General features: G+C 40.7%; 1 protein-coding gene across 3 annotated transcripts; it reads right to left on the bottom strand.

Annotated features, from left to right (window-relative positions):
- Positions 1-9950: 9950 nt before the first annotated feature.
- Positions 9951-55491, bottom strand: LOC126236407 (transcription termination factor 5, mitochondrial). Of its 3 annotated transcripts, none has more exons than XM_049945699.1 (8): positions 54865-55234; positions 36733-36830; positions 28778-28911; positions 26074-26407; positions 25787-25954; positions 21812-22062; positions 14349-14573; positions 9951-10549 (listed from the first exon to the last, which is right to left on the bottom strand). In XM_049945699.1, exons 1-8 carry the CDS (start codon positions 55010-55012, stop codon positions 10318-10320), a joined length of 1590 nt encoding a protein of 529 aa, XP_049801656.1. In that variant the 5' UTR covers positions 55013-55234; the 3' UTR covers positions 9951-10317. The 3 variants fall into 3 exon arrangements, with proteins under 3 accessions (XP_049801656.1, XP_049801657.1, XP_049801658.1); XM_049945700.1 differs by lacking the exon at positions 54865-55234 and adding an exon at positions 55475-55491 and having other exon boundaries at positions 9954-10549; XM_049945701.1 differs by lacking the exon at positions 54865-55234 and adding an exon at positions 37264-37288 and having other exon boundaries at positions 9954-10549.
- Positions 55492-60083: the final 4592 nt, after the last annotated feature.

Genomic DNA, 60083 nt, shown 5'->3' with positions numbered 1-60083 from the left:
TGAATCGGTTTTGTTGCTGGTGCTGCAACAGGTCGGTGTCATGGTGTAGCAGTAGATAGCTCCTCTTGAAAAACATATGCAAGTGTCACCTGGTCAAGAGAGATGGCACAGAGCTACTTGTTAACAGCTATGTCGTTAGTGCATACTCCCCATCATATGACTTTGTGTGGGCCCATGTATGGTGCTGGTAGTATAGGCCTTAACACCACTGTACAAAGTATGATGTGCTTGCCTTTGTCTAGGTCCTGATGCACATAGCTGGAAACCATGCTGCATCTTGATGCTTGTTGGGGACAAATGCGAGAAACATTTTCCCCAAATTGATTAATAAAGTCACAATTGTTATGGTCGGGCAGTTGCAGGGAATGTGCATCCACAATCTCTCCTGGTAAGTGTAATGCTTCACCGTATACTAATTCCACTGCTGAAGATTCTAAATATAATTTGTAGATATTCCTCTGGCCAAGTAAAATCATTTGCAGAAAGATGGCCGAATCCGTATCGTGGCACATGAGAGATAACTTCAGAGAACAATGCTAGCATTCTATTATCCTGTTACTGGCTGGGTGGTAGCTTGTGTCTTATGGTGCACGAACAGATCAGATGCAAATTGGCATCCACATTCATTGTGATGTGAGAGGACAGTTGAAATGCGATATCCAGCTGGAAACAAAGGTGGAAGCTAAAGTCTCTGCTGAAATGTTATCTACTGGAACTGCTTCCAGCCAGTGAGTGAAGCGGTCGGTCATTGTCAATAGGTAACACTGGTCATTGGATGGAGGTAAAAGGCCCAGTTAGCCTTGCTGCATTGACATTTGATGCACGTTCATTTCAATTCTTGGTGGTCTTTTAAGATGCCTGACTGCATAAATCATATGAGACTAGACGAGTTGCCGGTCAAACTCCAGTGTGACACGAACAATGTAGGCTGCCAAATGCGCATCTTTCGAATGCAGAAAAGGATGATGTCTGCTGTTTGACATGTCACAATACAACTTGACGTCAGCCCCAGGGACATTGAGAAAGTGGAGGTCCAAAGCTGATGATGTATCTTCAAGTAGATTATGTAGCTCCTGGTCAGCCTGATGTGCTTCAGCAAGTTGAGCAAACTCATTCAAACATGAGATGCTGCTGGCATGCGAAAGGCAGTCAGCTACTATGTTCTCAATCCCAGAAATGTGTCTAACATCCGTGCTGAACTGAGCTATGTATAGAAGTGGATTGTGCTGATGAGGTGAACAACTGATATTGTACTGGCAAAAAGCCTACGCAAGTTGCTTATTGTTGGTGTAAATGGTAAACTCCCTGACTTCCAGCTATGGTTCAAAGTATTTAAAAGCCTCATAGATAGCAAGAAGCTCTTGTCATAAGCATTCCATTTCCATTGCGACTGTGACAGACAGTTTGCAGGAGAAAAAACCTAGCAGGTGCCCCATGCCATCGTGCAGTAGATGTAACACCACACCAATCACTGTCTGACTCACATTGACCACTAAAGTCAAGGGTGCATTCAGTTCGGGGTGTGGAAGTAGTGCAGAATCCACTATGCTCTCCTTGGCTGCCTTTGAATGTTCCAAAAGTGGATATCACTTTATTCATCCACAAAATTAGTCATTTACCTTTGCTCTTTTGGCCAGTGAATGCTGCAATTAACAGTTCTTGCAACTCAGCCACATGTGGCAGGAGTCACCAAGAGAAATTAAGCATGCCAAGGAAATGATGTAATTCTGTAAGGGTTCTTGGTCATGCAATCTGCGAGATGGCTTCAGCTTTCTCATGTTCAGGTGATGAAACTGGCGATGAGATCTTATGAGCCAGGAAGTTAATCTGTGTCTGACCAAAAATGCATTCTGCAGGTTTCAAAATTATGCTTTACCGTTCTAACTGTTCAAATAGCTTAGTTAGATGCTGTTGATGTCGTTCTGATGAGGCTAGGAAAACAGAATATCTTCATGATAAGCAAATGAATTTGGAGTCAGTAAACCTTTGTCAAGTTTGTGTGACATGTTGGAGGCTGGACATCATGAAACAACTCTTGAACAGACCAAACAGGATGATTCTGGCTGCCTTCAGTATGTCTGGAATCTGAGTGTACTCCTTGCCACAGTCTACGAATAAGGTACCACTTTGCGCATAGTTATAGTCTCATTGTAACAGTAAGGGTCATAAGTCTGGTATACTTCTGGCACTAAGGGCTTAATGTCCCTGATTGGACACCGTGCACCATACCTCCTAGGCACTAAGAGAAGTGGGGATGACCAAGAACTACTTGACAGATGCATTAACACCTTACTGAAGCATACTGCCAAATTCTGCTTTTGCTAAGCTTTCTGGGGCCAAACATCAAGGTCTACAGGATACCAGTGGGCCGTTGATGGTTTTAATGTAATACACTGTGTTGTGAAGTACCTTTTTCGGCACTCCAGGTCGAGTCAGGGCTGGGAATTTCTGCAGCAAGTCTGCATACTCATTGCTTACGACTAGAATGAGCTTGACCATGTGCATTGTTGTTCCTGAAGTTGTTAAGCTGGAGGTGCTGTCAGCGAGCTGCACATTTGCCATGCCTGGCTACAGCTGGTAATATGCTAGAAAATGCACCCCTATTATGGGTTCTGACATATCTTCAATTGTAAAGTCCCACACTAGGTCATGCCGCAGCCAAGAGTCTGCTTGATCAGCAGTGTACCACTGTGTCTGTATGATGGAATTATTAAGTGTGTTCAGGCAGAAAGCGGTTGGTGGTCACTTGCTGGGTAACTATGTGTGTGGAAATACACACAGGCCAGACCCAGTGTCCACTAGATATTTCTGTCCTGACTTGCAGTCACTTATGAACACATGCTGTGACACAGCCCAGGAATTGGTTGACATGCCTACGTCTGATTGCCGGTGGCATTTGGGTGGGTGCCAGGCATTGTAACTTTACGCACCTGGTCTTGATATATTCTGTGGTACCAACAGACCAAATGTTAGTCTGTCCCAGATGTCAAGGAGCTCGCTGATAAGCAGCTTCTCAATCTCTTGCGGTAACAATCTCTGTCTCAGTTGCAATCCCTATGAGTCAACAATTCAGCAAACAGTTTAGCCAACAAATCAACCTTGGCAGCCAGAACATCATAATCAGCACATGTAACTATGGGTATCAAAAAGCTTTGCATGATGCTATCACTGCATTTACCTGAGAGGGCATTATTGTGTCAAATACCTTACTGGGCAATTCAGCCGCTGCATCCAAGGCCATGTCAGTCTGAGACACTATAATACCCTTAACCTGAGGCAGCTGGAAGCTACTCCACAATGTACGCAGAAGACTACCAGACATGGTACCAATGTCAACCTAGAAGTGTCTCCAGTACTGTGATGGTCCCGTCACCAATGCCTTCTTACGTCAAAACTTGCCTGATGTGTTATTATTGCAACATCAGTTCCATCTTCAATTTCTCATAAACTTCTATGGTAGATGGAGCAGTGATCACATCTCCGTTACATATTTATGGTACAGCTGGCTTACCACAATCGCAAATTTGTGGAAGTTAGTTAGGTACTTATGTGTTCCACTGATCAATCTCACGGTAACGGTTATGTTGTAGAATGTGTAAATCGCATAAGAAATGCACACATGAATCAAGGGTTTTATTAAGCTTAAAATTTTTATTACTTAGCCTATTCCCTTAAACAGCACAAAATGCATATATTATATCTATAACCGTTTCCACCCAAACCCACACGATCGTGCAGGTTCGGTTTTTATTTTTTTACGACAAACTGAATCTCTTGCCTTGCTTCCAACTGACCTGCAACGATCGTGCAGGTTGTGCGCTACGCGTTTCTCATGTTTATGTTGCCATTCAGCACCAACAGATTGCAGCACATGTTGTTTAAGTTGATCGAGACGTGAGCATTATGCCAGCGCCTGGTTAGTAGCTCATAATTAAGTTAAATTGAATTGTTTCAGCGATTTGCTGGATCTGGTTATTTGTAATAGTGTGTACAACATTGTGATATTTATAATTATTAGTAACTTCATATATTTGCACAGTAATTGTGCGTTAAATTTGTAATAGCACGATTGTGCGGGTTAGGTATTGACTGTAACTTCATCCTCGAGTGGGTGTTGTTGATTGTGTAATTGGCCTCCCTATATTACTGCTTTTCATACAGTTTTGAATGGGAAAGTTTTTATGCACATTCCCGTTATTGTATGCAGGTTTATCAGACAATCAAATCCGTTCTCTATTAGAGGATTCAGACTTGAGTGGTATTTCGTCAGAAGAATACGACAAGTTTGTTCCTTCTCCTTCAAATATGCAGCAAGCAGACGACTCGTGTGATGATGATTTGAGTGCTGAAGAAGTTCCTGAAGAGCGCAGGAGTTCACACAGTGTTACAGAAGGTGTCAGACCACTGCTTTTTCGGAGATCAAATTTTGGTCAGAAGTTTCATCCACCAAAAATTAATTACGGTGCTGTTGAGGTCAGTGGCAAAGAGGTGTGATCTGAGTTACCTATTTCGTGTATCATTCCCATTTTCTTACTAAAATATCTTCTTTTTATTCTAGAGTCCTTCACCAATTGGAACTCCTACTGAATATTTCTGTGAATATTTCAGTGAAACGTTTTTTGAAGAGGCAGCGAAATATACAAATATGTATAGTGTTGCAAAGACAGAAAATCCCTAGGGACTACAGCTCATGAGCTGAAGGTGTTTTTTGGGATACATTTAATGATAGGGTGAACAAGGTATCCTAGGCTACCCATGTACTCGAAGATTTCTATTTCTTTATCAGCTATTAGTGACACTATGTCTAGAGAACAGTTCCTTGCACTCAGGAATAATGTGCACTTTGTTGATACTATAAAACCACCTGAAGAGGCTAAAACTAATAGACTGTGGAAAGTTCAGCCAGTGATCACCACAGTAAGAAGAAGATGTCACAGTTTGCCTCGTAGCTTTAACTACTACAGTATTGATGAGCAAATGATCCATTTTACTGGGTGTTACAAACTGAAGCAATATATTAAAGGAAAACCAAGGCCTGTAGGTCTTAAAAACTTTATCATGACCTCAGCATCAGGTATAGTGTTGGATCTTGAAATTTATCAGGGGGCTACTACACTTCTGGGTGATAAGTCATTAGGATTAGGCCCTTCTGTTATTTTACGACTAACACAGACTCTCCCACAAGGAAATTTTGTTTATTTTGATAGGTACTTTACCACAATTCCTCTCTTAGTAAAGCTTAAGGAGAAGGAAATTGAGGCTACTGGCACAATAATGGTAAACAGAATTAAGAATGTTAATTTGAAAGAGGGAAGAATGAAAAGAGGAGAGTGCCATTCATATGTTAGAGCAGATGAAGCTGTAGTAATTAATGAGTGGCAGGACAGTCAGAGGGTCGTGATAGCATCCACTTGTGCTGGCATTGAGCCAAAATGTAAAGTTCAAAGGTGGTGCAAGCAGGAGGATCACTACCTTGATGTAGATTGCCCTTTTGTAACTGAGCAGTACAATGCCAATATGGGTGGCGTAGACATTCATGACCAGCAGGTTGAGTGTTTCCGAACATGGCTCAGAACCAGAAAATGGACATTCAAGTGCTTGCTGCATTTCATAGACCTTTCAGTGGTCAACTGCTGGTTTCTCTACAGAGAGCACTGTAGTGAAAACCAGACTGCCAAAAAGAACATTATGGATCTGTTGAAATTTAGAATGTCCCTAGCTGAGGCTCTTCTGTCATGTCAAGACAGAAAGAGGAGAGCTGAAGAGTTTGAAACACCGTTAGATGATACATTAAGTACCTCCATAAAGGCAAAAGTTTACAAACCCCATCCAAAACCGGGTTTGGACAAGCGATACGATGGGTATGATCACTGGCCGACAGTGGATGATATTTTGTCACCACAAACATGACAGTATGAGCGCTGCAGTTCCAAAGTGCATAAAATGCAATCAGTACTTATGTCTTGCAAAAGAAAAGGATTGTTTCAAATTATTTCACGAAATGTGAAGCAGTCTGAACCATGACTTTGTGTTACAAAATAAAAGATTTTATTATTAATTTTTTTGCCACAGAATATGATTTGCAATCTATGTAACATTTTTATAATAACTAATAAATAAAAGAAATGAAAGAATAATTTTTTATTCATAACTGTTCCTCAGGTAATTTATAATATCAGACAAATAGCAGGAAGTCAGAGAATAATTTTGGTGAAATAAAACCTGACCCTCACGATTGTGCTAGTTGTTTTCCTGTTCCTTTTTTTATGGAAGAATTTTTTAATTATTTTTCCCAGTGTCTACTATACCCAAGTATACAGAGAATTCAACTTTATTCACCATTTTCAAAAAAAGGTGTTCAGGGTGGAAAGGGATAATGGAAAATCCAGGAGGAAATGTAACAATATTGTGAAAAGGAAAGCTGCCTCTCACCCATAGCGGAGATACTGAGTCGCAGATATGGAGGGGGGGGGGGGAAGGGACTGTCACAAATAAAGCTTTCAACACGTAATGCCTTCTTCAAAAATAGATTGTGTGTGTGTGTGTGTGTGTGTGTGTGTGTGTGTGTGTGGGTGGGTGGGTGTGGGTGTATGTGTGTGTGTCGAAGGCCTTACAGGCCGTTTTTTGTGACGGTCTTTTTATTGTGTCTATCTGCAGCTCAGCACCTCTGCTATAAGCTGAGTGGTAACTTTCCTTTACATAATATTGTTACTTATTATACCTATTGATTTATTTATCCCTGTTCAAGAATTCATCTATGGTATAGAAAGAGTTGTCAAGGAGATATGATTTGAAACTATTACTGCTGTCTGTCAGACATTTTATTTCATCTGGTAATTTATTGAAAGTTTTACAGCAGCATAATTCACCCCTTTCTGTGTCAAAGATGGTATTATAGTCATGAATGTCACTGTTGTTTTTAAACTGGTCCATGTTGTTGAGAACAAATTTCATTACTGAGTAAATGTACTGTGAGGCTGTTGTAAGAATTCCTGAGCCTTTAAACAGATGCCTACAAGATGTGTGACTATGAGCCCCATGCATTATTCTAACAACATTCTTTTGAGCAGTGAATACTTTTTGCCTAAGTGTTGTATTACCCCAAAATATTATTCCGTATGACATCAGTGAGTGAACGTATGCAAAGTATGTTAGCTTTTTAACTTCTATTTTCTCAAAATTGGCAATTATTTTGGTTGCAAAAGTTGCTGAACCTCTCTGCTTTAGGAAACCCAAAATATGATTTTTCCAATTAAGATTCTCATCTTAGTATGCTCTACCCTGGCTACTGCCTTCTGTTGATGCATTATATTTAGTGAAGAAACTGTGCTCCTTGCAGCAGAAAATGAGATCAAATGTGTTTTTACAAAGTTCAGAGCAAGCCCATTCGCAGAACACCAATTAATAACTTTTCCAAAGACATTATTTGTAAATTGTTAACGGAGTTTCTTTTACTGGATTAATAATGATGCTTGTATCATCAGTAAGCAGTGTCCATTTACCTTCCTGTGTCAGATGAGAAGGGAGGTCATTCATGTACATCAAGAACAGAAGGGGACCAATGATCGAACTCTGTGGAACATGTAATGTAATTTTATCCCAGTTAGATGAAATGGCAAACTTCCTAAATCACTTAAACTATATAAAGAAACTTTTTGCCTCCTGTCCTTCAGATATGACTTAAACCACTCATATGCTGTTCCATTTATGCCATAGAATTGTAATTTCTGTAACGTAATCTCATGGTTCACACAATCAAATGCTTTGAATAAGTCAAAGAAAGTTCCTATTCAGATATTTTACTATTTAACGTCTCTATTATGTGGGCAGTGAAAGTCCATTGTAATGCCCACTTAGAAAAAACTGGCTTCCACTTGTGCAGACCACAATTCTGGATTACGTGGCCAGAAGGGTTGTAACCACACAGTGAGCCGAAAGACAGATGGTAGAAGCTCAGTCCATTATGTTATAAAAATGTCCTTCCAGTGCTATTATGCGTATTCAAATAATTTCGGGGTCCCCAGTTTCGGAATGACCACGAATGTAAGTCCTTCCAACCAATTTAATCATGGGAGTTGCAATCTAGCAAGCTGGTGTACAAAATGTGACATGCTCATACATGAACAATTCTTAATACTTTATTCACTCATGTACAGGATGGAAAATCTTGTCGACAGGGAATACAGCTTTGAGAAGTTTTACTTTATGAAAGAACTGTCCCTAAAAAGAACTGAAAAGCCAATTGGTCTGGTACTATGCGCTATTTACTGCCATGGAATGTAAAACGTTCAGTCTACGAGTAACAGTGATGTTGCAGAATGCAACACCTCTGGTGGCTGGCATGAACATATTTTGACAGCCCACTGTAAATAAATGCTAGTGGCACCACACAACAATGCACTACACTGAGGGGCAGTGGTCTAGGCCACTACAAGTTCATAAGTAAAGCTGCTCCCACAATAGGAATTACTAAAGTAATGTACGAGGTTTGTCCGGAAAATACGTATAAAAGTTGAATAATGTCTTTATGTTACAGGTTGCAGTCACCACCATGTGCGACTACTGCTGTAATCCATCCCATCAACACTCAGTACGAGTCAGAGCACTCTGCGTGAAGGTGGGAGTGTGCGGCAGCTTGTTGACAGTTACCCTTTTTCACCTGCCATCGGCATGGAGCTCTCTCTGATTGAGGAACAGCGCGTCAACATCAAGTTTCTTGCAAAGCTAGGCAAGAATGGCCGTGAGATTTTTGAGTGTTTGAAACAGGTTTACGGAGAAAATTCTCTGAAGGAACCAACCGTGAATAAGTGGTTAAAAAGGTTCCGGGATGGCCGAGAAGAAGTGAACAATGACCCTCGCCCAGGACGTCCGTCGACATCGAGTTCCGATGCAAATGCTGAACGAATTCGCGCTTGTGTTCTTAAAGACCGTAGATTGACAGTCAGAATGATTTCTGACGAGCTGTCAATCCCCAAAACAATCATTCACGAAATCCTGACACAAAAACTTGAAATGAAGAAATTGTGTGCGAAAACCGTACCGAAGCTCTCGACGCCAGAACAGAAAGCAAAGAGGGTTGAGTGCTGTGAGGATTGGTTGGAAGCAGAGGAACGAGGTAACTTTCTCAAGTGAGTCATCACTGGAGACGAGTCCTGGTTTTACGAATTCGATGTGGAGCTCAAATCTCAAAGCAAGGAATGGAAACTAGCAGGAGAACCGAGAACAAAAAAGTCGCGAAAATCAAGGTCCAATGTGAAGACAATGTTGATTGTTTTCTTTGATTCTAGGGGCATTGTTCACAAGGAATTTGTCCCTCCCGGCCAGAGTGGGAACGGAAAATTTTACGTTGAAGTTCTGACACGTCTCAGAGCTCGTGTGGCCCGAGTTCGACCGGAGTTGGCAAAAGGGGGCAGGTGGATCCTTCATCACAACAATGCGCCCGCTCACACGTCGCTCGTTGTGCGCGAGTTTTTGGCCTGAAGCTCAATCACCGTGACAGACCACCCGCCTTACTCACCCGATTTAGCCCCGTGTGACTTCTTCATGTTCCCGAAATGCAAAATGGTGTTCGGGGGCGGCACTCGGGAGATGTGGAAGCCATCAAGGCGGAAACGACACGGCAACTGAACAACATAACAACTGAAGACTTTCAGCAATGTTATCAACAGTGGAAACGGCGTTGGCAGAAGTGTATCGCGTCACAAGGTGAGTACTTTGAAGGAGACCATATTGTAATACCTGAATAATTGTAAAATAAAGTTATTATTCAACTTTTATATGTATTTTCCGGACAAACCTTGTATGAATTAATTTGTGTTGGTACTGGTACAATCCTGGAATAAAGAGGTATTTTATTTATATAAAACTTCATTTTTATTTGTCATATTTTTATTAACTAACTGTAGAAGACAACAATATGTAATATCTTAGAGCAATTATTGCTCTGTTTCTAAAGGAATAACATTCTTTAAGCAAAATTAAAATCATCTTTGGCGTTAAACACACTGAAAGCAGTTATAATAACTATCATTTACAAGAATGTATTTTAAATAGTATTATACATGTGAGGATAGTAGAATGATGATTTGCTTTTACCAAAATAGTTTCCAAACTATTACCAAAATTTTGGTGATTTTTTATGGGCAGTTTTGCAATTGCTCTCATGTTTATGGAAGGAACTGAGAGATATACTGCTGGTATATTCTTTCATCAGTGTTATGAAGAGCTCCTGTGAATTTATATCAAAGTACGCCAACATTAGTAGGACAGTATGAACCACCAAAACTGCAAATGGGAAGAATAGTTAGTGGTAAATATTTAAGCTAAGTCAGTCTCTTCAACTGAACCAGCAGAAAGGGCTTTATGCTTATGGGCATTTGTTGGCCAAACTCCGTTTCCTGTGAAGTGATGCCTCCTTTCTAGGAAGTACAAACACAGTCCAAGGTGGTGGTCCTTCAAAATACAAAAATCTTCTGAGTCCACACACAAATGTTCAGGTAACAGCTCCTCTCGACATGGCAATCTATTCAGTTCATCTTCCACATCAGATCTGTAAACAAAATATAATTTATGTAGAAAGAATGAGAGACTAACTTTGTTGTATACAGGTGACATGTTTTATGAACAGCTTTACAGATTTATCGGCAAATACATTTACAAATGTAATGCAGTTCTAATCCTATTTTGTGTCCTTTGAATTTGGAATAATTGCCACCAGCTAGAAGCAATGGAGGGTGAATCTTTGATAATCCTAGCCCCTTTTGATAGCAAAACATCATAAAGTAGTAAATGACAACTGGCTGAAGATCCTGAGATGAGCCCCAAAGATAGCAAGTCAGAAAGTGGTTGCCTTGACAATTCATAAAAAATTCAACTTTTACATTTTCCTTATACTTTTTTTGGCAGTCTTCTGTAACTTGTAACTTCCTACATGAATAATGTCTTCTCTTACCTTGTTATTTACAGAGAAGAAAACCTTTAAGTCTATGACATCTACATGTTATTACTCTCATTTTTGTTATTAGTACTAAAAGAAAAGGATAATTCTTAAAATTCTTCCAGGTAATAAAACAGCAGAAAAATAACAGAGAGCAACGGTGACACCTGAAATTTAATGTGATATCGTAATATTAGTTTTCTGTAAAACATTATGCACCACTCTTGATTAACTTCTCTCTTCACACAGTGTTCCACAACACTAATCCAACATATCTTAGTTGTTGTTAATGAAGATTCCATGTCATACAAAAAAGGAATATTAGGATTTACTATCAGGTTGGCATGGTCATTAGACTGCTCATATGATCAGAATACACTAGAATGAGGAAGGAAATCAGCTGTTGCTTTTTTGAAGGAGTCATTCTGGGAGTCAATCATAAGTAAAACCACATTGTGATTATGAGCAACACATGGGTCATGCTTGCACCATGGGAAGTGCAACAGTGGCGTGTTTCGTTCATTTAATGTGACAACTTCGCAATCCAATTTCTTGTGAAGTAATTGGCACATTTCGATGCAACCAAAGCCGTTATTATTGTGATCTCTCATGTTATTGATTGCATACGGAACAATATGGGGTATTTGTGTTGAAACCAATATTTGCGCATGGGTTAGAATGTCTCACATTATTTACTTCCGTGAGCCCCTGCCGTACATTCATACCCGTGAAAGCCGTTTGTCAATATCTATTGTGGTTCCAGAGATATTGGTAGTGACAAGTCTAGGTAAGTGTGCCAAGGTGTCATGCCACGCCTCTTCACACAGCATTCTTCTATCACATGTCACTGTATTTCGCTCTATGGAATTCAAACGTGTAATATTTTGTAATGGATGCCATGAAACTATATTCAGGACAGTGGAAATTAAAATGACCTGTGGTGCATCTCCTGCTCCCGGTCAGCCACTGTGACATCCAGCCCCTCTTTTTTTTATATAAAAACTCCAAATTAATACTGGATGGTATTATTTGTAACCAGGAGAACAAGAACTCTTCTGAAAATTTGCACTCTGTATTGCCTATTAGCTAATAACTTGCTTTTTTGTGTGACATAAAATTAAATATAAGAACATAAAACCAGTATAGACAAGAGACAAACAAGACGGTACACATTTCTTCAATCCTTAAGTACTAGCACTTTTTCCTCTCTAATCTTGTTACAGCTTTAGATGCCGTGCTTTACTTTCTGGGAAAGAATCTATTACCTCATCAAAGTTCGTCAAACGTTTTGCTACATAAAAAATTGAAATGTCATTGTCTAATACTGAAAAATCTGTTAATACAAATAGTATCCAAGACTGGTGTGGTATCTCAATCTGATTATGTGTAGATAAAATGAAATAGGCCTGTCTAAAATTGTAGCAATTCTAACACATGTCAAATAAATGAGACTGTTTTGGCACAAATCGTTATTTTTATAACACAACAGAATATAACTCACGAAGTACCAATATCAAATGCCTATTACAAGCAAAAAGCTTTATGTTAGGAAATAGTTTCACATTTCATTCATACGCTTCAGCTCCTCAAGTATGTGATCGAATAGTAGTAGTATGAAATTTTTATATAAATTTGGAATCGTCATACTCTTCCATAATTTGTATGATGTACCCATTTCTTCTCCTTCCTCATTCTAACAAACTATCTTGTCATCACTAATTCTGTAATTTTCCAAACTGCTCCTAGGATAGAACTTAGGCGGCTGCTACCGAGGACCGTGCAACTGGCCCTTACTATTGTAGCCGTCTGGCCAAAAATTTCGTTTTCTTGGATACACCGAGAAGATAATACGTAATCTTTCTTACCTGTTAGTCGTTTATTTCCACTCCGGTAGCCTGAATCTATGGATTTGGTTAGTAATTATACAGCAACGCGGATCATTCGCAAACCCAGTCAACCACAAAAACAAACAGCGATTGGCATTCACCTGTTCGGCTTTATTACGCTCAGCTCATAAAGCCCTGTCCCATTCTGTCTGTAGGAAAGTTTATTTCTAGATGCAACGGGGATTCCCCTGGCAGAGACATGATGTACACTACGCACACATTCAAAAATCAACTTATGATTCATTCAGAAATAAACTTAGAATGTGTTCAAAAACAAACAGGGATGTGTTTCAAAATTATATGAATAATTGATTGACTAACGTGCACTGGATACTAGGCTCTTTGCGAAACAAGGTTTCTTTCCCCTCAAGAATATGAATTTGGCACTGAATGGAAGTCTGTAGGCATTACCTCTAATAAGCTGTCTGTCTGCAAGAATGGCCATTGTCAAACTGTGTCCAAAAGACAGATGGACCACCCAGTTGCCAAGCACGCCACCCAACACAATGTGCCCAACTTCATACACTGTCAGCCTGCACCACCTGGGTTCTACATAGCAACAACAGCTTTCCTGGATTGTGCTGGTGGGAACTTTCCCTATAACATGTACTTCATTCCTCTGACAATCTAGCCACAAGCTTTGCTAGTCGCTGTCTCCATTTACCTCTATCCCTTTCCCTGGTCCCTCTCCAGTCTCGCACACAATTGCTACCCCAGCGCAGTGTCCCAATGTTGCATCTAACAACCCACTATCCTGTCCTCGCTTCATCACTGCACACTCCCAACAGCAGCTCTAAAGCATCTCCCTTCACCTCTATCCTAATATTGCTGTTCCTCCCTGGCCCCTTGTCTCACATGTTCTGTATCTTCACTACCCATTACAATTGAGATCAATTACTGTGGCTGTTTGTGCATGTGCTTCTACATCTGAAGGACTTCATCTGATAGCTTAGTCTACTTTTAAAATGAAGATCAAACATTCCTGCCTGCTGCTCAATGCCTCTTTTATGTGGTGTGTAGATTCCCATCCTATTTCTTTTTTTTCCACCTTAGATTTTCCATTACCTGTTTCATTCATCTTTTTGCTCTATCCTCAAAGTGCTACAGACCCTTTAGGGATTTGGTGACTTGATTTCTAACATCTCCTTTTACTATCATTTTAAGCAGCATTAAGACTTCAACTGTAGGATAAGTCTCTTTCATCATTTGATTATCAATAAACAACACAAATCACTAAGTAATTATACACTTCCTATAGCACAGATTTCAATAAATGGTAATGTACACCATAGAAACGACACCGAAAGTTTCTTCAGGTCAAGATTTTGAGACAACATATCTATGCTGTTAGATGTTATACACTGTCCATCAATCACATTTAATGAAAAAATATACTTATGGTGCATTTCAAACAGAAAAAAGTACCTTACTCCCCAAAAGTCACAAATGCTTATTAGTTTGATCAATATAATTTTATTTCTTCACAGTGATATCCTAAAATTAATAAAATACCCATTAAGACTCACCTTGGATAGAGAAGAAGCTGCACATTCTCTAAAATCTGTTGCTCGGTATAGCCCCGTTCCAAAAGAAGATCTAATGTGCTCTTTATGCTCACAAGTGGCACATGACAATAAAAAGGATGCAGCTGCATGGAATGGCGAATGATGGTTTCATCTATTTTCAGTACCGAGGACAGATAATACATTATATCCATTCCTTTTGTCCTGTCTGATCCCTCAGTCACGTACCTGAGATAACAACGGTTTTGTGTAATAACTACACACATACTACTTTTTACTAGCACTACAAGAACAAATATGATTGGAATAAGTATTATTAGTTTGTTTATAAGACCTGCACATTAAAAACTAAACATGAAGGTACAACCTTCAGCACTAGAGAAGTAAATGAAGAATGAGTAAGAAAAGAAGTAAACGACGAATGAATCTCAATATCTTAACACAAATAAAAAATGTTGTCAGTGCTGACTGATATAATTACAATGTTAAGAATGCTTATACACTGACATATTCTGTTTGATTACAATGCAATTGAGGTTTGCTGAATCATTTCTGTACACTCCCCAAAAATAATAGGACTTATTGCAGGAGATACTATACCATCACAAGGCAGAAACTTAGATTACTGCTTTGTCTGATATGAAGTCCTTAATTTACAAACCTGTATAGGTCATATGTGTGAACAAAATAAAAAGTAGTCATATTGCAGAGAAACAGATCCATGTAGATGGGCTCAATGCCATATAACAAGTCACTTGCATTCAATGGCCATCATTGTCCAGCTGCCGAGACGATTATCGAAACCAGGTGGCACTTCGACATGTAGAGCGTGTGACTTTAGCAGCCTAACAGTGCTTTGCTACCACTGACCACACCACAACAGACCTGCTCTGACATGTATAAATAGCGGCTGTCTGACCAGGCCAGTCATACAGTCATCAATCGGTCGAACAGGTGAGTCATCAAATCGTCATGCTGGCCTCCACTGTGGTGTCACCCCCATTCTACCATCATCCTGACAGCTGTCAAAGAGGTCCAGCCACCACCTGATGGACTGACGGTCGAACTGAGGCTCTCCTAGCCACCGGGAACCCACCAATGCCAGCCAACCTTTGTTCTGGCGTTTGCTCCCCAGATGCCTGCACCTGTCACCTGCTGCGGTCAGGTGAGACTTCACATCCCACACTCAGCAGCACAGCGAGGGCCACTGACTATGCCAAGTTGCAACATGCCTGGGCCCCACTGAGCCTAACAGGAATAGGCATCTTATGACAACGTTTTGCTGCCGTAAAACCTTGGCTTGAGTCCACCTTCTAGCCACAGTCAGATGAGGGCTTGAGCTTATAACAAATTAGTAAAGGGATTTTTCTACCTATTGGCAGTTTCTGACTCACCCCCAACTCTCAATCCTCCACCAGAGCACAACCACGTCCTCTATAATACTTTGTATTAAAGGATTTGCATTAAACAACTATTAAAAATCTGAAAAATGAGTTATTTTTAAATGAAAAGATATTCTGTCTTCAAAAGACAGTAGTTAAAACACACATGTCTGGGGTATGGACACAGTATTCAGCTTCCAATCCATGACCTGTAAATTCATGTTGAAGTAGTGTTTGCTTAGGTTCCCCTTAGGGGCATAAACAAGTGTTAGTTACTATGAAAGGTCCATGCTGTTAGCCAGTTGTCCAGTCAACCTTTACTGAGACAATTTCCCGCAAGTCAGGACCACAGTATTGTCTTAAACAGCAATACACTTTACACTGGAAAACCACTTTTGAATGGTAGGCTGACTGGACTTGCTTATAGTGGTTACAGCAACAGATGTGCACATCATAAATATTTAAAAACAAGATCAATTTTATGCAACACCAAGAGCTGCTAATAAATCAGAGGTGTGCTATGTGCTTTGATTGAACTGATGATGATGATCATCATCATCAAATATAAAATCATTATAACAGCCAATGTAGCATCACTCCTTCTAAGATGTTAACAATAAAAATACAAGAAAAACAGAGTTTATAAAACTGAGTAACCTTAGCACGCAGTCAATTTCTGTGTTCACTGCTGTCATATGAGTGCATTCATATACTGACAAACTGGACAGCTGATTTCTGTCAATGCAAAAATGATACAGTATTGTATGCTGAGGGCTTGTAGCTATCAATACAATTTTGATGACACAGACCAGCTGATACCACTGATGGCTACCATTCTCTCCACACTTTCGAACTGAAGAGAGCCTAGTTTGGTCAAGGCTGATCACTACAGTAAAAACTTTTATGCATCCCTATATTTGAAAAACATAATTACAATACTTTGTTCTGCCTCACACACATTTTAACAAATTTGAAGTCTCAGTTTTGTGTCCAGTGCAAGAAAACTTTTTAACAGGCAAAACAAGCCAAAATTGCTTTGATTTTTTCATTGCAATCAAATACAGATGCATATTTCTTCCAAACAGACTATTTCAATTTGGCTCCTCATAATAATGGGAAATCACCTTGTTTCATCTTATGGCCACGGTGGCCATTTTATTAGAGCATTCTCACTAACGTTTACTCCACCACACTCACTAGCTAGTCATGCAGTCACTACAATGTGTTAACTAGTGGCAGCAGAAACTTGACAACTCCACTTCTCAGGTTGCCTGTCACCAGGGTTTTCATCCAGAATGTGCTTCACAGACTGCATGAAAGATAAGCCTTGGTAATGTGTGATCACCAGATGCAGGTCCCTTGGGTGCAGCTAAAGAAGTTATAGCCAGAAGGTAAGGACAGAAACTGATATCTGCTTTACTTGGGACCACAGACTTTAAGTTTTCAGCTGGCATTACAACAGACGTACAGTGCTGCTTAATGCAATTTCGTTCACTAAAGTTCGCCTTACATAGGAAGGCGGTCCGATATTCAGCTGTTCTGCACATCCCCCTCCATTAAGCACTGGCAGCCAGTAAGATTAATTCTCTTTCTGCATAGCTAGGCGCAAGTTACAAGGCAGTAAAAAGTATTGTAATTGCCTTTTTCAAATATAGGGACACACAAAAGTTTCTTCAAGACCCGCTCCCCCAAATTTGAAGGTAGCTGTGACAAAAACACCCATCAATCTTGTGAACAAGAAATTGGTTGTGGAAATGTATTTCTCGAGACAGCGCAGTTCCTTATTGATGTGGGGGCAGTGAGTGCCAGGAAATTACTATCTCGTCCAGCTCCACTGTTGCCATACTTCATAACAATGCAGTTTCATTCACAGAGCAAGCGAATTATGCATTGAACTGTCGATGTTATTTTCTTACAGTTGTATAGCTGTGAATGTGCATCTTTAAACGTGTTAGTTCGATTTACAAATAAATACGTCAGGCGAAGGGAATATTTACCGCATTTACAACATTTTCAAACATGAATCTGAAAGTGGGGCCCCAATTGTTGACACTTTAAGGACACAAGAATGGACTGCAAAGGCATGTGTTGTAAGCAAGAGAACTGCACAGCAAATTATAAATGAAATGTCAGAGCTGTAGAGACGCCATGAGAAGTTGGTTTCGTGTCACCCGGAAATCATCGACATCTCAAGAAACCTGTAAGACAAACGGACCACTTTGACAAGAATGTTTTAAGGGGCTCCGTCTTTGAAAATTATATGAATGGTTAATATCTGACTGAGAAAACTGGCTTCAAAGGAAGTGCTTCATCAGTGCAAAAAAAATTTCAAAGACATTGATTTCAAACATTCTGAAAGTAATGACGGGAGAAAGTTTTTAATGGAATGAAGTGACATAGCTGCAGCATGTGCCACATTCCTGAGAAAGATGCACGAAATAAGAGAAGGTAATTCAACAGTGTATTACCTAGACGAAACATGGGTGAATGAAAATCATTCCAGGAAAAGCTGCTGGAATATGAGTGATAGTACTGGCAGTCATACAAACTTGACTTACTTGCACCTGAATGTAGCCATGCAGTTTTGTGCTTACCATCTTTTTCATTAATCTTTGCTACCAGTAATCCTTTACTTGTACACATTTAAGTACATTAAGACACAAACACATTATAAAATTACCCATTTTCAAAAAATTCTATGTATGAGAAGAAGACACGTATAATGGTTTCAATTTGTGTTTGAAGTTAACTTTGTTACCCATTACATTCTTCACCTGAATGATTGCATTGTCAAAGATTTTTGTGGCTAAGTACCTCACTCATTTCTGTGCCCGATAGAATGGATCATTGATTAGTGTAAAGAATTTCTCTTCCTCTTATTTTAATGATGAATGTTACAGTTGTTTCTTAATTGCAGTTGATCATTGAAAACAACTGTTTAATGAATTGTCTTCAAGAAGTTCTAGAGAGGACAATGAGTATTACCCTTATTACAAGTTTCTGTGTGAAAAACACTTTCTTCCTTTGGGAAAAGTCATCAAAAGCTTTGATGCCACTACAAATTAGTGAATGAAATAAGTCAACTTTTTGAAATTTGCATCTACAAAATCTACTGCTATCCACAATGAAAAAGTTGCAAAGCTTGGATGTTTAAAATATGTAACATGTGAATTCCATTTTCAGTTCTTATCAAGAGGCAACTCCATATTACAGTTTTACTTATAATCACACAAAAATGACACATATTGTAACCGGTTCTGATAGCCTTGTCATTAGACAATCACATTCTTGAGAAAAACTGTACTTGACACCTTCAAAAAACTGCGACAATTGTTCTTGCCTTCCAACATTATGCAAAGTAAAGCTGTGGAGTACCGGACGCAGCATTTTCAACATTTGAATTAAGATTTCTCTCATATCAGTTATAACATTTACTATTCTCCTCATGGATCCGAATATGTAATATGATGTATGGTATGTAGATGAATCTGATTGTTGTCTACACCAGCAAGGTTTGGCAATGTGGACTTTGTTTGCCCGCCCTCTGCTGCTACGGCTTACGAGAATCTCATCCCTTCCACACTTCCCTATCGCTCCACCTCTATGTGTGGAAGTGTCGTCCTACATGACGCGGGCTATAACTGTAAGTAACAGAATTGGACAAGAAGTGTATCATAAGAAACAAAGCAATTATTACTGCGGATATGAGCAGGTAACCTGCAGATATCTGCAACAGCACACGGTTTTATCTGCAAGATAACAATTACTCCAGATCTCTGCATCTGTGAGGGTCTCTATGTAGTAGTAGTAGTAGTAGAGGGGTTTAGTGGGCGCACGACAGCAAGGTCTTCAGTGCCCGTTCAGTATCATAGTGAGATGGGTGTCAAGAAAAAAAAAAACTCAGAACATTTACATAAAACGGAACATAAAACACGGGGAACAATCATCGAAAAATATGTGCTCACCCACACCGAAGCGTGGGATGAAGCAGGGCGTCAGCGGTAAAACATGGACAACACGGGAAGGAAATGGTAGAGGGAGCTAAAACAATGTAGCAGATGGAAGTGGCTGGCTGACCGCAAGGAAAAAAAGGGAGGAGTCAGCCACTCTGCAATACACTAAAACCTCCAGCCTAAAAGTTTAGGCCAGAGTCCAGACACATCACAAAATTTAAAAACCCTAGACACACACGTCTCATCGTTAGCTAAAACAGAAGGCAGATCCCCATCAACTTGTGCTTCTGCCCTTGCATCACGATATAAAATGCAGTCTGTGAGGATCTCTACGGTACTGAAAATAAGCACATATAATTGCAGACATTGTTCACTATTTATAAAACTATACGATTCAAGCCAAAATATTCCAATACATACACAAGTGTTCCTGACTAAATAATAAGTAAAGTTGCTGATGACAACAATATCAAAATATGAGTTAACCATGATGTAAAACTTTTTTTTTTTTTTTACTGTAACGTAAAGTGTACTTAAAAAAAAATTGTTGAATGCTGATATGTGAAACAAACAATAAAATGAAACAACTTGCAACATGGTCACAGTAAGATATTCCAGTGATCCAGGAAATATTTATTTTATTATAAATCCAATCTCTGTCTACAAACAATAATCAATAAAGTAATTAATTTTACTCAAAGATGACCGACAATCTTCAGACCTGGAAACAAGGATATGGAGGTAGCTTGACACACAAATATTTCCAAATTTCCCAAATAACAGTATCAGAAATCAACTGAAACAAAAATAACATTTCCGTACCTGAGTGGATGCAGTGTACTAAACATATTGCGTCATTACATACACAGATGGTATAGTTACAATAAACAGCTACACAAGCTTCGTCATCAATTACAAACTTTGAGTACTGTGAGCACCACTGTGAGATATATCTTAACATTTCCTTGCTACATCTGTTTCATCTGTAACTCATATGAGTAGATGGTATGTGTGACTATAGTGCTGATTATATCCAAAACACCATTTTTTTTTCTATTTTGTGGTGTGTAATTGTGAATCCACCTGTGTGCACTCGTTTGCCAGGTGGATGGTGTAGGAAGAGTATATGCATTGACAAAGGTAAAAAAATTGCTCAGTTTTATTTGTGAGGTGCAGACTTTTTCATTTAATGACTGCTTGTACTGTACAATGGTACTGTGTACCTTTTGGTTACATAGACAGTATTACATTTTAATAATGTGTCCTTCCTAACTACATTTTACTGCTTTTACTGTAGCCCATGCATAAATGATGTGTGACAATAGCACTGATTATGATGGATGACGTTTGCTCATTTCATTACATGTAATTGCGAGCAGGCCAAGGACTCCTGTTTAAAGGATGGATTGCATGGGCACAGTACGTACGCTCGGAGGAAAGTTTTTTGTTCTGCTTTATTAGCGAGCTGCAGATATTTTTGTTTCAATGACTGACTGCATTGTACAATTATACTATGTAATTTTAGTAACACAATTTTATTTTTAATAAAGCCTATCTTGTTACATTTTATTGTACAACATGTATGCATTATCATCTGTACTTTGATTATTTGCACTAAATTCTGCAGGAAAGATTTTGTACACTTAATCAGAAAGAATATTTCCATTGAAGTTAAGTGAAGTTATGTGCAGCAGTGACATCTAGCATGCGACAATGCAGGCATGTTGCTCGTTCCAGCACAGCAGTACAACTTGTTTTCTCAAAGTGTCAACACATTATGTTGCAATGGTGGTCACAGTACTTGAAATTTGTACTTTGGTGATGAAGCTTGTATGGCTAATTATTGTGGCTGTACCATCTGTACGTGTAATGACACGATATGTGTAGTATAATGCATCTACTCACGTATCAAAATGTCATTTTTGTTTAAAATGATTTCTGGTTTTGTATTTGTGTAATATCGAAGTATCTGTACTTTGAGCTACCATTTATGCTTATTTTTGGGTCTGCAAATATTCATCACTGACTGAAATTAATACCTTGATTCATAAACGTGACTGGACTTACAGCAACATAAATAAAATGAAAATTATTATAGCTTAAAGTTTACACTAAATCTGATACTACATACTTCTGAAAGTGCTTTCGTGATGTGCAGAGAACATGTAGACTAGCACAACGCACTTGAGCTTCATGGAGGTGGTCTAAGCGACTCTGAGCTTTGTTTTGATAGTGAACCAGACGTAACACTCGAGGATGTTTCACCAGTGCTTGAAATTCCGGTACCTCCTGTAACTGCTCTAAACGCCACCGAACTGTCTCACTGCTGAGTGTAAATACATGTGGGCAGCGTTGGATTGCCACATCTGAGATTCCGTGCTCCTGAAACAAAAATTATTACAGTAATAGAATTTGCAGGTAAGGTATTAAATTTGTTTGTTTATACACATATTGAAGGCACAGAAACAATCATTCATAGACATTCTGCATATTACATTACTGGCTGTCATGTGAAATAAAAGAGCAACTGCATGTTACATTTTTATGGAACCTTCCATTAAAGCTTCTTCATTTTCATAAATCAAAGAAGATAATGGACACGTTTTTCACACAAGTGGTATGCAGAATTAAAGTGAGAGGAGTGTCATTTAAATTCTAATGTGCACATCCTGAAAAACCTGCTTCAAAATCAGAAGCCAAACATAGGTAATTATTGTATGCGTCTGAAACTATTATAATGGTAACTAAAGTAAATCAAGTTTTTTCAGAAAATACCTATGATAAACATATGGGCATAGTCAATAATCCTTCTCTGATTTTCATTTACACACACACACACACACACACACACACACACACACACAAACAAACAGCAGTTGGTCCCTGTTCCTCATCTAAGGCCTTCACTGCAGAGCCATCCATGTAATTGTATGGTACACTAGCACTTAAAAGAGTTCTTCATCCAGCAGAAGGACATATGTCCTTTCACTTTCAATTACACTTGGTATCATCTAGTGCTGTAGGAAATACAAGTATTCAACTTATGCTGCCAACAGTTCTGACAAATCGTCATGCAATGACCCATTTCACCACTCTAACTTTAAATACTGAAAACATAATTCTCATATTGCTTTTTCTTAAATTTCTCTTGCTATTCTTTCTGTCCATATTCAAGGAGTTTATACTCAGCCCAACAACATGTTTTAAATTGTTGCGTGCTCCAAAAACTATGGTTAATAGCCTCATTCAATCGCAAACTTTGCAAGTCACTAACAGTTTGCAAAGTGGCTCTAGTGCGCAATGTCATGATGAATAGCTTGAAAGCATTTGATATCCTTGAACAGTTAGGAAGCTTTTTCTGCCTCTTTTGTAGTTTACCCACATGTAGTACCAGTTGAGAATGCTGAACTTCTTTTAATGTTATTTTTGATTCCATCATTTTAAAGCGTTACTCAGGATTCAAGTGGTTCAAATGGCTCTGAGCACTATGGGGCTTAACATCTGAGGTCATCTGTCCCCTAGACTTAGAACCACTTAAACCTAACCAACCTAAGGACATCACACACATCCTTGCCCGAGGCAGGATTCGAACCTGCCACCCTAGCAACAGCATGGTTCCGGATTTAAGCACCTAGAACCGCTCAGCCACAGCAGCCAGCTCATTACTCAGGAGTTTTGCATTACAATTTGTATACTTAGAAAATTTTATGCACATAGACACTGAAAGTCTATAAAAAACTGCATAATTTTTTGTTACAACTTGTACAAAATTCCAGCAAATATGATCTGACTGTGTAAATGTTTTACTTTCAATCTCTCTTTACATATTAAAGAATGAGAAGAAATCCTTTCAGAGGATCTAGATATGATAAACGATGTAACAAACAGTGGAAGCCCTGTCCCATTCGTGGTAAGGTGTGCATATTCCAAACAAGGTAACAAATTTCCTAGCATAAGCTTAATACAGACTTCGCAGAGCACAGCTGAACCACAATGTGTAAACAGTTTCCTGTCAGTGGCTAATTGTCTGAGTTTGGGAACATCATTGTGCAAATGTCATATTCATTTGGTTGGAAGCTGATCTCAAACAAAGCTAGTATCAGCAGTGTCTGCCAGCTCAACATCATATCATATATTCTGTTGATGAAAATGCTTTCTGAGTATAGTATCATGTCATAAAAAAGTATACTGGAGGAAAAAACATTTGGCCATGGTTGTAGTTGCATTCTTCTGGGTCTCCTGATATGCTTTATCTGTGAGGATCACTTATATTTTGTCATTGTTGATCACTGAGTATGACAGATTCTCAATATGGGGATCATTAACAACAAGATATGTGATAGGATGGACTAAAGGTTTGTACCCGTGGCAGTAGTAAACTGACCAATAACTGCTTACCAGACGAGATGTGATGGGAGCAAACCATGGGAAGCCCAGCCATGCGCACATTCGAGAGTTAAAGAGAGAAACAGCTGCTCCAGTATCCACTTGCAGCGAAAATCATTTGTTCAGTATAGACACTTTAATAAAGATCTTATTGTGATGCGGAGACAATGGAGAAGTAGAATCAATGTCAACGTCCACTAATTCAGAGAAAGGCTGAGAATGACAAACCAACACAATGGGGCCTTTCCAGCGACACCTGTGACACATTGCCCATAGCCAGGGACATGCAGCCCTCTAATGTTGCACAAAGCAAGAGGGGCATGACAGAAGTGCTGTGCATTTTCAGAGCTGTGGCTGCCAAGCGGCTTGTCCGTTCTGTCCAGGTTTCCTAGTTTTCACAGTGTTGACTTCCTATCTGCTCAGTGACCCTGCTGCTATATGCCATTGTGGTTCACTATTAAAAATGGCAACAACCCACCACACTTTGATTTGGTATCCCACTGTGTGGAAGACCTCAAAAGATTGAGCAATGTCCAACACTTCTTCCAAGGACAGATCTTCAGACTGAAGGGCCCTCTGACAAACTTCCTTGTCATGTGCGAGGTATGTGATTGTGTCACAAACCACGGAGTGGACATAGAATTCTTTGGAGCAATAAAGCAACATTTATGGCTCAGACTGCTTGTGGTGCTGGTAAAACTCTATGCGAATGACAATCACATGAGTGCTCTTGCAATGATAAGAAGACAAGCTACACATTTCATCAAAGGAAAGTGAGGCCGGTTCTTGCAAGCAGGAAAACTGATACAACAACTATACATGCAAGGATGAATCAACAACAAAGGCAAAGCCTTACAAATGTTCCAATTTGTCATCCTACAGCCAACAAAGTGCTCAAGGAGCCATTTTTCATAAGCTTCCCTATCTTCAGGAGAGTCGTCATATGGTGGAAATGGCAATGGATGCATCTTAGACAGCAGCGCCTGAACAGACAACATAGTCACAAGTTTTTCCAAAGCTACCATAGAAAGCTGCTGCTGGTGGAGAAATAATTGAAGTACTGCCTCCATGGAGAGAAGAGAGGCCATGCATAGCCAGTGCAAGACAATACAAAAGATATTCGCCCGCCATGGGTATCTGGCTTCCTTTTGTAGGTGACTGAGGTGCAGTCCACAGTCGGCAACTTTAGGAGGAAGTGCCTGGAGCTGCACAACTCCATTGCGTTGCGCGCCACATCTGTAGTAACATTTGGGTTATTACACCAATAACAGTATTTTTATTTTTAAAACAATAGTTTGTAACTGCTTGTTGGTCTTGTGAAATTACTGACTAATGAGTGTCAACAATGTCCCCACTGTGTGAATCATGCATAGTTTTGTAACCAAAGATGGCACAGTCACTACATAATTCCTCAGCCCCACCCCCCCGGTCAAATAGCATCAAATGAAAATGTAGCAAGCATTTAGCACAGCAGTAATTCTATGAGCTTTCTGGGGTTATAAAATAAAAGTGGTGATTGTAGGAACAACTGAACACAACAAAAGTGAATTTTCTCAACAGCTATATAACAGCCATACTACACACTGTCACTACTGTTTAAAAATAAAGCACCATCAGGAAAAAAACTCGGAACCAATATAGCAATGTACTTAACAGCAGCAAGAAAAAATGAAACAATGATTTTCAGGAATAAAGTAATATTAGTGTTGTCTATACTTACTTTCAAATATCCCAATATTTTCTCTATTGTCTCTGTGTTTGTCATGATAATCTTTGGAAAATTATTCAGCATAATCCTTGTGTCAATACCACCAATTGTTGGTATTGATCTCAATGTGTTCAGTGTGTTGTCAGGATGACTGTGAATTAAGTAGGCATTACTGAGAATCTGAAATATCCATGTTTTATAATTCACCAAAGAATACCACCTCCTAGCAATTAGAAAGAAAATAAGTATAAAATATGACACACCATACACAAACTACATGAATACAGAAGAGGCAATACCTTTTCACGAGAAAACCCAAGGTCATCTTCAAGTATTTTCAATGTGCGTACCATCAACCGCAGACTTTTGTACTTGAAGCGTTTATATGTGTTCATCATTTTGGTTATCCTGTCCTGATCAATTTGAAGACGCCATGAAAGGTAATACCGTAATACAGAATTATGAAGATCAGCAAAAGTTGCTTTCTCAATAGGTGCTGTGCACACATATGGTTCTATGTCTGGTGGTGGAGATTCAGTATGTGACAAAAATGACTGAGCTATATCAGTCTCATATGGTATATAACCATATGCTTTGAAAAGCGCTGCTCGTTTCCGAACCATAGGTATGAAGCTGGAAATGAAACTCATATGAATACCATGTATTAACTTTCACATCGAAGTCTAACACTAAACAAACTTTGTGTCCCAGTATTAAAGCTGTAAGTTCGATTTTTTATGGCATACTTGAAACTTTTTAATTGTTGACAGGTTTAAATTTTTTTTAGCTACACAATTTCCATAAATGTTTATATTTCTGAAACCCAGCAAATCTCAAAAGAAGACCAATTTCTTCCTTTTCTTTTAACTGTGTTTTACACTGCAGTAATTATAGTTTTATATGATTTTTTATCTCTACTTCCTATGCCTCACAATATTTCACTGCTTACAACACAGGACGTAATAACAAGGGAAACAAGAATGTCTATGGGCCTCCACTCCTCTGCTATTACATTTTACAATTTAACATACTTCCAATACTTTAATTATTTTAATAATATCTGCAAGTATGCACATAAATGGCCCCTTAGATTATACAGACAGGCAGATTACAGCAACTGTAAAAGAATCCAATGAAGCTACTGCCAAGCCACATTCCCATCACTAATAAACTCTCATAGCTTAAATCATGGCATAAATAGCTGTGATAAGACAGATGAATGTATCTTCTTTTTTCAGTGCACACTTGGTTTTTAAATTTTCCTTGTTTTGGTCTGAAAACCCCTTTGAATGTTGTTTTACCTAATGGCACCTGGAAAAAACACAAAGCAGTAGTTTCACAGCGTAGAAGTTTCCTACTGAAAATATTTTAAGCTTTATCAAGAAGGGTGCAAAAGCATTAATGAAATTTTGTAAAATTAAATAAAAATTCATTGTACGCCACCAGGAATTTGAGGTTATTTTTACATCACGTAGTACTGACTTTGGGCACCTACCGTTTATCTTTGACTTATAACCTACAATAGCTTTCACAAGCAGAAGAAAAGAACATGACATAACACCCAGTGACACCCCGTTTTTAAGTCGATCTATCTAAGGTAGTTTAAATATAAAACTGATTATAAGTGAGACTCAGTTCCGTTACTGTAACTGGAATTTAAGATGCAGAGATAGTATATGACAATTTAGAAGTGTGTCCAAAGCTACAATTTTCACATGGATACTTGTCATTCACGGTGAGTATGGTATCAACTCCATCTCTGTCTTCAGACAGTGAAATCGATGGCCTGAGATCATCACAACCACATAGTTCAATGACAGCTGTGAGAAGGAGTAGGCCTATCAGAAGGCTGGAGCCTGCTATCCTCATTTCATTATACATACCTCTGAAAGTGTTTATGAAATAACAGCAAATATTTCAACAATAAAATTTGTTTTCTAGAATGAAAGTGGTGTTGGGTACTGCTGATGAAATTCTGGAAGTCTTATTTCATCTGAAGGGTAAATTACATGAAACAGCACCTCATTAGTTTTTTTTATGTTATCTGAACTCCTTGAGTTTAAAGTTATGCATCACAGTTACTGTGATCTTATTGGAATGTACATAGAAGAATAAAAACCCATACTTGCACACATAAACATGTCATTCCCTTACACTTCTCTAGCACGTGTACATTACCATATTTCAAAAATAAACACATTCCACCCACTCACTAGTTTCCGTATTTTTGGTGTTTTATCGTTTCCCTAAACTAACTCAGGCAACTGAAGGATGGTTCCTACTACAAAGCCAGGGCCATCAACCTGTCCCACCTTTGCCAGACTAGACATGAAAGTATTTAAGCGATTGTACACGCGAATTTTGTTTTTTGTTCTTAAACTGCAACACTGCAACATGTCCAACATCCTTGTAAAAGTGATTAGTGGATGAATAATTTTATTATTAATCTTTCTCACTCTGTTTTATACATTGTATTTCTGCCCTACAACAAATTATCAGTTTTATAGATGATTTTGCATTCTCCTGCACAACATACAATACTTAGTGGAGATTTAAGCATTCTCAGGAATAGATTAATGAAACATGTCAGAGTACACACTTTGTGAATATGCAGTGTTTTCTAATAAATACATCATTAGTAAAAGAACCATATTCACCCATGGAACTGTGATGTTAGCTGCTGTTTCATTTTTTACGGTCCTGAACAATAAGACCTTATAATTAACTAAATTAGAGTGAGTGAAGAGTGTACAGTGATTTTCTGCATACTGCAAAGAGCAAATATATATATTCCTCTTTTTTGTTTTTTATTATTTTTGGATCCCATTCATAACACAATGTGTTAAAAAATTACATATTATATAACCAAATTGATTTTGTAACTTGCGGAATTCTAATGCCTCTTTAGTGTAACACGCAAAAAGGGCTAATTGAAGCATATCAGACTGTAAGATACAAAATGTTTGAGAGAATTTACTTGTGCTTTACACGACAAATACTTACTTTAGTAAAATATGTGCTTCAATCTTTTGAAATCCACCTTCCTGAAGAAGCATGGCACGGTTCTCAACTGTTACAGGAGGCACTGTTAGTAGCTCTGGATAATTATAAATTTCAGCTTTATCAACCCCTAACTTCTGCAAATAATTTAACCCAAAATATATTAGAAATAATGTATCTATCCTGCTAATTATTTAACATTAACTCTATTATAGCGGTCTTCACACCAAGTGTTAATACAAAATATAGCTATATTTCTCACATAAAAATTACATATATTAGTTGGGTTATCATTAATTCGTACCTCATTCATGAACATGCAATACAGTCTTGCACAGTTAAACAATTATACTAATTATGAATGCATTTCAATGAGATATACATTCTTCATGCTCAACATAAGGAGACATTAAACATACACAAGAAAACCGGCACATTTTAATTTCTAGTGTTACAGTTCTGGAAAAGGTAATTACTACGATAAAATGAAGGAAATAAGAACTCCCTCTACATGGTGTGGCAAATGTAATTTATAAGTAGCTCCGAGGGTTTTTCCAAATGCTGAAATACAGTTATTTGTTGCTATGAGTGGTTCTGAACTAACACTGAGTGAATTATTTTGCTTGCTGTTTTAATATGTTGCATCTGCATAAAATATGACATTAACAGAGCACAGAAATTACAGTTCTCACTAAAAAAAACTGCATCCTGAAAAGGGATGTGTATATGGTTACTTCACCACTTAATATCCTTTCTGGTGATCATGTGTGTTCTATGAGGAAGGGATCTACAATGTTGGGATAGGGGTCAGATTCAAAACTGACTGCATTCACTTACAAGGCTGTCATAGAAAATGCAGATACAAGCAAATTTGTAACTGTGAACTTTATATCCCTATGCTTGACCTACCATTGAGAAATGATTTCAATAAGCTTCCATCATCCATTTTGCTTCTGCCAGTATAGTTTTTTTTTTTTTTTGGGGGGGGGGGGGGGGGGTTGAGGTCCGGCGCAGAAAGAGGTCAACTGAGACGCGTAGTCTTGTTCTGTAGGGAAATTAGCACTGCTCCAACAATGAAGTATGTACTGTAATAAATGCATTACTCTTTTTTGTTATGACTGATATGGTGATAGGATCATGATGTTGCTCACATAGCATGAGTATACTGAACAGCACCTAGCAGGCCACAGATCCTAAAAGAGTTCCACAACGAATGATCCAGGCCCACATTGCTGCAGACACACAGCCAGTGCAAAATGTCTTGGGTTTAAACAGACACAATGTCCTAGACACCTATATTGAACTATTGTGTGCTGACAAAACTACTAATTCATCAGAAAATAAAGTGTTTTGCCAATTAAAATTAAAAGTGTTTTCGGAAGCACTGCCCAGCAGAGTAAACATTCATTATGAAGCCTCTCCTTGATAGCTGCATGGTTGCTTTGTGGACCAACCTCCCAAAATCAGCACACAGTCACGTCCACTGACCAGGGAAAAGCAGTCATACATTTCAACTGCATCATAAAAATGAGAGAGATTGTTAAGTGATGTTCACCATTTCATTAGCCTGGGTCAATGCTGAAACATGCAAAACTCAAGTTCCCACGCTTACTTCCAGGTTCCAATTTCCTCATACTGTTGTATCCATTGTCACTGAGTGCACTCAGAACACCATACTGTGCCCTGACCCCTCTGGTGTCTGATACCAACACATTTTAACCCTCACACCCACAAAGACATGGGGATTGGAAAATCCTTTTGACATAGAGATATGGGTCATGCACACAGTAACTACAATCATCTTTAGATGAAATGGTTCAGATGTGTGATCTTGAATCCTGTAGTGTCACTGGCCATCACAGAACAAATGATACATTCACAGACATACATAATACACTTCATTTGACAGTCAAAATATGCCCACACATGTGGGGCAAACTGAGAAGAAGAATCTTGTTCCATTCTGCAAATTAGAAATGCCCTATCAGTGATATACTCACTGCAGTCCTGCTGGTAATAGATTACTCCTTCAGAATATGACTATTACACTTATGTAGTAGTAGTAGTAGTAGTAGTAGTAGTAGAGGGGTTTTTGGGCGCACGACAGCAAGGTCTTCAGCGCCCGTTCAGTAACTTAGTGAGACGGGTGTCAAGAAGAAAACTCAGAACATTTATATAAAACGGAACATAAAACACGGGGAACAATCATTGAAAAATATGTGCTCACCCACACCGAAGCGTGGGATGAAGCAGGGCGTCAGCAGTAAAACATGGACAACACAGGAAGAAAATGATAGAGGGAGCTAAAACAATGTAGCAGATGGAAGTGGCTGGCTGACCGCAAGGAAAAAAGGGGAGGAGTCAGCCACTCTGCAATACACTAAAACCTCCAGCCTAAAAGTTTAGGCCAGAGTCCAGACACGTCACAAAACTTAAAAACCCTAGACACACACGTCTCATCATTAGCTAAAACAGAAGGCAGATCCCCATCAACTTGTGCTTCTGCCCTAGCATCACGGTATAAAATACAGTCTGTTAAAATGTGCCGGACAGAGAGGTGCACACCACAAGCATCACAAAACGGACGATCCTCCCGCCGTAATAAAAAGCTATGTGTGAGAGGACAGTGCCCGATGCGAAGACGTGTGAGGGCCACCTCTTCCCGCCTGAGCAACCGGCAGGAGGAACGCCACGGCCGAGTGGTTGACTTTACCAAGCACAGTTTATTGGCCGTCACCGCCAGCCATTCGTCCTCCCACAACTCCATGCACTTCCTGTGGAGTGCAGCAATGACTGACTGCAAGGGGATAGGACACTGGACCACATCCTGCTCTCTGCAGGCCTCCTTGGCAGCCCAATCGGCCTGTTCATTGCCCCATATTCCGACATGACCAGGCACCCAGCAGAAGGATACCTCTTTACCCCGCCGTTGGAGCAAGTACAGTTGGTCATATATCAGCTGGACCATCTGCTCAGTCGGGTATAGGTTCTGCAGTGATTGTAAGGCACTAAGAGAATCGGAGCAGAGAAGAAACTGATCGCCCCTACCATGATGCATCTGCTCCAGTGCCTTCAGGATAGCGTGGAGCTCCGCTGCGAAAACGGTATATTCAGCAGGGAGGCGAATCCGGGTAATATGATCAGGGAACACCACAGAACAGCCAAGGAAATTCTCCTGTTTGGAGCCATCAGTGTAAACGACAGTGAAACCGTGATGCACATCTAAAATGTTAAAAAACAGAGACTGGAATGTAAAATCTGGTGTGCCATCTTTCTTAAAATGGGTCAAATCTAAAATAAGTTTGGGTCGCCGGAGGAGCCAAGGTGGAGATCTGCTCCAACCGCGACGTAAAACACGAAGACCAGCCATAGACATCGAAGCGAGGCAATCCAGTGCGCGAATCCCATAGGGCTGCGTCGCACGTTGCCGGTTATGAAATAAACGTGCCAGAGGAGGCTGAGCAACGGTATGGTATGCAGGTGTGTATGGTGTGGACAAAGTTTTATACGCTTGGCGGACCGTAAGTAGCCGTCGCCGCATATGAAGTGGCGGTTCACCAGCCTCTGCACAGAGGCTTGGTATGGGGCTAGTTCGGAATTCCCCAGTGGCCAACCGAAGCCCTTCATGGTGCACAACGTCCAACATCTTTAAGTAAGAAGGCCTCGCAGACCCATACACCGTGCACCCATAATCGAGCCGAGATCGCACAAACGCCCTGTAAAACTGGAGCAGACAAGTCCTGTCAGCTCCCCATGTACTGTGGCTAAGACATTTTAAAATACTCAAAGCCTGAAGCGACCGCCGTTTCAGGTCTTTCAGATGAGGTAACCACGTGAGCTTTGAGTCAAGAATGAGCCCCAGAAATCTCACCGTGTCTTTAAAAGTAAGAATAGTGTCCCTCATCCTCAACTCAGGAAAGGTTAAAATCGAATGAGAACGGTTAAAAAGAACACATACAGACTTCTCGGAGGAAAACTTAAAACCACTCATCTGCGCCCAGTCATAGTAAGTTGCAACTGACGCGTTGTCGTTGCAAGACTGGAAGACGAGCAAAACAAAGAGAAATCATCCACAAACAAGGAACACTGGACAGGACTTTTCACTATGGACGTAATGCTATTAATAGTGATGGCAAAGAGAGTCACACTTAAAACGCTACCCTGAGGGACACCGTTCTCCTGCTCAAAGCGATCAGACAGGACGTCACCAATTCGGTATCTAAAATATCGTGGCAAGAGGAAAGACTGAATAAAAAGAGGAAGACAACCACGAAAACCCCATTCGTGAAGTTGCTCCAGGATGAGACGCCTCCAAGTGGTATCGTAGGCCTTCTCGATGTCGAAAAATACACCTAGAAGGTGATGGCGGCGGAGGAAAGCTTGTTGTATAGCTGCCTCCAGGAGGGCAAGGTTATCGAAGATGGAACGAAACCTCCTGAACCCACAATGAAAGCGACTAAGGAGTTGCCAGGATTCTAACATCCAGACAAGGCGGCGGTTGACCATCCGCTCCAAGGTCTTCCCTATGCAACCAGTGAGGGCAACACTACGGTAGCTACTCGGGCTCGTGCGGTCTTTCCCAGGTTTTAAAAAAGGAATTAAAACTGCCTCACGCCACGCATCAGGAAAGTGACCCGACGCCCAAATGGCATTAAAAAGTGCAAGGAGGTGTTCTTTGTTGCGCATTGTGAGGTGCCATAGCATACTGTAATGGATCCTATCGTGACCAGGGGATGTGTCACGAGCTCCAGACAATGCAGAATCCAGCTCCCACATAGAAAATTGGCAGTTGTAAACTTCATGAGAGGTGGACTGGAAGTCCAGACTACATCTCTCAGCAACGGCTCTATGGCACTGGAAACCTGGATCCTGACTGGTTGTCCATAGTCTGGGCAATGTCTCACGGATCCGTGTGGAGAGCGCCGTTATTCATTACAGCAGCTATGGGGCACCTCCCTCCTCTGCCAGAAATTCTCCTGATGGTCTCCCACACAATGGAACTTTTGGTGGAATGATTAATGGTGTTCAGGAACTGTTGCCATGACCTCTTCTTGCTCTCACAAATAATGCGGCGACATCTTGCCCTCGCCACCCGAAAAGCTGCAAGATTCTCAGCAGTCGGCCGACACTTGAACCGACGCAGAGCCGCACGCCTGGTCCTGATTGCAGAGCGGCATTTAGCACTCCACCAAGGCACAGGTGGCCTCTTCCGGTAGCCTGTGGACTGGATGCTGCAGCGGCGTGGTGGACTGTTTTGGTAATATGATCCACCCACACCTCAACATTCGCACAGTGTTCGAATTGGGCCAACTGGCTATAAAGTGTCCAGTCAGCTCCACTGAGCACCCATCGTGGTGGTCTCCTTTCAGGGCCCACGCCATCTGGCAGGTGAATCCAGATTGGGAAATGATCACTGCCGTGCAAGTCAGCGACCACTTCCCAGTGAGCACTGGTGTTACACTTATGGCAACATGGTGTTGCTCCTAGTACAATGGATAAATTAGCAGACCACCTACCCTGAAAGAGGTCCACAGAGACAGATTCAGCTCCATATTGCAACAGACAAAAAGCTCCTGTGAGAATGGCTTGATAAATGGACATCATCTGTCCTAAGTATCTGTATCAGATGAAGTTGCTCAACAAGAAAGCCACTTCAGAATAAAATTTCTGTTTGGATGAAATGGCCATAAAATGAAGTTCAACACTTTCAAGTCCCCATATTTATTCTTATCGATTTCCTTTGATAGAACAATATTATAGAAATAGTGCAGTAGTCAGATGTCACGATTAAAAATTTATCTGAAAATTCTAGTGAGTTATATATCTACAATGATCAGCTTACAGGCAAAGTAACTGTGAAATGATCTTACCCATAATGTCATAAAGCAATATGATATTGCACACTTCAGACCTCAAAACAAACTGCATGTCTCTGTTGTATAAAATGCAAATACAAGTATGAGCAAATTTATAATCATGAGCTTTTGGCACCTATTTACAGTTGAATCTACAACAAAACTGATACGAATACGTATGTTCACTGGTTCTGTAATTTTAACTTGTTTGGTTCGTAACTGATGAACAGAGGCAAAATTGCTGTCATTAACAACACATTAAAATCTTTTCGCAGACTTATTCCAGTGAAATAGCTTGGTATTCCCAATAGAAACACATTTGAGGTTATCAGAAGACTTATGAATCATGCTGGAGCCTATTTTCACAACAAGGCATTACCTGGGATAGCTTATTTTGCAAACTATTGTGTTGAGTATCACACAGAAAAGAATAGTTAATTTTCCAATTTATAACAGTTAAGAATTTTTTGTTTGTCAGCATTTAATTTCCCGCAGTTAGCTGACACAACACTTAACAAACTCTGTGAGGCAGTCAGCATTCATATTAGTTACTAATATAGTCACTTCAGAGTGGAAGATTTATTCTGGAAACAATAGTTCCTGTATTACAAAAGCATTATGAATAGTGTGGTGCTTATTCACAACCTGTCTGAGGACATTTCTTTAAAAAGTTACACATTTCAGTACCATTTCTTAATACATATTTTTAGTCTAATCAAGTTTGCTGTCAATAATACACTGCAGATTACAGGTAACCAGTCCGCCAGTAAGTACTATATTAGATGAAAAACAGGCCTAGTTTACACATAATTGGAACTGAATTTGTTTCGAAAAGGAGAACACCAGGTTGCAACGAAAAATGTCTGTCACTTGTCTAATAATTTAACTTCAAACAGCCTAATGTGAGAATTCCACTTATCTGCATGATTCTGCTGCAAATCACACTTGACTGCCTAGCAGAGGGGCCTCTGAACTACCTTCGGACTATTTCTCTACTGTTCCACTCTCCAACAGCACGGGGGAAAATGAACATTTAAATCTCTCAACACGAGCTCTGATTTATCTTATTTTATTATAATGATAATTTCTCCCTACGTAGGTTGGTGACAATAAAATATTTTTCACATTCATCGGAGAAAGCTGGTGAGTAATAGTAATAGTAACGCCCAGGACAATCCACAATATTAAAAATAACTAACATTATATTACGTGCCTTCATGTAACTAACTAACTAACTGTATATCATTCTTGTCTGTTTATAGAAAAAATGTTCCAGACATGACATCAGATACAAAGTGAAGTGCTCTGGTCTTTAATTCTGTCTTATCACAATGTTAATTACATTTGCTTCACTCACAATCTCTCAAAAGGCAATGATTCCATTCTAAAGTCAAAAGCATGTACTGGTCTGCATAAATCTACAACAGTGGTACTAATCTAACAAGTGTTGACAATCCACCCTTTCTTTGAATTTTTTTCAACGCTCTCTTAAAAAGTCATTCAGAATGTCTTGCTTGTACAACCTCTTGTACATTTAAAATCAAATGTACAAATAAGAATTAGTTACTGTTCCACGTATACACCACAAGTAACTGGCACAAGGAAGTTAAATGTCCTAAACTGTGATATTAGACAGTGATATTCACTGACATGGGAGGGGGGGGGGGGGGGGATTAAATTTAATGAACATAGAGGAAAACAGCACATTTTGCAGTCAATTAACTTATTATACGATCATCACAAATGAATAGGGGGGGGGGGGGGGGGGGGAAATTGCGAAGTATTACTACTAGCAGTTCTAGAACAGTGCTGAATTACTTTCAAGCACAAGGATGACCAGGATTAAAAATGAAGGAAGCATAACTACACTTAAAGTTAGTACCCAACAAGAATGCACTATCCCATGTCTCGCATTACAATACAAAGTCTCAAATTAAATAACATGTATCTCTTAACAGCTAATTAATTAAAACTAGGCATACACATAAATAGCTTTGAGAAAACACTTGATAATGGTGATTGATACTATCTTTGGCATAATGTGAAATTTTGGACAAAAATATAATTCACTTATACATAATAGGAGCATATTCATTTACTTACATCCAATAATGCACCAGTTTTCACCATATTCTCAACACTAGCATTACTTAGCTGTCTGTATTTTTTGAAAACAGTGTAAGCTTGACTATAATTGCAATCTGTAAAATAAAAAAAAATGATCATAGTAAGAACAAACTCTGCAACCCTTGAAACTATGTTATAATCTTCTTCTTCTTTTCCTTCTTGTGAGCTGAAGTTTTAAAATTCTATTCAATGAAAGCATTAGTATGGCACAAAAATGAAAGAGGTATTCAGCTACAAAAGTCTTTGCTGGCCCTACACTGTAATTAAATAATTTAACAGAAAACAAAAGTAAGTAAATGTGTAATAGCCTGGTGTGCATGAGTGACACACACACACACACACACACTGGATCCCTAACACGGAACATTGCCTTTCGCAGATAATGCTCTTACCGATTAAACTATCCAGACACTTTCACAGCTTTCTTCCAGAATAGCTCGTCCTGTAATTTATGAGGTGTGTTCAAAAAATTCCAGAACTCTGATCACAACTTTTGTCTATGCTTACCTTTTACTTATTGAGCATGGTCTCCTTCGAAATATTCTCCTCCACAGTTGATAAACTGCTCCAAATGTTGTTTCCACTTCCAGAAGCAGTCTTGGTAAGCTTCTTGCTGGATTGCGCGAAGCTCTGTCTGCAAATTTTCTTTTATCTTGTCTATCGTTCCAAACCTTCGTCCTTTCAACGGGCTTTCAAGTTTGGAAATGAAAATAAATAAATAAATAGAGTCCACAGGGGCCAGGTCTGGATAGTACGGAGGATGAGGCAGCACTGTGATTTTGTTCTTTGTGCAATAGTCCTGCGCCAACAGGGATGAATGGGCAGGTGCTGTGAATCGTCTCGCCACATTTCAGGCCGCTCTCACATTTTCTTGCAGGCATCGCAACATGTTCCAATAGTACCATTGATTAAAAGTTTGTCCCTGTGGCATAAATTCATGATGAACTAATCGTTCAAAGCCAAATTAAAACTGTCAGCATGCCTCTGACATTTGATCTGACCTGAAAAGCTTTTTTTGGTCTTGGAGAACCTACTGTGAAGATTGAACCTTGGTCTCAACACCGTAACCGTAAACTCATGTCTCTCATCAACAGTTATGATTCTCTTGAGAAACACTTTGTTCCCATATGCATGGCCCAAAAGCCCTTCACAGATTGTGATGTGAAGGTCTGTCTGGTCTCAACTCATGAGCTGTGGGATTAACTTGGTGGCAAAACAATGCATTCCAAGATGCGGTGTCATGATTTCATGATGTGATTCTACTGAAATGTTACACTCTTCTGCAATCTTTCGGACAGTCAGTCTTTGATCGGCACGCACAATGCTGTTGAAGTTCCTGACATGAGTGTCTTTGGTAGAGGTCGAAGGGTATCCTGAACAAGGGTCATCTTTAACTTATGCCTGGCCATTTTTAAGCTGCGTGAACTATTCATAACGCTGGGTACAGCTCATCACCGTAGGCTTCCTGCATTCTGTTTCTGCAAAGGTTTTCTTGAGTTTCTCACGCAAAAGTTAATGCAGATGTGTTGCTCCTCTAACTCTGCCATCTTGAAATTTGCAAACTGTGCTACATGACATTCTACTCAATACAGCACTGAAGAATAATTAATTGACATACAACAACTAAACTTCCAGCAGTTAAACATTAAACACAGACATGTGCAGGCATGCAACAGCTTTTCATTCCAACACATCATTGGTACAAAATTACGAATGTTCAGGAAGTTTTTGAACAGACCTTGTATGCAGGAAAATTTTTGCAAAGTTTGGAAGGTAGGGTAGAGATATTAGAGGAAGAAACATTGTAAGTATATATCATGAGTCACGTCCATATAGCTCAGTTCGTAAGAGCACTGCCCACGAAAGTTAAGGTTCCTGACTGACACACAGTTTTAACCTGCCATCAACTTTTAAACAGTATATGTTTTGCTGCTGAGTGAAAGATCTATTCTGTAAACCAAACATCTCTCCAAACACTATTTCCTGAATTAAATTTCCCAACAATACTCACCCTATCTAAAAACTCGAAAAATTTAAATACATTGCAATGATAAATCTTTGTGAATACTTCAAAAACACCAATCCTGGCAGATAACTTGCCTTACTAGGCATAAATAATTGAGAAAGGTACTGTATTTCTGAAATACTGGATGGGATGAGACGCAATTGGTCACCCCTTGCTGTCCAGCAAATAAGGTGACAGGCTCAAAGAGTGGACACAAATAGAGAAGTGCATTTATGGTGAGTCCTTGAAAGAGTTGTGTTGCCTACACCATTTTGTTATTACTCTTTAATGCTATATCTGCTTGAAGCAACCAGCTCAGTAAGCCAAAATACAAAAGATATGAAGTAACAAGAGATTTTGTGTTACAACTTGTTTAAGAGAGGAGAAGAAACAATCAGGAAACATTAAAATGAAAGTCAAAGATGGAAAACTATAAGCTAAATTAACAATTAAAAATTAAACCAGTACATCAGTGCTACTAGCACAAAACATTCTTTTAGTTACTGAGATGTCCAATTAAATCATCAATACATTACCAATGAAGAGGTACTCTATGTTTTCCTATATTCTCATGTCTTCATGTTTCAATGTACACCTATCGCTCAGTGCCAATGACTTCTTCAGGATTCTAATAGGCCTAATATTTAGCAACTGCATTCGATTTACAGTATTTTGAATTTCAATGGACTTCTGTGTGCCAGGCAATGGCAGTCATATTCAATGTGTTTTGAATTTGAATAGTAGCATATGTACCAGATGGATAGTTGGAGAAGAAGACCTATTTGATAAGCTTTGAAGAACATATAATTATTTTGTCCAAAATGTCATCACATGGTGTCTTGAAAATCAATAGTTCCACAAATTATGAAATAAATCATAAAAACAGATAAAGCCGGAGAAAACACTAAGATAAGTATGTTTCTACAAGAGTGGTCATGCGCAGAACTATAATATGTAAACCAGTAATGCTGCAAACTGTTTGCAACATTTGAACATAGATGATAATGATACTTTTTGAGAGCAGGATGGGAATTTGTAATGTTGGAATGAGTCAAGACAGCTAAGATGGATGATTTGAATGAAGAGTGTGGAGGCTTAATTTGCCCGAAGGATGAGCTTTGAAAGATTATAGGATGTCAAATACAGAGATGTGATCATTTTGTTAAGTGCATGTTCATCTACATCCATATTCTGCAAAAAAAAAAAAAAATGTGGAGTGCACAGCAGATGATACTTCCCATTGTACCACATTTTAGGGTTTCTCCTTACTCTTGTTGTGTCCAGAGTTCAAACACAATGCCTGCTTCAGTGCCTCTGTACATGTTACAGTTAATCTAATCTTGTCTTCACAGTCTTTAGAGGAACAATGGACTGCAGTACATTCCACATTCTTTACTTAACACTGCCTCTTAAACTTTGTATGTCAGCTTTTACAGGATAGCTGATGCCTATCTACGAGTACCACCGATATACATTTTCCAGTATTTCTGTACACTCTCACATGTGTCAAACATTGTGGTGATTCGTATGCACCTATGAGTTGACTGATTTCATCTGCGATTTGTTGATACTGTAGTCAAAGGACATTATCCAGAGGATGTGGCAATAATTTTTAACAACAAATCTGTCATCCAGAAGACAAGCCAATGATGACTGTGACACTGACACGCTGTGCTAAATATTGATATTTGCTGTCATTCTCTTTCACAAGAAAGCGACCATTACAGGACATCAGCCCCTAATTAAGTCCTGATTTCATATAAAAGAAAACAATGTTTTGCTTTGTGGCGCCGATGAGGTCGACACCAGAATCGATGTGAAACATTACCTTTGTGCAGTGCCGCCATGTTAGTGCTGTGTAAGCCTTACTTGTGTAAAGAGATGAATAAATGAACTACTGTAAAATGGGAGTGTTGTTTGGTGAAATCGACCTGGACTTCCTCCTCACTGGTGACCCCGAGTTATCACGTCTTCTGTTTTTGCCGTTTTACTGTGTCCGCGGCCTCCACGTTCGATTATTTTGGCATGTATTACATCAACACAACATTCGAACAATGACTTTGGCCCAACGCCTAACGCCGGATTTTGTGATCGACATGCATCGTGTTGCGGGCAATGTACACCCACCAGGACTGCAACACGATGCCTCTCACTCGACGATTACGCCGATTTCGCCGGACGTTTTCGAGCCTGCAACAATAAGTGAGGTTAGGAGTGTGCATGACTCCAGCTATCAAACGCCTTTGTTCCCTCCACATGTGCCCTCCCTCATCAACTGTGCAATTACCTCTTACGGATCTCCGTGCAGTGCAGGACCAATGCCGATTTCTGCAAATGCTTCGTTGGAGAACCCACCACCGCCAGGACAACGATTTGCTACACCGCAATCTGTGCCGTACCATCCGGATACCTGCCACGTGGCCGGAACTGCTTCGTTCACAGGTCAACCTCCTCAGCATCCGACCACGCCCGCGCCCGCCTCGGTTCAGCATCGGCACATGCCTTCCTACTTCGACACCTCGGACTGCTACACGTACAATAACTTTTTATCTGTGCCAGACCTCCACCTCCGTCCCACTGCTACGCCTCAGTGTTTTGTGCCACGACATTCACCTTATCCACACACTGTTTTGAGTGGAGTGACTATGAACAGTGAACACTCGCACATTCTGTCCTACGTTCGACATCATTTCCCACACAGTGCTTCTGGACAGCCCGCACCTCTGCAGCCTCCCTGCAACACAGGTGGCCCTGGCTCTGATCAAACGTTGAGCTTTCCTCGGACTAAAACTTTAAACTTTTTCTCACCTGTCGCTCACGCGCCAGCTCCAGTCGAGCTTCTGCTACCGTTCTCGGCACCTCATCCGTGTCGGTCTTCCGCGTCGCATCAATTCGAGCACACCCGCAATGTATTGAGCTTCCGAAACCGCAATCGACACATTACGGTGTCTCACCCGCGTCGGCCTTCCGCGTTGCGACGGATCGCACTCAACCACAACATGTCACCTTCACGCTGCCACCCAAACAGCCGTCGTTGCCACATCCCCTGGAGGCACACTCTCCTGGAATACTACAGAAACAACAGCTCGATTCAGGCAGTGCCCCGACGATCTCAACTCAACCTGTTCTTCCGAACATCCTACAACGCTTACCCCACCGTTTAATCTCACCAGAGCAACAACTTGGTTCAAAATTGTGGACGAAGTGTGTGACCATTACAATCTCGACGAGTCAACCAGGTTTCTGTGCCTCATCACCCACCTGCACGACCAGGAGGACTTGATTGCTGACCTGGTCGACACCCGGGACTCATCTACCCGGTATACTCTAGCCAAAGAGACAGTTCTACGTCTCAACTAAGGCAGCAATACGGCAAGTGCTCCACGTCTAGCAACTAGGCAACGACAAACCTTCCCAGCTACATGCCCTGGTCAGCGCCGATCTCTTCTCTGAGACAGCTCTCCTCGCCATCTGGTCAGATAAACTATCTCCTCACATCCGCTTTGCTCTGGCTCAGAGGTCTCCCGAACCTGTCGAGCAAAGAATGACGATTGCTGACAAGCTACACGATGCATCACTGCTCCATTTCGCCAACTTGACAAGTCTCAGGTTCAGGCTCATCGCCCTGCGGCCGGACGTGACCGGGGCTGTACTGTGCCGACTGTTCCGCTCGCCATGGGAAGCAGTAAACAAGCAACTGGGGCGTCACCGGCTCTTCCCGCGGTCATGCCCCCTCCTGCAACCAAACCTGCTGCGGCCACCGAACCTCGGCCACCGCCACTGGCAACGAACTTTCTGCAGGAAATGCAAGCGCACCATCTGTACTGTTACTTCCACACACGGTTTGGTGAGGCGGCACAGAACTGCAGACCACCCTGCTACTTCCCAAACGCCAATTGCAGGTAGGTTCGGGTGCCGCCTCCTGCGCACAACACGACAGGCACCCCCCAGTGCTCCATTCTGTCCGGGAACGACCGGATTATTGTGGACGACTTTACATTAAAGACATTTTGTCGGGATACCTTTTCCTAGTGGACACAGGCGCCGATGTTTCACTGCTGCCCACATCCTTAGCGTCGTCGAACATCTGCACTCATCATACTTCACTGCAAGCCATGAACTCCACTAAACTACAATTCTCGGGTTCAACCTCACACGCCGTCTCACTCTCCACAAACTCGAGTGGACATTTTTAGTGTGCGACATTGACAAACCTATACTAGGCATTGACTGCTTGTGACACCACAAACTTTCACTGGACCTAGTGCGAAACACTGTGTTTCACCATCCGTCCAAGACTCACTTCCCCTGTTCTCCGTCGAGCAACCCACCACATGACAATCGGTCTGGGCTCATCTCATTCGTACATGCTTGTCTCTGTCGACGAAATTACAAGAAACCATGCATAAGTGCCTTCTCGAGCTCGAACACGTCGCTCGCCTACGCAAGGAAAACTTCGAGCTCTCCCTCCGGCTCCATGAAACACAGCTCCGGCTCTCTGATGCAGCAAAGACAAAGCAAGGTCAATAAGTGCGCCGAATCTGCTTGCAATCCCAGCAATCGAGCTTCCGTGTGTTTACCTCCTGCTACCCCTCGCAACTGTGCTATCAAGACTGCCGTAACGTGTACTGACAGTTCCGCAGGGCCACACCCTCCTAACACGGCAGCGTTTGACACTCGGCCGGACACAAGTGTGCATGCGAGAGTGTCACGTATTCCCGAACTGACAGGTCCTACCCTGCCCCTCGTGGACAGCACCTCAAACAATGCAACTTCGGCTCCTGCGCGCCGCCATGCAACCGCCTTTTCATCACCAGAGACGCGAGCAATACTGCCATCAGCACTGTCCTTAGCCAGACAGTCGACGGCCAAACTTCGCCTCTGCAGTTCTTCTCGCGCAAGCTCACCAATGCACAATGGAAATATTCCGCGTTTGACAGGGAGTTGCTCGTGGTCTACGAAGTGATCAAACATTTTAAGACTGACGTTGAGGGACACCTGTGCTATGTTTTAACAGACCACAAACCCTTCCTTGGCTGTGGCCATTACAAACCCGCCAGCTGGCCCGCCTCCTCACCGCTTCAGATACATGGACTTCATATCTCAGTTCACCACTGATGTCAGACACATATATGGTGCTGACAATATAGTTGCTGATTTCCTTTCACGAATCGACGCCGTTCATTTGCTGTTAGACCTCTCTAAACTGCCTAACCTCCAACCCGCCAACGAGGACATGCAAAACCTGATTTCAGACTATACCTCTTCACTACACTTCATCCGCACCACCTTCCCTGGAATTTCTGGTGAGATCTGGTGCAACGACAGTACGGGCACATTACCTCCCCTCATCCCAAACATGCTCTGTCGAGCTGTCTTCCAACGCATTGCATAATTTAGCCCACCCCGGTTTTCATGCATCCGCCCACCTCGTAGCGGAGCGCTTTGTGTGGAGAAATATCAACAACGACTGCCAGCAATGGGCACGCTCCTGCATCGCGTGCCAACGCTGCAAAGTACCAAAGTACACCAGCACACTTCACCCCCCCCCCCCCCTGGGTGCCTTTTCGATCCTGCCTGGGTGTTTCCAGCATATTCATAAAGACATTGTCGCCCCAGCCCCCCGCCCACTTACGGTTTTCGTTATGTTCTCTAGTCTATTGACCGAGGCTGTCCCCCTCCCCAATATCACGGCAGAAACTGTTGTTTGAGTCATGGGTATCGCATTTCGGATGTCCAGCTATCATCACCACTGACTAGGGCAGACAATTTGAGTTGGCCCTGTTCAACAAGATTTGTAACATTTGCGACATCTGGCGCATCCATACCACAGCATATCACCCGCAAAGTAATGGGCTAGTCGAGCGCTTGCACCGCACTTTCAAGGCGGCTTTTCGATGCCACGGCTCTATGGACGGAGGCCCTTCCCCTTGTGCTACTCGGCATTCGTGCAATCTATAAGGAAGACCTCAATGGCACAATAGCCGAGTTCGTATACAGCCAGAACATTGTTCTCCCTGGCGAACTTGTGAGCCCTTCCGCTTCTCTCCCTCAGTCTGACTTACCTTCCTTCGTGGACCGCGTCAGACCCCACTTCATCAACCTCCACATCCCTCCGTCCGCCAGCCATTCCTGCCCTAAGGTTCACGTCCCGCAGTCTCTGGACAATTGCGAGTACGTCATGCTCCGAGATGACACTGTTCGTGCTCCCCTCCAACCTCCATATACCGGCCCGTACCGAGTTCTCCGGCACTCAGCTAACACCTATGTCATCCAGATAAAAGATTCAGCTGTTACAATCTCTCTCAACAGACTCAAGCCTGCTCCTGTCGAGCCCGCTTCTACCCCCCTTCAGGCCACGACCACGCCACTCACTGTTGTGGCTCACGACGCTCCGACCACTCCCTCCACGTCGGACTTACACACTCGGTCAGGTGACTTGCAGCTCCAATCATTGAGCTCTTCTCCGACCTCGCCCTGTACTCTGGTCTCACGCACTCCGTCGAGTGACCACATGCTCCTCACGTCGAGCTTACCTACAATCACGCCCTCGCCGCCGGGTCCTTCGCTGGTCCCTTCGACCTCTCCCCCGTCGCCTGCTTCACCCTGTCAAGGTTTCTCACACCCCCCTATCTTGAACATGCCCTCGCTCGAGGTGTTTGTGCTGGACATAAACCATGACGTCTCTATAATACTAAGTGATGATACACTGGTCATCGTGTGTTTCCCTTCATCCGGTGCTCATGACACAACCTCCGCCACTCCCTGCCACAGGGTGAAATGTGTTCCCCTCTCGCCCGATGTCGACCTGGACATGTTTCGTGTGTTCGCCACACCCTCCGGAGACATCGTCGTCGTCGCTCCATTCCACCCGCAAACCGCGGGCCCACCTGTCACCGCACGACCAGCACCACGCCCGGCGAGCTTCAACGACTTCCAGGTTCGGTGGCTGAATCTTCCTTCGCAACATCTACTGACACAGCTCCCCGACGATGCTGTCGAGCTGACCGTGGTCTGGCTCCCGCGGACCACCCCTGCCGACGCCAGTCACCCCCCCCCCCCTGGCCTCTCAAGAGTACTCCGTACTGCGGGTGGGGGCTATGTGGCGGCGATGAGGTCGACACCAGAATCGATCTGAGTATCTTCTTTGAACTAAGCTAAACATTATCTTTGTGCAGTGCCGCCATGTTAGTGCTGTGTAAGCCTTGCTTGTGTAAAGAGGTGAATAAATGAACTACAGTAAAACGGGAGTGCTGTTTGGTGAAACCGACCCGAACTTCCTCCTCAGCTTTAATCAAGGTGCCTACAGTGAATTATGCGTCAGTTCTTCATAGTGATCATAGTATATGTTTACGGCATTTTATTCAATACAATCAAGTTTTCAAATTTATGAGTTTTCTCTGAGCAAATGCAACTCAGTGGCTTAGTTTCACAAATGTGGCAGTCATGTCTGCTGCCAAAGCAGTAGCTACAAGAGCCACACTGTGTTGACACTACACAGCCAACACAACTAGTTGGCAGCACATCATGCATCAGGAGGATGTCATCAGCGCTGTCCCACCATGAATCAGCTGACAACTACTCTTCCAGAAGCATGTTGTCCGCAGTGAAGATGTGTATGGCAGTTTTAGGACTGAAAGAACAGTGTGTTATTGTACAGACTACCCTTTTAGGTAGGCTGGAGAAGATAGCAAAATGCTCAAAACCATACACCTCAGGAACATCAACAGTGGGCACAAAACCTCATATCATTAGTGATAATAGACGAAGTCAAACAGGGAAACATGAAATGGTGATATTTATCAAACTTAAAACAGGGGGGAAACCACCAAGAAAGTCAGAAAAAAAAGATGTTCTCAACAGTAAGAGATCCACAGAAAGAGAAACTAAGTATACATCATTCAACTAAGAATATTTTAATATTAGACGTTCCCACCATGGAAGACGGCAAAAAATTAATTAAAAAGAATCAGAAACTGAAGACATAAATACTCTGTGACAAACAAAGAAGATAAAATCACTGGTCAGTTTGTGTGATGGTCTTATCAAGATATATAATGAGGAGTTCATGGTGAACATATATGAGCAAAATCTTAATAGAGAAATGAACTGTGATAATTTTGGTAAGGAATTCACTGTCAAATAAAAATAAAAGGAAACTGTCCTCAAAGAAAAGTCATGGTACATGGGGCATAAGTATCTCCAGGTATGAGGAAAAGACTGATAAGAGAGCGAAGAAAGCTATACATAATGTTCTCTGCAGTATCTGTTTAAGATTACTTGTCACTAACTAGATGCCTCAACTGAATTTGCTTAAGACACATCTACAAGTTCCATAATTTAGATGCGAGCAATTGTGGGCAATGTAGGGAACATTAAGTCAGTATTTCTAACTAATGAATAAACTACATGGGGTGTGTTCTGAAAAATAATGCCTCCATTTCTCTATCTGAGAATACTCAGAGTTTTTAATATAAAAAAAACATTATTAACATTCTACATCTTCATTCTTCATGTCAACATACTTCCAGCTCTCTGCCACAGGAGGGCTCAGAACTGGTGGTGTGTAACTTAACTATGTAGGTGTGTGAGAGACATTGCGCTGTAATCGAGTTTCAAATTCAAAGAGTTCATCCGTACGTGGAGCATCTTCTCCTTCAGCATGAAATGCCAGACCATACATGAGCACCGTGTGACATCTGCAACAATCCACTGTCTTCACTTAACTGTCATCAAACATCCTCTATACAGTCCCGGCTTGGCCCCATCCGATTTTCATCCGCTTCCAAAACTTAAAGAACATCTTTGAGGACTTGACTTTGACAGTGATGAAGTGGTGCAAGCAGAGGTGAGGTTGTGGTTCCCACAAAGTCAAACATTCTACAGTGATGGTACCAACAAACTGGTCTCTCATTGGGACGACGTGACTATGTTCAGAAATAAATATGTAAACATGATGAATAAAGGTAGAGAATCATAATACAGTTTGTTTTATTTAAAAAGCTTCAAGAATTTTTACATAGAATATCTGAGGCATCAGTTTTCAGCATGCCCTCATATACAAAGAAATTACTCTCCTTACATCCATCTCATCAAAATAATTAAGGGACAGAGTGGGCACTGAAAAACTTTAAATGCTTAACAAGAGTGTGATGTTTGCCATTTAAATCTAGACAAACAGCACTGCTACAATATCTTCCCCCACAGCCAATGATAAATAGCTGAAATGTGAAGTGAAAAGTGCTGAGATATTTAACGAGTCATGGAATGTATATCGGAAAGACAAATGAAAGACAGAAGAATGTCCATAGGAGGGGGAGTGTTCATTGCAGTTGATGAAAGTAATGTCTCTATTGAGGTCGAAGTTGAGTGTGACGGTGAAGTTATGTGGTTGCATATAACAGGAGTAGGTGAAATCAAGTTAATTGTTGGATGTTTTTACTGGCCATCCGATCCCAATGTGAAAGTTCTAGAGTCATTCAAAGAAAGTCTACTGTCAGTGATGCACAAATATCCAGAACATGCAATACTAGTTGGAGGTGACTTTAACCTACTGAATGTAGACTGGATATCTATGGATTCATTGCAGAGAGTACAGATAGACAGTTGTGATAGTACTTCTGAATACATTTTCTGAAAACTGTCTTGAGCAACTAGTTTGGCAGGCCACATACAATGAAAATATCTTAGACCTTGTAGCTACGAATAGGCTTGACTTTACAGACAACGTCAGCACAGAAATGAGGATTAGTGATCATGATGCCATTATAAAACTATGGCTACGAAAGTTAATAAATCAGTCAAGAGGGCTAGGAGAGTTTCTTCTAGAAAGAGCAGATAAGCAGCTGTTATCATCTCAATAAGACAGTGAATTGAATCATTTAGTCCCAGTAAGGGCACTGTTACACCATCATATTTCTTTGTCAAATCTTGCCTTTGGTCAAAGAAATATGATCAAATCTAGAGGCTCACCATAGATTTGATCATAAAAGTCATTTGTCTTCTGTTCACTGTTTTTAATAACCTTGTAGGCTGCAGGTGACTTCACATCCACTACCACAGCTACAGCCATCCACCTCTACATCTGGAAAATCCAGGCAGCTTTTCAGCAAGCCGGAATTGAAGAGATGGTCACACTCTAAAATAAAAAAATAAAGTCTTCACTCTCCATTTTAATTTCCCTACTTCTGAACTCTGGATGCCACAAGTTAAAAAGCACTTCATCTGTTTCCTGCTTTTTATTAATTTTGTAGTTGCTGGAACACCAATTCTATTAACTAAATTTTTCCAGAATAAAAATAGTTCTTATTGCCCACACGGAGTGCTACACATTTATTTACCTTCATATATTCTCCCTTGAGTGTTTTACAAATTGCTTCACATGTTTCTGCAATTATTTTGTTCATGTGCAATGTGGTATTCGAGTGCTACTACAGTAGCTCTCTCCTGTATCAAGAAATCATGTCACAATGAGCATGTCTTTCTTTGTCAAAGAAATACGATATTGTAATACTGGCCTAAGATAGGAGCAGAGGAATTAGAGGCAAAGTTTAAGCAGATTGTAAATCGTGGTCTGGAAAGTTATCTGCCTATAAGTGGATTAAGGATGGAAAAGGCCCAACATGGCTTAATAGTTAAATCTGAAAAATGCTGAGGAAGCAGAGGCTGTTGCACTCTCAGTTCAACGAGAAGCACAAACAACAAGAAGCGAAGGCTACTGGAGATTCATGCATCTGTGAAAAGATCTATGCGTAAAGCGTACAACAGCTACCACTATGATACCTTAGTGAAACATCTGGCCAAGAACATGAGAAAATTCTGACCCTACACAGAATCACGAGGCAGATCTAAAGCTTCCATCCAGTCCCTCATTGACCAGCCTGACGTGGCAGTTAAAGATAGCAAACTGAAAGCCGAAGTTTTAAATTTCGTGTTCAAGAAATCCTTCACGCAGTAGAATCGTACAAATATATCATCATTTGACCATCGGACAGACACTGATATGGACAACATAGTAATAAGCAGCCCTGGTGCAGAGAAACAACTGAAAGATTTGAAAGCAATGAATCACCAGGTCCGGATGGAACTCCAATTACGAAGAGTACTCTGTGGCACCGGCCACTTACCTAGCTTGCATTTATTGAGAATCTCTTGCCTAGCATGAAGTCCCTAGTGGCTGTAAAAAGTGCAGGTAACTCTTGTATGTAAGAAGGGTAAAAGAATGGACCCACAAAATTACAGCCAATATCCCTAACTTCAGTTTGCTGTAGAACCCTTTAACATATTCTCAGTTCGAATACAATAAATTTTCTTGAGACCGAGACCCTTTCATCCATGAATCAGCACGGTTTCAGAAGGCATCGCTTGTGCAAAATTCAGCTTGCTGTTTTGGCACATGATATATTGCAAAGAGCAAAAGGAAGAGTCCATATTTATAATTTCCAGAAAGTGCTGATGCAGTGCCCCACTGCAGGCCGTTAATGAAAAGTATGAGCATATGGAATAGGTTCTCAGATATGTGAGTGGCTCAAAGACTTTTCAAGTTACAGAACCCAGCATATCGTCCTCAACGGTAAGTCATTATCAGAGACGAGGGTATTGTCATGAGTCACCCAGGGAAGTGTCATAGAACCACTGTTGTTCTCTATATTCGTAAATGATTTGGCGGACAGGGTGTGCAGCAATCTGAGGTTGTTTGCTGATGATGCTGTAGTGTATGGTGCGTGTCGAAGTTGAGTGACTGTAGGAGGATACAAGATGACTTAGACAAAATTTCTAGTTGGTGCGATGAATGGTAGCTAGCTCTAAATGTGGAAAAATGCAAGTTAATGTGGATGATTAGGAAAAACAAAGCTGTAATTTTTTGGATACAGGATTATTACTGTCCTGCTTGACACTGGCATGTTGTTTAAATAGCTGGGAATAACACTGCAAAGCAATATGAGCATGTGAGAATTGTGGCTGGGAAGGCAAATGGTTAATTTCAGTTTATTGGGAGAATTTTAGGAAAGTGTGGTTCCTCTATTAAGGGGACTGCATATGGGACACTGGTGTGACCTATTCTTGAGTACGTCTCAAATGTTTGGGATCCGTATCAGACTGGATTAAAGGATGACATCAAAGCAATTCAGAGGTGGGCTGCTAGATTTGTAACTGTTTAGGTTCGAACAACATGTACGTGATACAGAGATGCTTCATGAATGAAACTAGGATTCCCTGGAGGGAAGGCGACATTCTTTTCGAGGAAGACTATGGAGAATGTTTAGAGAACTGGGATTTGAAGCTGACTCCCAAACGATTCTACTGCTGCCAACACACATTGTGCGTACACACCACGAAGATAAGATACAAGAAATTAGGACTCATATGGAGGCATACAGACAGTCGTTTTTCCTCGTTCTATTCATGAGTGGAACTGGAAAGGAAATGACTAGTAATGGTACAGGGTACCCTCCGCCATGCGCCATACGATGGCTTGCAGAGTATGAATGTAAATGTAAGTGTAGAAACATAGATGGCTATCAGCTCTAAAACAGAAAATGGAGTTTCATTCCAGGAGCTTAAGACACGAGGGACAACCCTTAGCAATTTTATGATAGTTGTAAATGAAATGTTCCATTTGTTTGGACTAACGGAATTGTATAATCTGTAATGTAGCACTGAGACCTCTAGTGTGTGTGGGAAATCCCAAAATGAGATTTAATTTTTTCCCAATTCCAAAATTAGTATGTGGAATTCAGTTGAAAGCAATGTATCAATCAACTGGCCTAGTGAAACATAATGAAGTAATTAGTTAAATGTGCAAAAGAAGAGAGGAAGATTTGATTTGGGACCAGTTTACGCTCAGTTTGTGGCTTTTGACAATAACAGTTTCTTTTCATACCCATCGCTAATCATACAGCCATGAATTGCACAGCTGAATGTAACCCACAGTGCTGCAGAAGTTGCAAAAGCGAAAATACAATGTGATCTGTCTGCAGGAGCCATATTCAGTGCAAGGATGAACCCCTTACACAACTGTAACACGTCAAATGATAACAGGAAGTAGAAGTACAGTGGGATCACTAATAATTCCCAACAGGAGGTTAAAGATCACAAAAATCACTCAGATGTGTGATTAACATACCAATGTTTTAGAAATTATCACTGTGAATACACACCGATTTCTTGTTAGACTGTACTAACATTATAATGAGATAACATCAACCAATTATGAAAAATTAAATCACTTAAGTCAAGTGTTCTATGCTGAGCCTACTGTAATCAGCACATACACCAGTAGTAATTCTGTGTTGTAACAGTGGAACACCAGAGGAATGATCAGGGAAGGAAATATACATTTTATGCAATTAATTAGATGAAAAATGAGCATATACTGAGATATATGAAAGATATAATGAGCATTTGGTAACTTATGGTGCTCCTCATTCTTTAGAAGAATGTGGGATCTGGGCTGCCCAATAATGTTGTACTACTGCTTATTGGGTTATTCTAAAGACTGGGAGGAGATGCTACCAAAGATAAGGCAGAGGGATGTCTCAAGGATTGTGAATGTGGTTCTGAATCTAGGATGCTAACTTAGAACCACTGCTGAAAGGTTACAAAATAGGTAAGAACTGACAAGAGCTATAACATACTCACCACATTTCTTGTTACTTTTAGTGCATGCTAGCAGTTAAGATTCAATAGAAAATAATTGTGATAAATGCCCTGAAATAATACATCAATGCACAAAATGTGTGATTCCTGGTAGCAAAACAAAATCAAAGTATATGGAGCTTACAGGAAGACCGATGTCCGTAAATCAGACACTATTTAAGTGGGCACCTGAATGAACAGACATTCTAAGTCCACATAAAATGTGAAACAAGATGAAGCTATTGTATCATGGATAAGTTTATTCATGTGGGACAAAGGAAGTCTTGTATGCCTCTCAACTTAATTACGTTCAGTGCACTTCACCTAAGGTATGTAAGCCCTTTGGAATTACTCCTAAAAGAGTTGTCATATACTGGTTCCAGAAAACAGTGCAGAAAGGTACAATAAATTCTCAGGGAACTAGAAATAAAGAATTTAATATTTGCAGGATGGTAGCAGTGGTCTAATTCCAAGAGTAAAGTATAGGTTTGTTTCTCATGTAGCAAGAACTTTTAATCAACATGCTTCATGCCAAGTAGGGGTCTGACCCAAAACCTCTCTGTATGTAATAACAAGCTGTCACTATACCAAAATGGGCACACAACATTATATTCTATGGAAATTAACACAGTCATAGCGGCAGGTTTTCAGATGCAACAACACTAAGACATAATAATAGTAGAAGAAGACTTTGGAACTCATCTTCTAGCCAATGCAGTATTAGAAAAAATGAGGTATAACTGTAGTTGACATTTAGCACAGCAAGGATGAGGAAGGCCAACAGCCAAGCCCAAGAAATGAGAAAGAAGCTCAACAACTCTATGGTCACCTGTTCTCAGAATAAGGGTTATGTTGTCCAATTTGAGAAACAATACTGTCACCTACGCCCAATTATATATTTGAGGTAAGAGTAGGTCATACATTAAATGAACTCTATAGCTGGGTGGAGGGAGGGGAAGGTTGAACTTGATGTTTAGTATAATTCAACACAGCAACAAATCAATTAGACAACAATACTTCAAACAAACAGGGAACAGAAATTTTATTGGACACTAAATTAACGTATAATATTTAAAAGTATTGATAGAACTCCATACTTATGCATGCAGACTAGGCATCGCGTTCTAGAGGATTTATAATTTATTTATTTTTAACTCATATGTCAGACTCACATCACTGAAATGCTGTCATTACTGGTTTCAACTGATTACCAAGGCATATGATCTTTTTAAAAAGAAAGAAAAAGGTTGGGACCATCAAATACCAGAAAAATAAATATTGCATATCAAACTAACTATGGGAGGTAGTATGTTATATTGTCCACATAAAATAACTGCTCAGCTAATCAGAACACAAGCCAACAATGAGGGAAACACCTGTAACCATGCTAATTACAGCAAAGATACTTTTGTGTAATCACTGATGCATTTGCTCATCCACTGTGGTAAGTGGATTAGTGCTGTCGCCACATAACTTTGATACATTACTATTGTACCTATATAAATCACATATAGTAACACGTCAACCATTACCAGCCCAGGATCTTGCTGTCTGCTTCATAAGTCTCTTCCCATTCGCAACTCACTGATAAAGTCACTGTTTCTAATTCTTCGACACAATAATTTTTGTTCCATTACCTGACTAGCTAAAGTTACATAATACACAGATCAACATAACTCTGTCTTCAATCAGTGCTATATGACAGAAAACAGTAGTCAATACTCCCAGCCTGCATAACCTTAGACTCCAGATGTTTTCTGGAGATTAAGATGTCTGCTGCTAGTGGACTATAAACTGTCAATATTACTAGTTTGTGTGTTTCCATACGCACTACTATGTCACAGTAGACTTGTTTAACGCAAAGGTTAGTAACTTGAAGGGCCTGAGACTTAATATATATATATAAGCATTCCGGGTACTAAAACATTGGCTTGTATCTATCAAGACTTATTTCTTTCATGTCAGGGAACTTTATTGTGTCATAGTACAACACATCTGACGCACATATAGGAATCTGAAACACGAAATCTGTTGCCTCTTACATAGGAAACTGTTTTCATTAACAAATAAAGGCTAAAAAGAAACCTAAATAATAAAATGGTAACATTTACAACGAACTTAAAAACAGGCATATGGGTATTATGTGTGACAAACTGTAGATGAATTTTAGTTTCATATTAAGTAGCTACTGAACAAGATATGCCACACAAAAGAAGGCCAAAAGGCTGACAGCAAATAAGTTCAAATGTGCTAGGCAATCTATGTATATAAATGCGAGTAACTAGTTGATATTCAAATTGATACGCCACAACACACATGAAACTGCTCCACTGTTCAAGATTCCTTTTAAAAAATGCTACAAATATTGTAGGTTGAACTGGGGCACAGTAATGAAGCTGAACTCACTTCTTTAAATGTTACTATTCACTGTTACTGACATTACATACAAAAGTATTTACACATACCCAAAATATTTTTAAGAGCGTTGATTCTCCCTTCGACTCTGTAATATCTTGAGTGAAATACATTGAGTTTAGACCTTCTTTTGCCATGTAAAGATAAAACAAACAACGCGGCGTTCATTGGCACAGGATTACGGTTTAATGCCATCATTTTTTAAATGCCTCAGAAATTATTACGAATTTCTGTAAAGATAGTAACTATACACCTTTCACATAACGAAATTCGCATGCACCGAACACGGTTCCCTAAAATCTTGGAAAGAGTCTCTGCGTTGTCTCTAACTGTCATAACAACAACCGGAGACCGAAACACAAACAACGCTTCGCATTTCCTCGATTGTTTACTGTTTACGATTCTACAAGGTGAGAGAGAACAAACTTCCTTGGGGAGAATCAAACTCAAAGATACTCTAGGAAACATTCGAACATTGTTGCCATGGCGGTAAGAATAGACCATGATTGTTGCGAACGGTTAAACACATCGTTGCAGTCATGCGACATTGCAGATTTTTGCTCAAAATTGTTGTAGAACATATGCAGAATGTTAAATAAAATGCAAAAATTAGTGACTAGTAGTATTAGTAACAGTAATACGAAATCTTATACTTTAGACCGTTAATAATCGCAGTGTAGAGTTGTGGTAATAGTCGTAGTTGTAGCTCAGTTTAACATTAGTGTCAGACTGTAGTAGTAATCTTTGTGGCAATAATATATAACGCTCAGGAAATTGAAAAGTTCATGCTATGGGCATTTACACCATGGACGATCACAGGCAGGATTAGCAGACGTATTTCTCGTTCTATTCATCAGAAAGTCCATCGTCTCCCTCAGCTGTTACAGCACTATATAAATTTGCTGTTATTGAATTTAGTATCCTCTCGTCCCCTCGGTAGTTCGGAAATGTTCTGACCACCCACATTCTGTGACAAGCTGAGCCGAAAAAATGAGCTCATTTATAGTATATAATGGCAGCCTATTTCTAATCTTGGTTTTTATTAATCCCCCTTTAGAAGTAACTCTTTTACCAGAAGCGTTGGTGTAGGGAAAAGAAATCACTGACAGTGCAAATTTCGCTAGTTCTTCGTATAGTTATTTCCTTCAAGATCGCATGTATCTATAACATCGTAACAGTATTCCAGATTTTAGGTTCAGGTATATTCTTTTTTACACAGGGAATGTTACTTTTTGCGAATTTTCTCCATTGATCATCTATTTTTGGACATTACTATGTTCACTGGCATTTAACAGCTCTACTTACACTGGCAATAAGATGATAAAGGGAAGGTGGTAGAAAGAATGCTCTCTGGTTGCTTTAAAGGGATGGAGACAGACGATAAGAGCAAAAGTGGAGTCGTTACCAAAATCGAACCTTTCCTTTAACTAACAACATAACGTAACAACAAAATCACGACGCGAGTGCGTACATCTTTTGTTGAACTTTATTTTGAAGATCTAGCCTATTAAACTCGCTCACCACTTTCACACCCAGATATACTTATTCCAGTGGTGTGCAGTTATTTTAGTCTGGCGTTTGTTTGTCTCATATGCTGCTCATCCATGCATTTGTTCAAACTACTTTTGTAGGTCGAGAACATCTTGTCCTGCAGCACAGTAATAAGTGTTTGTTTGCCTTGAAAACGTTCATTCAACCCGAAGAATCTTGGTAGAAACCACTGAAGAACACAGAAGTAAACTTTCGTCTGTGGCTCATTCAGACACCAGACGTTCTACAGACACCAGACGTTCTTTCTGTGAAGCACAGTTTTAGGGGTTCACATCGTTCTGTAATCCGATCACCCAATTGTGACAAATATAACCATCTAGTTTGAGAATTGTATGAGTGCCTATACTACAGAACTCCCGGAATTGATCTGTGCTTGCCATTTTGCACTATTCTTGAACAACTGTGTATGTTCCTATACAAATCCTCGAGCATTGTAGCTAAAAGTTTACATTCTTTGCTTGCAGGGAATGGCAAATGTACTGCACCCAAGTGATACCTGGAAGTTCATTCCGCGTGATCTTGAGTTCACTGGAAACTCTGTCGAACTTAGTGTTGCAGCCATCATTTGCAAAACTTATTACAGTCTTAATATTGATGATTGCACGTTTTAACACAGAAATGACTCCGTTGTACGGATGTTCTGCAGTAGTACCTACATGAGAGTCTTGAATGTAATGATGGGGGTACGCCTATGGTTGGTTGGTTGTTTGATCTGGGGGCGGGGGGGGGGGGGGGGGGGACGGAACAGTGACAGCATCAGTCCCATCGAATTAGCGAAGGACGCGGAAGGAAATCAGCCGTGCCCTTTCAAAGGAACTATCCTCGCATTTGCCTCAAGCAATTTAGGGAATTCAAAGAAAACTTAAATAGAGATGGCCTGGCACAGGCTTGAACTGTCATCCTCCCAGTGTGCTCACCACTGCGCCACCTCGCTCGCCGGTACACCTATGCTAACTTCAAAAACTTAGTCTCCACTGTTCTTATTTTTGTCAGTGTAATGGCTCACATATATGCACAAGCCCTTCACGCTACTGATATCAGTGGATTTGTCAGTTATGACGCTGAACTTTACTTTGTTCAAAATGTCTGTTAATTCTCCACTGGCGCAGTTACGAGTCACACTTTTGACAGTATTTCTGACTTTAATGCTACTTAATTTAACTGACCTAGCGATTTCAGTGTCACTACACTGATCAGCCTGAACATTATGATCGCCGACCTGCTATCGATATAAACACGTCCAGGTGATAGTAGCGTCACCTGGCGAGGGATGACAGCTAGTTAGACACACACACGGTGCATGTAGTATCAGTGAGAGTGCTGACTGTGTGTAGAATGGAGAAGACGCATGATCTATCTGACTTTGACCAAGGGTACATAGTGCACCAAACACTCCTAATGAAGGGCCTCGACACCCGACAACCCACACAAGTACCAATGTTAACACCATGACATTGGCAACCACGACTGAAATGGGCATGTGTGACTATCGGCACTAGTCGTTGGGGCAGTGGGAGATCTTAGCATGGTCTGATGAATCCCAATACTTTCTTCATCATGCCGATGCGAGGGCGCGAATCGATCATCTTTAAGGGGAACAGCTCCTTGACACCTGTACTGTGGAATGGCTCTAGGGAGCATTCACGTGAGCATCCATGGGGCCAGTGGATCTCGTGCAAAGCACCGTGCTGACCAAGGAGTATTGTACACTTCTTGCAGACCACTTACACCCCTTCATGACGATCGTGTTTCCCAATGGCGGGGACATTTTTCGGCAAGATAATGCGAAATGCCAGAAGATCAGAAGTATAATGGAATGGTATGAGGAACACAGTGGCGTGTTCCGATTGATGTGTTGATCCTCCATCTCTCCAGATCTGAACCCAATCGGACACATCTCGGATGTGATTGAATATAGCATTAGAGCTCATTGCCCTCCTCCCCAGAATTTATAGGAATTTTATGACTTGTGCTTGCAGATGTGGTGCCAACTCCCTCAAACGACTACCAAGACCACATTGCATCCAAGCCATGATGCGTCGCCACTGTTGTCTGTGAACATACCAGCTGTTAGGTAAGTGGTTGGTTGGTTGGTTTTTTGGGGAAGGAGACCAGACAGCGTGGTCATCGGTCTCATCGGATTAGGGAAGGATGGGGAAGGAAGTCGGCCGTGCCCTTTCAGAGGAACCATCCCGGCATTTGCCTGGAGTGATTTTAGGGAAATCACGGAAAACCTAAATCAGGATGGCCGGACGCGGGATTGAACCGTCGTCCTCCCGAATGCGAGTCCAGTGTCTAACCACTGCGCCACCTCGCTCGGTAGGTAAGTGGTTATAATGTTCTGGCTGATCATTGTATAATTAGTCTTGCCAAGGTCAACTAGTTTATCTACACAGCATAACATCCAGCCAGAAAAGTATATGAGCGCATTTCAGTCTCTCTTACTTTTTTCCTATGCAGTTTTCCTTCTGTCACTAGTTGAAATGCTGCATTGAAACAAAGTTCTCAGAGTTTGTCCGAACCTAACCCCTTTTTAACTTCAGGGGATATCGATAATGACATGTATCACTGGTGAGCAAAGAGAGGGATACCTGTGAACAGAGCAATGACCTTAGTGCATTTAGTGCCATGATCGAATGTGGACGTGTCACTATAACATGTCTTTTAAATAAATCGTTTATACGATTAACCATTCTGCCTTTGTTACTGGACGTTCCCTGTCACCTCCTATGATGTTCTTCCACAGTGGTAATCCCACATCATCCATTAAACGTGCCATACGAGTTTTTGAAACAACTACCTTATTGCGAATTAACAACGTGGCCATCTTTTGTTGTCAACACAGCTCTTTCAACTCCATGAACATCACATAAGGGATTAATGTGAGTGAAGTGTACCAATAGTGCAATCATTGTGTGGACCACCAATCTGTGATAAAAAACACAAATTTACCACCACTACAAGTGTTACCAGCCAACAAAATACCCACTACACCATGACAATGGTAGACAGCAGAAAATTTGTTATTAGACTTTGAACGGGATTCTACTGCAAACACACTACAGTGTGCTCAGTATCAACAAGTGGAAGCTATTTCAAACTATGATATGCTTCATGAGTGAACCGTAACAACCATATCATATATCATTACTCAACATTCATTCATTTTGCACATCCCACACAGACGGTCAGTTGCTACAATGTGCCGGCTACCACATTTCTTACCATGCTGTGATATCAACTAATTCTCTTGTCACTGAGTTTGGCTTGGTCGACCATAACTGCACCGCATCACACTCATTATCTACCTCACAGACTCAACACACAACCTGAACTCTTTCTGTTGAGACCCGAATTACCCATTTTAAGGTTCACCAGTACAGAATGTGTATTTTTTTCAGTAAGCATTCACGACAACAATGCCAAATTCTTCACCCTTATTTGTCATCTGTCAGAACATGCAGACCTAATTAGCAATGTCATCTTCACATCATCTTTCCACAACACATAGGATGAAAACAAATCAGTACTGCTACAACGGCCTTCACAGAAGCTGGTGCAACATTTAAGAAAAGCTACCTCTGATAAACAATTGGATGATAAAATACGGCCCCAGCTTTGGCGAAAACTCCTTTGTACACTGAACAATAACTTCATGCCAGATGCTGCCCTTTAAATACTGTGGATTGTTAAATTGGCAATTACATCTCATGAAGCT

This window comes from Schistocerca nitens, chromosome 2 (assembly GCF_023898315.1).
Source record: "Schistocerca nitens isolate TAMUIC-IGC-003100 chromosome 2, iqSchNite1.1, whole genome shotgun sequence".
NCBI lineage: Eukaryota > Metazoa > Arthropoda > Insecta > Orthoptera > Acrididae > Schistocerca > Schistocerca nitens.
This window is presented reverse-complemented; position numbering and strand designations above follow the sequence as displayed.

Coding starts and splice junctions, on each gene's coding strand:
- LOC126236407 (XM_049945699.1), bottom strand. CDS start 55,012: ATGATGGCATTAAACCGTAATCCTGTGCCAATGAACGCCGCGTTGTTT. Junction 22,063..25,786: donor AAATATTGGGATATTTGAAA/GTAAGTATAGAC, acceptor TTTTTGTTTCAG/GAGCACGGAATCTCAGATGT. Junction 14,574..21,811: donor TCACGAAAGCACTTTCAGAA/GTATGTAGTATC, acceptor TTGTTATCTCAG/GTACGTGACTGAGGGATCAG.